The sequence below is a fragment of the Engraulis encrasicolus genome, chromosome 20 (genome assembly GCF_034702125.1).
Source record: "Engraulis encrasicolus isolate BLACKSEA-1 chromosome 20, IST_EnEncr_1.0, whole genome shotgun sequence".
In the NCBI taxonomy this organism is placed as follows: domain Eukaryota; kingdom Metazoa; phylum Chordata; class Actinopteri; order Clupeiformes; family Engraulidae; genus Engraulis; species Engraulis encrasicolus.
In genome coordinates, this window is record NC_085876.1 from 30,930,832 (window position 1) to 30,991,891 (window position 61,060).

General features: G+C 43.7%; 3 protein-coding genes across 3 annotated transcripts; 2 read left to right on the top strand and 1 right to left on the bottom strand.

The window, feature by feature from the left end:
* Window positions 1-249: 249 nt before the first annotated feature.
* On the bottom strand, window positions 250-25,741 carry maco1a (macoilin 1a). Its single transcript, XM_063185776.1, has 11 exons — window positions 25,490-25,741; window positions 24,235-24,376; window positions 23,615-23,741; window positions 21,679-21,802; window positions 18,327-18,505; window positions 11,470-12,136; window positions 10,687-10,845; window positions 8,948-9,130; window positions 7,835-7,955; window positions 4,943-5,117; window positions 250-766 (listed from the first exon to the last, which is right to left on the bottom strand). Exons 1-11 carry the CDS (start codon window positions 25,567-25,569, stop codon window positions 561-563), a joined length of 2,163 nt encoding a protein of 720 aa, XP_063041846.1. The 5' UTR covers window positions 25,570-25,741; the 3' UTR covers window positions 250-560.
* Window positions 25,742-25,770: 29 nt separating this feature from the next.
* On the top strand, window positions 25,771-30,543 carry srfbp1 (serum response factor binding protein 1). The gene is made up of 3 exons (XM_063185775.1): window positions 25,771-25,876; window positions 26,428-27,073; window positions 28,433-30,543. The coding sequence occupies exons 2-3, from the start codon at window positions 26,450-26,452 to the stop codon at window positions 30,242-30,244; spliced, it is 2,436 nt and encodes an 811-aa protein (XP_063041845.1). The 5' UTR covers window positions 25,771-25,876; window positions 26,428-26,449; the 3' UTR covers window positions 30,245-30,543.
* Window positions 30,544-30,972: 429 nt separating this feature from the next.
* e2f3 (E2F transcription factor 3) lies at window positions 30,973-45,033 on the top strand. The gene is made up of 7 exons (XM_063185777.1): window positions 30,973-31,466; window positions 33,142-33,244; window positions 33,802-34,021; window positions 35,734-35,901; window positions 36,688-36,802; window positions 37,264-37,402; window positions 41,757-45,033. The coding sequence occupies exons 1-7, from the start codon at window positions 31,191-31,193 to the stop codon at window positions 42,092-42,094; spliced, it is 1,359 nt and encodes a 452-aa protein (XP_063041847.1). The 5' UTR covers window positions 30,973-31,190; the 3' UTR covers window positions 42,095-45,033.
* Window positions 45,034-61,060: the final 16,027 nt, after the last annotated feature.

Sequence of the window (61,060 nt, forward strand, 5' to 3'; positions counted from 1 at the left end):
GAAAAGAACCTTTAGGCTATCTGTGTGTCATATGCATGGTTGACGGTGTGTGTGTGTGTGTGTGTGTGTGTGTGTGTGTGTGTAATAAAAAGAATAGAACACAAAATGGCCTAATTGTCATCAACACAGAATCCCTTACCTTCCTTCTTTCTCTAGCTAATAAGCAAACGAGTCACAATACAAAAAAAAGGCTCGACTGGGGGAAGGAGGGGCAGAAAAAGGAGAGAAATATAGCATAAATCCCACATCCATACACATTCACGTACGCAGTAGCGCACATTCACAATCACACACAAGCACACAAAAACCTCGTCAAAGTTGTAACCAAAGTGAACAACAAAAGATTGGGTAGAGAAATAAAACAAGAACAGAACAAAGGAAAATGGAATGGAAGGAGGGAATGAGGGGAGGAGGAGGGCTGGTGTAGAGGTTGTGAGAAGAAAGCGGCTGCTTTACCTTCTCTCAGAGGTATGGAAGGAAGTAAAGATGGATGGATGGATGGCTGGCTGGATAGATGGAAGGGGATGGTGTGTGTGTGTGAGGATGGGGGGGGTCAAAGTTCACTTTTTGAGGGGCTGGTAGACGGAGGCGTTGGGGTCAAGGCTGGAGGGGCTGGTGTCCATGAACTTGGAGGAGTAGGAGTGGGGCGCCACGGGGCTCATGCTGTTGGCCTCGCTGCTGTAGGACAGGCTGGGCATCACCGCCATCACCTCCGCTATCTTCTGCTTCAGCTCCTTGATCTCCTGCTCCTTCTGCATGATCTGACCTGCAACAGGGGTAGGAGGAGGAAGAGGAGGAGATGGGGAAATGGTTAGACCGGGGGCAGAGAGAGAGAGAGAGAGAGAGAGAGAGAGAGAGAGAGAGAGAGAGAGAGAGAGAGAGAGAGAGAGAGAGAGAGAGAGAGAGAGAGAGAGAGAGAGAGAGAGAGAGAGAGAGAAAGAAAGAATTGTTCTCCACCTAAAAGTAGCCCTGGTAATTGTAATGGAAGGATGGAAGCAGAGAGATTTGTCTGCATACGTGACCATACTTTCCTGGTTACCACCAGACCTAAATCACAAGTGGGATTAGGTCTGGTGACCTGCCTACTGTAAATTCCGTAGGGGGCGGGACACTCGGCCATTATGACACCCTGCCCCGCCCTCTGATTGAACAGACAGGGATTTCACGGGCTCGGGACCTCTCGAGACAGCTGACGACACTGCTGACATGTCAACCGAGTTCTGGAATTTGGCGCATGAACGCCACTGATCCCGGAATCATGCTTGTTTTGTTTTGGTCCTCTTCTTTTTTTCACCTCCACATCCACGACATATCATTTTAGCTGAAGTAAGCTAAATTAAACAGTCAGAGACCAGCATTACTGACATATGTGCATCTGCAATTGAATGACATTAACTGGTGTTGTTGATAGTGATTACAAGATGATATTTAGCATTTATGATACTGTTTACATGCCAGTTGCATGCATGGGCGCCATGTTGATGATGTGTGTCTCGTCACACAAAATACAAGCTCGGGAACTCGTTGTTGTATACTTCCGTCTGAGATCAACCTCGATAATTATCGATCTGACATTGCGTCACTAAATGTTCACACCCACTTTCCCGAGGTTTTAGGTAGGCTATCTTGGGATTCTCGACTTTTTGAACGAGCCATATGATCTGGTCTGTTTCTGAGTAAAGCTTCCATGCGGTCTTTCAGACCGGAACGATTGTGCAGAACTAAAAGGTAGCATGGGAGTTCCCAAGCTACATCCATGCAGGATGGAAGCAGAATTGTATTGCATTCTCACCACAAAATGACAAAACCTACCTTACACTCAGTTACTGTCAATGGTTAGGTGACAAAAGTGCCATTCATCCTGTTAAAGCATTGCATCCAAGAGTTCAAATGCCGGATGCGGTCTTGCTGGCTGTGTGCACTGGCAGTGCCACACAACTTCTAAAACTGGTTGGGACGGTATGCCAAAGAGACAAAAGAGCACCGCCTCATCTATAATAATTTAGTTCTGCATTTGCCCTCAAGCTGAAACAATGCGGGATCACCAGTGTGATCTGGTTCACACACACGCACGCACACACACACACACACACACGCAGACGCAGACGCGCACACACGCGCACGCACCCACACGCCACACACACGCGCACGCACCCACACACACGCACGCACACACACCTGGCATGGGCTGGTTAGGTAGCTTTTAAAATAAACTTTTGTTTACATGTACACTGACTGAGCTTCTGACATTTCCTTTTTGTTGCAAAGGTTCCGTGTCGGAAGTGTACTCGTTACATTATATTGCATCATACTTTGTTCAGTGAGTTGCTGGAGACAAAAAAAAAATCAATCAGAGTATATAAAAAAGCTCAAGCTCAGGGAAGTGTATCCGATTATCAGTGGAAGCTGAGAATACATTTCGTTTTTTTAGGCAGTTTGTGTGTTAGACTTGCAATAAGTTCTTGAGTGGTTGCAATAAGTGGTTCTTAAAGAAAACAAGGTAACACTTTATTTTAGGGATACATCTATTAGCACTAATACATACAATATTAATGCCTTAGTAAGTAACTTGTAAGGCATGTACTAAGCAAAATCAGACAGTTGTTAGACATTTATTCGCAAATGTCTTGTTCATGCCCAATTAGGGATTTATTGCTAATATAACCTTAGTAAGGACCTAGTAGACCTAGATTTCTATTTATGACTAAGCAGTAAGGGCCAGAATGCAATGTGTATAAGCTCCTGGTACACTGTGTGAACAAACCCTGAACAGTGTGAAAACAGATGTGGAATAAGGGTCCCTATTCTAAAGTGATGCATTGGTCAGCCCAGATGGCATAGGGCCCCCACACTACCTAGGGCCCCGACTCTACCGCCCCCCCTCCTCGGAAAGCAAAGTGTAAGAACATTTCTAAATTTGAAATTGTCTCCTCCGTCGCGTAGATCTCACTTTATCTACTTATTAAAAGGGTGAGTAATAGGAAGCATTATATAGCAAGGATTGGACGTAAACTTCTCAATGACGGTGGGTGGTGAGATGTAATTTTTTTCATACACCAATTAGTTTTAATTGTAAAAACCCTACAATAAATGCAGAATATAACGATGAGTAATAGTTTGGAAGCAAAACTAAGCTATTCCTTTGTGATAAATAAGTTAATAATAATAATCTCCAAGAAGTGCAGTGCATGATGGGTATACCCTTAGTTAGAAATGCAATGCATGGCCAATGCAGCAATGATAATATTTCTGTTGTTACATACATGGCAAATTGTTTGGATAGCAACTAAATTTCACGAGTGAGGGGAGGAGCTAAGGACGTAGGCTCAGAGCTGGGTAGGTTGTCTGTTGGCCTAGATTGCGTACCCATCATGCACTGCACTTCTTGAAGCAAATGTTCTCGAACATTAACTCAATTATCACAAAAGAATAGTTTAGTTTTGCTTCAAAACTATTATTCTAATGTTCTGCATTTATTTTGGTTTTTTTTACAATTAAAAATCAGTGGTACATGAAAAAAATTACATCTCACCAACCCACCGTCATTGACAAGTGTACGTTCAATCCTTGCTATATAAAGGCTCCTGTTACCTTCCACACATTGATATGAACAAGAGAAAACTAGATGACTTAACTGGGCAAATATTAATTATTTAATTGGGGGGGCTAGGTAGTGCGGGCCTGGGTGGTGTGGGGGCCCTAGGTAACAAGGGGGACTTTGGTAGTGTGGAGGCCCTGAGCCATCTGAGCTGACCAATGCATCACTTTAGAATAGGGACCCTTATTCCGCATCTGTTTTCACACTGTTCAGGGTTTGTTCACACAGTGTGTCGGGAGCTTATACACATTGTATTCTGCCACTTACTACTTACTAATAAATAGAAATATAGGCTTACTGGTCCTTACTAAGGTTATATTAGTAATAAATCCCTAATTGGGCATGAACAAGACATTTGTGAATACATGCTTAACAACTGTCTTATTTTGCTTAGTACATGCCTTACAAGTTACTTACATAGGCATTAATATTGTATGTATTAGTGCTAATAGATGTATCCCTAAAATAAAGTGTTACCGAAAACAAATGTTTTTAGAACAGAAGAGTGTTCGAGTGCTTGTTACTAACAGAGAGTGGCGACTCTTGTTCTTGTAGCAACTTGCCACTTGTACTTCCCTTGGGGGGAAGCCATGAAGGAGAAACCTCTTGTACTTGTCCATCTTAATCAATCATACAGACCGACACTTAGTCTAACTGGCTGTGTAATTGAAGTCTTCCTATGCAGTCCAGAGAGCAGTTCTCAAACCCGCTACTTCACTGTAGTTTAGCCTGGCCTTGGTAGACATAAATGCTCAAGTTAAAGAGCAGACAACGGCCTAATCAGCGAATGGGGGAGGAGATGAGGGAGGTGGGGAACCGCATTTCAAATTTTAATCAAGTTCACCCCTCTCACCAATGATGGTTTATCAATTCATCTATTTCGCACAGAGGGTTTGGAATGGCTTAGTACAAGGCTACGGTATGGCTATACTCTATTGATATTCAAAACGAGCTTTAGCTAGAACCATTTGTTGTGCGAGACACCTGCAATTATTCCATCTTTTTCAAAAACACTGGTTCCTAATTTCAGTAGGAAATAGTCTCAGTTCCTCAGCCCGAGATCAGGTGCATTTGGTTAGAAAATAACAGGATTGAGTAAAACGGATTGGATTGTGTTTTTTTTTTTTCAAATTGCGATGAACGTGATTGAGGTTGCACTTAAACCATGTGGTGGGCCACATCCGGCCCCCGGGCCTTATGACATCCCTATTCTAGATAGCGTGCCTCGCCAGACTAAAGGAGAAACAAACCTTTGTGTAGCGCCACAGTTCGTATGGGCGGGCGCAGGCTACAAAGAGAAGGAAAACGGTGCTAGGTAGCCAAAACAGGAAGTGTCCAAAGTACCTTGTGCGATCTCCAGCTGCCTCTTGGCGTCACCCAGGGCGGAGAAGAGGTCCAGTTTGATGCGCGTCTCGGCGCTCAGGCTGTTCTCCAGGTGCTGGGTCTTGTCCTGCATGGCCGACAGCGCCGACATCAGCACCTCCGTCTCCTTCTCGTTCTCCTTGTACTTGCGCAGCTCCTGTCAGACAGGGAGTAACAGAAACAAGAGGAGAATTTTATAAAGGAGAATCAACATTATTTATTAGGACGAATCACAAAAACATTTAAACGAAAAGGAATTTGACATCTGTAGGTCTATGGGGATCTATATTAACCCATTTTGACCTAAGCCCTTTTTGGGAAAGGATGCCCTCTTCCTATTAATCCTAATCAGCCTCCGAAGCACATACAAACATGAAATGAGTTAAATTTAAAAGCAAAGACCCTCCCCTTGCATTGTAATGTGTTCATTCAGCTCTTACATACCCACATAGTTAATAAAACAGCTAAAATCTCAAAATCCCAAAAACCTCGTATATGTGTCTCCAGAACACAATTGGTTAAGAACCCAGAAAGCAGTCACACTCAGAAATAAGAGTACAAGTAATAGAAATGACTAGACTAGTCTTTAGGATGAGAACAGTTTCTAATGAGTAGATATATTCTATATATACACAGCCATAGGAAAAAGTTTGTTCACCTTTTGAAATTTCTTACATTTCTGTTAAATTGTTCTAAAAACATGGTCACAAGAAGGAACTAATTCCACCCATACATTTACATGTCATCACATTTTTATTGGCCATATGATGTAAATACCAATATTGACAGAAATGTTCAACATTCATGGAGAAGTTGTAGCTTACTGTATGACCTAAGAAAAACTGAATCATTGCCATCAGGAGCGTTTTCATCTTTAGGCTAAAAGGGTTTTTTTTTCTTTCAAATTTCTAAATCATGTCAAGCAACGCCTGATTAAATCCTCCTCAGAAAGCCAACAAGCGTGTGACAAGTTTGATTAGTCGGAGCCAGTGATTGACTACATAATTGCATTAATATTTAGACAATTTCCAAGCCGTAAAGAGATTCATGTCTTCCCTACAGTGGCAAAGAGCCAACCACACACTCCTTGGGGCAGAGCCAAACACTGTGAGTGAAAGTGATGAGAGCCAGCAAAAAAAGAGTGCATATTTTACAGCTCTATACAAAATGCAGAATCAGGCCCCTTTTTTGGCTGTCTGTCAGAGTGTTCCATTAGGACCACACTTGTACTACTGGTAGCATGGGCCATAGGGAAAGAGAATGTGACAGACACACACAAGGGCCCACTTGGTGAGAATGATGAGCACAGTAGATGTCTGGGGAAACGGAACAGTCAATGTACTGAACATTTTGCACAGAGACGGTTTGAGTGCCTTTGTGCATTGCTGAGGCTAGCTGGCGATCCCTCGTTCACATCCACAAGCATAGCTAGCCAAACCCTATTGATAACACATTGTATTGTCTCAAGTGTGCATGATGGGGTACATGTGTGTTTTTAAGATTGCCAGTATTGCATACAAGGTGCCAGAGAAACACCACTCAAGGTGTGCCAGCTGTTCAAAACTGGTGTGTCAAGTTTTTCAATTTTTTAAAATTGAGCCATTCGACCAGGCCAGGCCGAAAATAATTATCGTTAGTTGATAAGTCTTTTTCTAGTTAGCTGGAGAGTAAGGTGCGTTGTGCGATTATGTGCAGGCATGTTTTTGGAGCAGACTCCAAGCTTGCTGTGTGTGTCAGGATATTAGAAAAAAAAACAAGACATTAGTCTAACTGCCGTTCTCCCTTGTGCCTGTGGCCTGACAACATTAGTTTATTTCAATACCTCGCAAATGCACTATTCAAATGTCATTCATCTAATTTCAACGCTCATTTTGCAATTAGGATGTTGAATGGGGAATAGTCCCCCAAAAGTTGTAGTAGGTAACGGGGGAACTGTATTGCCTTCTCCACAGAGGCGGGGCGTAAGTGAAACGTGAAGCCACAAGCAAAGGTCAAGGACGGGAGCATACCGGTCAACTTTGAGCAACCAAAATTCGGGAAAATTCCCATATTTTAAGCCAAAATTCGGGAAATTTTCTATAGGCCAAATCCTGACAGACAACGGGACGATAGAGACGGTGCGTTCTGCTTTTCACAACACTCCGCGTGTTAAGACAGAGCCCGTCTAAAATCCCCCAGCGCACGTTAAATGAGCATATAGCGTGAAAAACAATGAAATATCAGTTTCTTCATGTTGTTTTGACGCTAAAGTTGTCTGGGGCTCATGCAAAAACTTTGTGCTGGTGCGGGTTATGATTAGGTTAATCGCATGGTTCGCTGTCCCAAGGCTGTTTACAGCGTTGTATGAACTGACGGTTTCTGAGGCAAAAGAGTGGGCACGCGAGGGTGACTGCTCGTATTTTCAAGGAACTTAAATTCTTGGTGGCATCTGGCATAAAATCTACTGGCAGGTAGCTTGATAAGCAAGACCCTCTCGGTCTCTCTTCAAGAGGGGGTGTGGCTTGTCAGGCTTACTGACAGGGCCGTGGGCATTATTAGCCTACTGGACCGACTGTGTGTTTTTTTGATAATGTGAAAAATCGGGATATTTCCGGGAAAATTGTCAAATCGGGAAGAAAGCGGGAAATGAGTTAAAATTAGGGAGTTTCCCGTAAAATTAGGGCGACAGGTATGGACGGGAGTAAGGATACTGGAAAGAACCCTTGCTGTGGTGTGTAGAACAGACATGCCTTCCCGTGTGTGTGTGTGACCAATGCCTTGCTGTGTATGTAATATGTGTAGACCTGATGTACATTCCTGTGAGTGTGTGCAGACCTTACGTAACGTCCAGTGTGTGTGTGTGTGTGTGTGTGTGTGTGTGTGTGTGTGTCTGACCTGTGCTTTGCCCTCCAGATCTCGGATCTGCTCCTCCTTCAGCTTCATGTCCTGCGTGAGCTTCTTGCACTCCGACTCCAGCTCACGGATGCGCCCGCGCAGAGAGTCTGTGCACTCCCCTCTACACAGACACACATTTAATTGGGTCATTACTCTCTGAAATTAATGCATACAACAGATAAGCAAATTGATGACGATACGATTTCATATCGATTTCCTAAGGCAGCAATTCGATTATTTTCGATACTTAAGAATGCCCCACGATACAATATTTTTCCCCAATTACTTTTCCACCTCTACTATGTTATGGAGCTAGGGCATTGGTCAGCAATTTGATTATCTCCGATACTTAAAAGGTGCACTGTGTAAGATTGTGGCCAAAGTAGGTATTGCACCTACGCTGCTCATTGAAATTTGAAAATTGAATTAGATCTTTTCATGAATATAAATAAATAATAAATCAATATTTACCAGTATGACCAAAGGACAGTAACATTTGTAGCTAAAGATGCCTATTTCTGGAAATTCAAAATGCCGGACCATGGAGAAGATCTGCCTTTTCATTTATGTAAAATGCAAGTTTCCCAGTCATAATGAATACATAGAATTTAATGTTGGCCGTAAGTACATGTTAAAAAACATTTGTGAATGGACAGCATGAACGACTAAAAATATTACACAGTGCACCTTTAAGAAGTGCATCTCCAAGACTGGAGGCTGCAACGAGAGTGATGGTGCAGGGCCAGGCTGTGGCCTCCTCCTCCATCTTGTGTGTGTGCGTGTGTGTGTGTGTGTGTGTGAGTGCATCTTAATATGGGACCTTGCCTCCTCCACTTGCCTCCTCCACTCGCTTCTCGTCATGATGACATCACTGACAACAGCATTATATTTCAATATCTTGCAAAAGCTCAATTGTAGAGTCTTTTTCTCGTTTGCAATTGGGATGGTGAATGAAAAACAGTCCCTCAAAAGTTGTTGTGGCTAGGCTGACAGCTGGGAAACTTTATCGTTTTCGCCACGGAGGAGGGGCCAAGAGGCGGGGCGAGGAGACAAGCGCAAGTGGAGGAGGCAAGGTGGCATATTAAGATGCACTCAGTGTGTGTGTGTCCTAACCTGGATGCTGCGGCGAGGGCGACGGCTCGCGCTGCCGTGGCCTCCTCCATCTTCTTCCTCTTCTTCTCCTCAGCCAGCTGCTTCTCGGCCGCGGCCCGCGCTTCCTGCTCCGCCTTCAGACGCTTCTCCAGCGCCACGATGGTCTGCTTGTCCTTCTGCTTAGCCTGCACCGCGTTGTGCAACCTGCAGGGTGTTCCAAGAACAGGGTTAAGTGATACAGCGGACTACATTTTAAGTAGATGATGAATCTTTTCAGTTTACAATAGTGTTTCTCAATGGGGGTCTCCTGAGAAAAAGATGCTTAAAAAGGTACTCAAAGTAACGTCCCTGTGCACAACCACTGTCCAGGTGCTGGTGATGTGCAGTAAGAGTAATCCAAGTAAATGAAGGATGAATCACCGCACGCTGGTATCTTTGCTGGTAGTTTATTTGGTGAACTTTGGTGATGCTTAAAAGGTGGTTGTGCAAGTCAACCATCACTGATGATTTTAGTGATGACGTCACATTAGGGACTCCCCCTCAGCAGAGAGGCTGTAGAACCTTGGGTCTCCAGTGCCCAACGGGAGGTCATGCACTGCTTTATGGGGAAAGAATAACGGCCACTTTTTTTTACATAATATTATGTTTCGTGGTACCCAACCAAATCAAATACTATGGATAATAGTTTAAATGTGTACTTTTCTGTGTGTTTTGAATCTTAACCTGCACAACCACCTTTAACCCATCTATTAAACCCTTCGTTGATTGCAACTGTGCCAATGTTAAAGGAAGTTCATTGTGAGTGCCATGGGGGCAAGTGTGGCCAACCTTAGTCTAATCTTAATCTGTGTTCAGAACAAACACGGTAGACACAAATCAGAGTGCAGTGCAATTCCAGTTACTGCACAGGCCTCTGAATGACCTCTTGAATAGTCTGTCTCTAAGACATTAAACTTAACTGGTGTCAGTAGACATTTTCTTGACCATGGAAGTAGAGATCTGTGATGGACAACCTGGTTTACAATCCAGTGCCACATATTCCGAAAGAGCTGGTTTTACCTGTCCCACCACGCAAAACCAGGTCATTTGGAATATGTGGCACTGTTTTGTATAAGTAAGGAATCCAGTCTGTACATCACTGGTAGACATCATTGATAATGTAGAGACTATCCATAGGGGTACTTTGCCAGGATCCATGAGACGTAGGGTGAACGCCCCTTTAGGAGACCAGCAGAGATTGAGAATGGAGTTACCTTCGCACTATAGATGGTAGTAGTAAACACTGCATGAAAGACGCCACTATACGCCTCAGAGAAAGAAGACAGAGGATCACACCCCCTTAGGACACCGTACTTGATCCCACAATGGTATGGTCCCACTGAACCACTTCCTACGGGCGCCGTAAAGGGCTGCCCACTTGCATGGGTCAGGCATAAATTCAATTTTGCTATGTAGAGAGAGCACTGTGTGCTGTGGAGTGCTGCGTCACAATGACAATGGGAGTTTCTCAGGTGGGCTTTCCGTTTCTGAAGTGTGCTTTAAAGATTGCCAGGCCACATCATGGTTCTACCCAGGACTCTACAGTTTTTTTCATTACCAGCCAAAATGGCTAGTAGATCACACACTCACTAATGGGTCAAAACGGCTACTAAGTTGGTACAGCTACCAGCCAAACTGAAATTTCACCAGCATTTGGCCGGTTGGCTGGTGTTGACTTAGAGCCCTGGTTCTACCGCTGCACCACAGTCGGGTTTGCTCACCGGTTCTGCAGCAGCTCGTTCTCCTGGCGCAGCTGGCCCAGTTCGGAGCGCATGCTGCGCTCGGCGCTGCTGAGGGAGCTGATCTGGCTGCGCAGGTCCTGCTCCAGCTGCCGGCTCGCCTGCAAGTCCGCCTTCAGCTTCTTAATGTCCTGCTCCAGCCTGGGGAGGGAAGGAAGCAAAGAAAGAAAAAAAGAAAGAAAGAAAGAAAGAAAGAAAGAAAGAAAGAAAGAAAGAAAGAAAGAAAGAAAGAAAGAAAGAAAGAAAGAAAGAAAGAAAGAAAGAAAGAAAGAAAGAAAGAAAGAAAGAAAGAAAGAAAGGTGCAGAGAGAGGGATGTTATTGCTGTTATTTGCAGTTCTCTCTGGCTGACTTTGTGTTAGTGACAAGTTCGGTAGGAGGAGTTCCCAAGAGAAAGATGAAGTGTGCCACTGAGGAGAAAAAATGAAAAGGTATCCAAGAGCAGCATATTGACAGAAATGAAAAGAGACAGAACGAAATGCACAGACAGACACAGAGATAATTGATATAGGAAACAATGTAACATTGATGTAAGGGATAATGGCTAACGAGGTGACCAGTTTGATGAAGTTATTGGCAAGGTGGAGGCCCTAGAAATCAGGCAATGTGCACAGCATGGAGAAGAGAGCTGCCTCCACCAAGACAACTTAAACAGAAACATACCGCAGCTTGCTCTACAACAAGGCAAGTATGTGAGAGGAGTGCAAAGACACACACAGACAAACACACAAACCCACGAATACCTATTTGGACAGACAGGCTCTTACCGTACAAGGGCGTCCGGCTTACTGAGCTGGTTATTGGGGATACAGTTCTCCATGGTATCCTTGTGCGCCGCGGGGCTCTTCCCGCCCGAGCACTTCTGCTTCTTCTCGTTCTTATTGGACGAGGAGCCGCCGGACGACGACGAGCCTCCTCCCGACGACGAGGGCACGCTGCCATTGGTGGAGCTGTGGCTGCGCGGCGACGAGCTCCCGCCCCCTGTGGCGTTTTTATAGTTCTTATTGGAGGAGGAGGAGGAAGTGGACGTGTGATGGTTGTTATTGTTATGGGCTGGAGGAGGAGGGGAGCCCGCCTCGTCCTTGTTGACGAGCAGGCTCTCGGCGCTGCCGGCCAGCTCGTTATTGTTCAGTCTCTTGCTGCTGTTACTGCTGCTGCTCAGGTGGTTCTCCAGGTATTCCAGCTCCTGGAGTTTGGAGTCCACCGAGTGCAAGATGTTGTTGTTGATGCCTATGCTGTGTTGCTGCTGATGCTGATGCTGTTGTTGTTGTTTCTTGGCTTCGCGGTCTTTGTCTTTGCCGCCGCCACCATCTTTGCCACCCTTTTCTCTGTACTCGAGCTCGGGCAGCGTGACGGGCGGCTTCTTAGAGGCCGGAGCACCGTTCTGGGAGACTGCTGTGGTGGAGTCGCTGTCCGAGGCACCCTTGTTGGCGGCTGCGGTGGTGGTCAGGGGGTGGATGACAAAGCACAGGGAGAGGAGAAAAGACAAGAGAAGAGGTCATTGCAGTGTAAGCGGGATTAGGACATTTACATGTCTTTCAGTAATGATTACTAAGGATCATTATTGGCAACAATATTCATTGCCCCCTGTGAGAACATTAGGAACATTTGCGTTTGGAGATTGGGGTACATACATCCACAAAACAATAATCCAGGTGCCAGACTAAAGTGGTAGCGGGTGTGATAGAGTGGTCCGCACATTGGGTATGAGCTCCAAAAATAATTTCATTATATCTTTTCACCTTTGGATCGAAATGTTGCGGATTGTATAATGAAATAATAGACCAGGAGCCCAGGGGGGTCAGCCTAGTTGGGAAGGTTACCAATTTTTATGGGTACTATGATGTCTGGTATGGTCCCCAGAAAAATGGTCCCCTGTAAAACTGGCACCCCAAAAATGGGCTAGATCAGTTGGTGAGGTTACCACTTGGAACCTGTTGTAAATTGTTCATCATAGTCCCCTGATAGAGAAATGACCACTGCCAGACATTTTTAGTGGTGGGTTACCCCCGGCAGACGCCCCCGTATGATGACACCCCCAAAAATGGGCTAGATCAGTTGGTGAGGTTACCACTTGGAACCTGTTGTAAATTGTTTGATATGGTCCCCTGATTGAGGAATGGCCACTGCCAGACGTTTTTGATGGTGGGCGGGGCTTGCCAGACATCATTAATTGGGGGGTAAAAAATGGGCTAGATCAGCTGGTGAGGTTACCTCTTGAAACCTATCATGAATTGTTCATCATATTCCCCTGATAGAGAAATGACCACTGGCAGACATTTTCAGTGGTGGGGGACCCCCGCCAGATGCCCCAATACAATGACACCCCCCCAATATAGGCAAGGTCATTCACATAAGGTTTGAACCAGACATGGTACAAAAGACAAACAACCACCCACTTTTTTTTTAGATAATTCCAACGTGGGGAATTGATTGGAAGGGTCAACATGTTCATAGAAACTTGTTTGTGGGTACTTTTCAGGACAAAAATGACTTTAATTTAATAAATATTACAAATCCGGGACAGGAACCAGTTTGTAGGCTTTCAAAATCAATGCAAATATGACATGTTTCTGACTTAAAAGTGCATTGTGTAGAATGGTGGCCAGAATATTTCATTAATATTTACAAAATAATAAAACCAATATGTATCATTATGAACAAAGTACAGTACGTTTTGCTGCTTAAATGTCTCTTTCAAAATGGCAGACAATGGAGAACAATGGAAAGTGCAATTTTCCTAGTCATAATGAATACTTTAATGATAAATCATAATGAATACTAGAATTTGATGTTGGTAAGTATTCATAAAAAAGGTAACATTTTGAATGGGCGGTATGAATTCTGGGAAATAAACAACTGAAAATATTACTCTGGTGCACCTTTAAGTAATGCATGGAGAAATTACGCTGACATTGAAGGCCTGTGAATTGTACTAAGAAACAGCAATGTGAAATTCCCACTTTCCAGCAGTTCTGAAGATTTAGAATCAAAATACTCGACATTGGCATACACAGGACTGACATTAACAGACAGACATTGAAGTGGAAGACAGGGCTTGTAACAGTATATAAGTATTGAGAAATAATTAAGTGAACAAATAAAAAACAACTGAACATTTGACACTGACAAAGAAATCCTCCCTATCCTGTTAAATTACGACCAACCATAATGCATCATGAAGTGCTTTGAAGGGCATGTCAGACATCCAATAATAAATTCATTCACCCTCCCAGGACCTCTTCTTGTTCATATAGCAAACAGTGCAAAGGCATCAAGAAAGTTGTTTTAGTGGGGGTCATCTGTGTTCTAGGGCCAATCCCATTTCTACACTGCTGTTGTATTCCACTGCTGGATTGCAAACTCTCCTATGGCCTCATCCATGTCCCTTGATGTACTGGCATGTCTCCTAGCATCCCCTCCATGCTGTGGACTGTGGTAGGGGACACAGCAAACCTACTTGCACAGAGCACATTATGAGACGACTTGAATGAGTGGCACTAGCTGAGCACAATGTTCATGATGGATGGGAGGAGAAATACTTGCAAGGATTGGGATTGGCCCTAGAACACAGATGACCCCCACTAAAACAACTTTCTTGATGCCTTTTTTTTTACATGTTTGCACAGATAGACACACACCTATAGCCTACCTATGGAATTGGTGTGCACAGTGACTGCATCTTTACCTGCAGTATTCACAAGGACTGGCTGGGCCCTGTAACATACAACACACCATTATTATGCCCCCACATGAACCATGCTCTATGGGGTTAAGAACAGAACCAAATCTTAACCTTGAAGGACAACACACATCTTTTAAAGTTACCCAACCTGTGGGGTTTTGTTAAAGTACACCAGGATAAGACGTTAACAAACTTAATATTAAACAAAGTCCAAATCATAATGCCTAAATACAAAAACCCTGACTGGTGCGGCAGCAGCCACAGGTCCAAATAGAGCACCTATGAAGAACTGTCAGTTCCTTCAGCTTTTAAAGGCAGCTTGATTGCAGAGTGAGGTGCCATCAATTAAGCCACTCCTTAACACCTAATGGAGGTCAATTTGATAAGCTGGAGAACAAGGCAAAACAGGACATGCATGCAGTCTTCTTAACACCATGTCTTCTTGTTGCTGCTGCCCCCAAGGAAAAGACTGTGTGCACGCACTCGCACACACACAAACATACATGGAACTGCACTATACGTATAAATGGTGTGACGTTTGTCATGTGCATTACACCCCTTTTGGTTGAAAACATTGAGGGGGAAGCCAATGCAAGTCAATTGACCTGTAGACTAGCGTTGTTCATGCTCAACATGCCCGAAAATGTGGTTGTGTTGCCGGCTATTCAAATATATTATATATATATAATATATATTATATATATATATATATATAATATAAATAATAGGCCTATAGCCAAATAGCCGTGGCTGAAGCATGGACTGTGTTCATTTAGGCTAGGCGATGTAGCATGTAAAGTTAATGAGACATTCAATTTGTTTTCCCCCAATAAGGGGCTTAACACACATTCACGAGCAAAGTACCCAGATGGCCGTTTCATACGTATGTGACTACAATACTCACAACAACTGCCTGGGCACCTGCAATATGCAACACACTCTGCTGCTTCCGAATGTTGTGACTTGATAACTGGAACAACAAGTATTTCTTAGTACTTGTATACTGTTACTGGTCCTGTCTTGCGCTTTAATGTCTGTCTGTTGGTCCTCCTGTATATGCCTATGTTAAAGGGGTATGCCACTAATTTGGGGCTTAATACAGTTAAAATCTTTTGCCAGGGTTTATAAATGTGGTAAAGTGTCTTATTTTTCATTATAGGCGTTGTCTTGCTCTAAGACAAGTTAAAAGAGGGAGTATATCGCTAAGCTAGTGAAAGTCAATGGATCACAGATGCATGTGTGATCCATTGAGTCTCACCAGCTTAGATACTTACTCGCTCCTTAAAACAAGACAACGCCCATCATGAAAAATAAGGCACTTTACCACTTTTATAAACCCAGGGCAACGATTTTAACCGTATTCAGCCCCAAAATAGTGGCATACCCCTTTTAAATATTTTGCTTCTAAATCTTCAGAACTGCTGTATAGTGGTGCAGTAGTGCATAGTTGTGCAATTTCTTGGTATAATTCACAGGCCTTCAATGTCAGCGTAATTGGTCCCTGAATTGGTCCCATTCACAAATATTAGCCTACCTTTTATGAATGTTTACCACACCATCAAATTCTAAGTATTTCATTATGATTGGGGAAATTACACTTTTCATACATGTGAAGGGGGATCTCCTCAACATCTTAAGCTGCAAAACCTATTGTACTTTGGTCATAATAGTGAATATTAATTAAATATTCTGGCCACCATCCTACAAAATGCACTTTTAAGTCAGAAACACGTCATCTTTCCATTGATTTTGAAATCCTACAAACTGGTTCCTGCCCGGATTTGTAATATTTGTTAAAGAAAAGTCATTTTTGTCCTAAAAAGTACCCACAACAAGTTTCTATGAACATGTTGACCCTTCCAATCAATTCCCCAATTGGAATTATCTAAAAAAAAGTGGTGTGTCGTTTGTCTTTTGTACCATGTCTGGTTCAAACCTTATGTGAATGACCTTGCCTATATTGGGGGGTGTCATCATATTGGGGCGTCTGGCGGGGGTCCCCCACCACTGAAAATGTCTGCCAGTGGTCATTTCTCTATTAGGGGAGCATGATGAACAATTCATGATAGGTTTCAAGAGGTAACCTCACCAGCTGATCTAGCCCATTTTTTACCCCCCAATTAATGATGTCTGGCAAGCCCCGCCCACCATCAAAAACGTCTGGCAGTGGCCATTCCTCAATCAGGGGACCATATCAAACAATTTACAACAGGTTCCAAGTGGTAACCTCACCAACTGATCTAGCCCATTTTTGGGGGTGTCATCATACGGGGGCGTCTGCCGGGGGTAACCCACCACTAAATGTCTGGCAGTGGTCATTTCTCTATCAGGGGACTATGATGAACAATTTACAACAGGTTCCAAGTGGTAACCTCACCAACTGATCTAGCCCATTTTTGGGGTGCCAGTTTTACAGCCCCCCTGGCCACACCCACCAGAGGGAACCCGGCAGACGTGCTGTTCCTCTATCTGGGGACCATACCAGACATCATAGTACCCATAAAAATTGGTAACCTTCCCAACTAGGCTGACCCCCCTGGGCTCCTGGTCTATAAAGGTAGAGACAAGTTCTATTTTGTCGGAGACGCCTATTGACTATCCATGCTCTGCAGTGGTGAAATTGTGTGCGGCAGTCGGAATTGTGTCGGAAGCGAAAGTGCTCCGCAGTGCTGTCGCAACTGATGTGCGGAGGCCCTCAGTCTTAATCTAAAATCCAAATCATTTCTGAAAGAGCAATCAAATCTTTAAAAAAAATGTCTTCTCCATGGATCGAGAGTGACATTTGTGTAGCACTACAGCGCTTCTCTTCAGTATGGGGCAGACTCACAGCTGCATACAAAACTAAAGAAGGAGCAGCAACAGCTGCTGTGCATTTTGCCAGCACATGGGTGGACAAAGAAATTGCATAGGAAGAGCATGCAAATACGTAATATGAGAATTCAGGAGGATGACTGGCAAGAAGGGGTCACACTGGGTGCAAAACAGACAGCAGTTTTAGATTGAGCGCAGCATATTATGTCTGAAAAACTTTTGGACCACGTCTATGTTAAATGTGGCTGAAATATTTTGGAGTTAATTATTCAAACTATCCAGTGTACATATTGTATATATTGGGGGGAAAATGTATACATTAGCGTGTGCTCATGTGTGTTGGAAAAGAGTTAACGTGTGTGTGTGTGTGTGTGTGTGTGTGTGTGTGTGTGTGTGTGTGTTGGGCAAAGTGTGTGCCTACAAGTGAGTGTGTGTGTGTGTGTGTGTAAGTTGGGGAAGGTATGAATGTGCATGCATGTGTGCGAGTGCGTGTCCTGAAGAGTATACATTTGTATGTGAGAGTGTGTTGGGGGAGTGTAAGCGTGTGAGCATGTGAGCTCATGTGTGTGTTGAAGAGTATGCTGTGATTGCGAGTGTGAGTTGGGGGAGAGTAAGCGTGTGTGCACATGAGCTTGTGTGTGTGTGTTGAAGAGTATGTATGTGCATGTGTGCAAGTGTGAGTGTTGGGGGAAAGAGTATGCGTGTGTGCACGTGTGCTCGTATGTGTGTGTGAGTGTGTGTGTGTTGGGGGAAGAGTAAGCGTGTGCACATGTGCTTGTGTGTGTGTGTGTGTGTGTGTGTGTGTGTTGGGGGAAGAGTAAGCGTGTGCACATGTGCTTGTGTGTGTGTGTTGGGGGAAGAGTAAGCGTGTGCACATGTGCTTGTGTGTGTGTGTGTGTGTGTGTGTGTGTTGGGGGAAGAGTAAGCGTGTGCACATGTGCTTGTGTGTGTGTGTTGGGGGAAGAGTAAGCGTGTGCACATGTGCTTGTGTGTGTGTGTGTGTGTGTGTGTGTGTTGGGGGAAGAGTAAGCGTGTGCACATGTGCTTGTGTGTGTGTGTGTGTGTGTGTGTGTGTGTGTGTGTGTGTGTGTGTGTGTGTGTGTGTGTGTGTGTGTGTTGTCTTCTGACCTTCCTCTGCCTCCCTCTCCTGCCTCTGCAGCATCTGCTGTTCGGGCGGCAGGGCCTGCTGCAGCAGCTGCATGTAGAACTCGTTCTCCTTCTGCACCTCCTTCTGCTTGCGCAGCCTCATCTTGTAGCTCACGTAGCTCTTGAAGCCAAAGCCCAGCGTCACCACCGGATAGCCGATGCTGAGAAAGCGAAAGCCGATGCATAAGTAAGAAAGCAAAAAAAATGGAAGTTACAGTAGGTCATAAGACAGCGAAAAATGAAAGTAACAGTTACAGTGGCGATTATGCTCAAAATAGGGTACAAGTCACATAGCTCTTGAAGCCATTGACCACAGTCACCACCGGGTAGCCGATGCGGAGAGACAAATGGGATGCAAGTCATCAGTAAGATAGGGAAAAGTGAAATTAAAGTCAGTTACGTTGGCAATTAAGACCAACATAGGGTACAAGTTACGTAGCTCTTGCAGCCAAAGCTCAGGGTCACCACCAGGTAGCCTATGCTGAGAGACGGACATAAGTAGGTCATAAGTAAGATAGCGAAAAATGGAAGTTACAGCAGTAGGTCATAAGTAAGACAGCGAAAAATGGAAGTAACAGTTACAGTGGCGATTATGCTCAAAATAGGGTACAAGTCACATAGCTCTTAAAGCCATTGACCACCGTCACCACCGGATGGCTGATGCTGAGACACGGATGGGGTGTAGGTCATAAGTAAAATGGAGAAAAATTAAATTTAAAAAGTCAGTTAGGTTGGCAATTATGATCAAAGTAGGGTACAAGTCACACATAGTCCTTGAAGCCAAAACCCAGGGCCACCACCCTGATAGCCGATGGCGATAGAGTGACTGAGGAATAGGGGTCACAAGGACGATAGCGAAAACGGAAAGTCGGCTACATTGGCGATTGTGATTAACAACATGGGATACACGTCTCACATCATAGCGCACTGAAACTCATGGACTGTGACAATAAGGTCACAATGCAACTTTTGGAGCAATTCTCCTGGGGGATGATACCATAAGATTTAGTTTTGGACTGTTTATCATGAGAACTTGGATCAGAAGACAACCTGTTGATCATTTCACCAGAAAATTAGGAGCCAATCATGTTGCTCAAAAAGTTGCCCTGTGGTGTCATCACCTTCATCGTCTTTGGGTGTGCAATGCATTCAATACAAGTCATCAGCTGGAGTACAGAAAAGACAACACTCTCTTGCCAATTCTCTTCACACAAAACGTATAAAGAGAATAAACAAGCAAGTGTGGTCTTTTCTACTCTATCTGATCAACATAGGGTAGCCAACGATGGGAGGGAGATCACAGGAGTGGAGAACATGTAAGCTGAGGAAAGTCTGATGCAAGACACACCCTTTATCTTAAATATTTAGAAACATCAGGTAGCAGGGCTGCGTCAGTAGCATAAGAAGAAGCACAATGATCACGTGCCCACAATAGGGAATGGAGGAATGGGCAGAGGCAAGTAAAAGTAGAACTACTCTTGTATCGATGTAATTTACAACACTAGTACATGATCTTACACAGTTTATACACCAATTATTATATGGTGTGACGTCATCGGTCGAATGCTCCATTCATTTCAATGGGGCTCCCCAACGTTTGCACGTCTGTTATTTTTCGATAACGGACGGGTTGGTCTATAACAGACCGCTGTCAACGGCAACAAGACTTTTCACTGCTAAAGCGACTTTTCAACAAGACTCTAATCAGCTGCTGTGATAGACAACACCTGTTGTCCTGGCTACCTAGCTGTTGCCTAGCGGTGTTCCACAACGGCACTGTTTTGTTTTGCACAGCTACAATCTTTTGACATGAAAAACTATAATAAGCGTAACATTAAATAGGCCTAAAGAAATGTCCCCGCCATGTGTGAATCATTTAAGTATATCCATATAATAAGCGGGTTAACGTTCGGCGAGTCGGTCGCTTTGTGGAATAGCAGCTCCGCGTCGGGGTCTAAAGATTCTCTCTGTCATGCTGCTATTCCACGGTAGCGACCTTCTCGCCGAACGTTAACCCTTACTTATTTCACCATATCGAATGAGGTAGATACACTGAGAGAGTAGTTCTACTTTTACTTATATGTATTACTTTTTCCCACAACAGTAAACCCTGCTATTTCTGCCTCATTCTTTTAGTTTCGTGTTAGCAGGAAACCAGGTAAAGAAAGTTTAAAGGGACACTGTGAAGGAAATGGTCAAAAAAGGTACTGCAACTATGCTGCTCATTGAAACTGGGTTGCCTATTGCCAAATTTGATATTTTCATGAAAGTTTACTAAGTAATAAACTAATATTTTCTATTATGGCCCAAGTACAGTCATTTTTGTAGCTAAAAATGGCCATTTCTGGAAATTCAAAATGGCGGACCATGGAGAAGATCCCCCTTTTCATGTATGAAAAGTGCAATTTTTCCAGTCATAATGAATACTTTGAATTTGATGGTGGTGGTAAGTATTCATGAAAAAGGTAACATTAGTGAATGGGTAGCATGAATTCTGGAAATAAACAACTAAAAATCTCACACAGTGTCCCTTTAATGTGACAGTGGTCTTCCATGACAGTCAAAGCACAGCCGATGTAACAAGTTATAAATATAAATATATATTACGAATGAGACTATAATATAGAATAGTCACATCCAGAAAGTGTGAGTCACAATGTACAAGAGAATTGTGACAAAATTGAATTATACATTTCTGAATTCTGACTAGAATGCTATGCAGATTTTCAGTGTTTCATGTGTGCTGCACATATTTGCGCAATATTTGATCGTTTCTTCAGCATCAAGAGCGCAATGAAAGACATTCATGAGACACTGCTGTGTCTCATTGAATTTCCTCCCCCCTCTTGTGTAAGAAATTATCTTGCTACATGAACATCCTGATCACGACTTTTTTTTTCTTTCTTTTAAATACACCAACTGCCTCCTCGAGTGGGGCTCGATTACATAGTTTAAGTGGTGCAATGAGATGATCCGGTGGAGCTATTTTGGGAAATACATGGCTGACTCAGAGATGAGTTTCATCTTCCCCACACCGACACACACACACACACCTCGACACACACACACACACACACACACACACACACACACACACACACACACAAAAACACAGACATACATACACACACCCCGACACACACACACACACACACACACACACACACACACACACACACACACACACACCCTGACACACACACACACACACACAGCAACAGGTTCCCTCTTCCTTTTCGTGCCGTTATGACACCACATTTTCGACCGAGCTGTGTGAAACTAACTCTTATTTCAATCGCTCATCTTATCGAGTGAAATCGAATGTGGCAATTACCAGTGGGCGGCGAAAGGGCGGCAGAGGTCAACGTGGAAGTTTTTCAAGTCTTTGAATCGGATGGCAGCTTCGATGTAGACAAAGAGTATCCACAGGGAGACAGTGGGTAGGCACACTCCTCGTTCTGTCACGTGGGGGGAGGCACAGCACAGAGAAAGAGGGAAAAAAACGATTCAGTTTAATACATTTACAGGGTATTGGACTGCGACTGAAGTTCAGTTGCTGCATATGTCCGACCAATAACATTTAGGAGAAAACATAGAGTACAATGGGATTGATAGTAGCAGAAATAACAGTATGGTGGATGTCAGTCTTCCCAACAGACGCCTTCAATCATCTGTACCATTTCAACATCTGATTGCATTTAGATGTGGAGGGCACTTGTCAAAGTCTTGACAGTAAGAGCATCTCCCGCGATCATTCACAGTGTGTGCGTGTGTGTGTGCACACATGGAAAGAGCTTGGCCTTTTAGCATTCTTTCACCGAGACATTGCCTTCTTCCACTATATGCTGCTTCTTGGCCTATAATCAGAAGGCGGGAACCCCTTGTTTTAGCAAAGGGGAGAAAAAAATGCCACAGGGCCCCGTGTGTGGCGGAGCAGAACTGACACACTACTGTAACTCCTGGCTATGTGCAGCCCACGTCAAGTCCAGACTTGCTCAGGGGGAACTGTGGCAACGATGACGGCCATGACTGACTGGGCCAAGTAGTTACTGAGTTGTCTTCTCAAGGAATGTTGTTTTGTTGTTTGTTTTGTTTTCCATAATGAACGTCTCTTAATATTTCAGGTTCCTCTCATAATTTCGCTACCAATTAACAGACAGAGAAAGGGCAATGTCAGTATGTGAGGGCTGAAAGCATAGGACTTGGGCATTATGGAAAATCTGAATATCAAATTGGAATAGGTAGGTTATCCTGCATTCAGGTAGTTGTATTTTTAAAATGGATCACAGTCTACCACAAAGTAAGCTTAGGCATAGGGTAAAAGGCATGCATAAAGAAAAACAAACACTGAACATACATCATAACTCTGCTTTTGGCCCTTTCATCTAGTGACATAGCCATCCCTATATTCACTAATGGATATTAAACAATGTGGGTGAGCCAAATGAATTATATAAAACTGAAGCATCAAGTTTCAGTTTGTATGTTGCATTCAGCATCCATTCTTTTTTCCTAGCACAGGGCCAATAGGTAGCTTTTAAGTTCACAGCAACAATCTGCCCAATAGGAAGTCAGACTAAGTTATGTCTGCTGAAAGACATGCATGGAGTGAAAGAAACAGACGTAGTGTGTTCTGCCAGACAAGAGGAAAGCTGACAGGCATCACAGATCAGAGAGGGAAGAATGATCCATTGTGACAGATGCACGGTTCCATGCTTAGCCTCTGTAACTATTACAAAGATGGAAATTCAATTTCTCCCCGTTTCTCATATTCAATAATGTGAGAGCTATTTTTTTTTTTTTAAGTAGCGGAAGTATCTAGGGACGAAGTATGGGGGTGATTTTTTTTGCAAATGGGAGTTTGATATTTATTCAGGACTGACAGAGTTCAGCATGCAAATAAGAGCAGTTTAGAAAAACATACGATAAGGCGGCCGCACCTGGATATCAGGTGATACCGTTCAGAACAAGTCTAATCTTATGTCAACTACGGTTCATTTGAGGTGCAACGATTACAGGATCAAGTGGACCAGCCAGTTGCTCAGGACATGTCTTTTCTTGTACCCTACAAGCTCATCACATGCTGATACTATACTATTGTGGATCATTGTGCAAGTGCAAGAGGCAAGTGTTTGCAAGTCAGCAGTTTTCACAATCATTCAATCTCCCAATTTGTACTTGGCTATGATTCCATACATTCACAGCTCTGGTGCAATCATGACTCCGTGAGAAGCCGCGTTGAACTTGAAGTGAAAGAGACAAGTGCTCACCTGTGTGCCATACGTACTGCACCCACACGTATGTGCTGGCGGCAAAGAACAGCCATTGGACAGGGATGAAGAGCAGGCATATGATATCTGAGGTGAATGCAACGCATACGAAAAACACAGAGAATGCCTGTAGGACAGAGAGAAGAGAAGAGAAGAGAAGAGAAGAGAAGAGAAGAGAAGAGAAGAGAAGAGAAGAGAAGAGAAGAGAGGCTGACATCAGTTACAAACAAACCCAAACGTTCGCACCATTAAGTCACTTTAGCACCCTTGTTAACCATCATCAAAAATATTGTTGGCTTTTCACTTCTTTGGTTCATGCACTGGTTATAAAGCAAAGTGATCTGGAGAATATTTGGGCCATAGATGAAGTCATATAACTGACTACTACAGACTAATACATGCACAACAGAATAGAAATATGCCTGCTAATGCTATAGGCCCTACCCTTTCAAAACACTCTGAGCAAGACTATATGTGAATAATTTGCTAAGTGTACACAATTAATTATGCAACACAAATGGAAGATAAAAGGGAGACAGTCTTAATGATGAACAGGATTATAAACACTGAATGCCTATCATTTAGGTCATACAAGTGATGGGTCTGATGTGTTAACTTACCAGTCCCTGATACCTGAAGGAGTCATACACACTCCGAATGAAGAGCCAAAACGGCCACAGGTACTCAAACCTGAATTCCAGCACAAAGTCTGCCAGAAGCACTAGCGCCCACACCACCAAGAATTTCAGGTACAAGAAGGTACTGTGGAGAGAGATAGAAAAAGAACGTTTGTAGGCAATAACTTGAGAGAGAGAGAGTTGGACCAAAAAGACTAAACAGAATTATTTGCCTGTTTAGTCAGCTGCGGGCAAAGGGAAGTGTAATAGATTATAAATATGTGACACAATCTTTGTTTACCCCTAAGGTGCTCCCAGCTGTCAAGCAATAAAACCATTTGTTCTTAAAAGCCTAATAACAAGTTGCAGACAAAATGCCATTTATTTCTTCTTCGAATGCTGATTGCCTAGATTGATTTCAAAAATCTCCTTTGCTTGTATACCTGCACAATAAAATAAGAGGGCAATGGGTAGACTTCAAAAGGCATAAATAAATGTTTATTGCCATTTTACATGGGATATTGGATTACAGGGCAATTATTGTTTACACAATTCCCACACACAAATAAGGAAATAGACTGCCCTCATCATACTGGAGGAGAATGTGACAGCTGACAAACTCAGCTCACCTGGCCATCATGTGGCTCGAAAGCAAATAAGAGGAGCTAGCTAACCACATTAGCCAATTTAAGCCAGGCAGTGTACAGTAGAGAGAGCAGGGGTTATTGTACAGACCTAGCATTTGACTTTTTTCATGAATAAAGCCATTATTGACAAGATAACGGCACCAACAGTGTTGGTGTTGAAATGCAAGTGTAGTACATGCGTGTTGCATGGTAGCTTCACCAGCTTGCTAACATTGGCATTGGTGGTTGAGGCACTCTGCCAAATTGGCTGAAGGATAAGGCTGCATGATAACCTCAAGTCAGACAGCTGTTGTAGCTCCCAGACTTCTCTGTAATGTGCATGCAACTAAATTGTGCAATATTCTATTAACAGCTGTGTGCTGGGATGTATGCGGAATTATTTGCATGTGTTTTTTGTTATAGCGCCTTGTCCACGAGGCCTAAAATGACTAAACAGAGGAGTCAAATAAGGTTTGCTAAAGAGGCTAGCTTTGTCAGTAGCTGCATCGTTGCCTGCTGGATGCTGTGTGTGACAGGCGATATATACAATTAAACAGTTCTATGACAGCCAGGGCTCACATTGTTGCCGCCATTGTTGTGTGATCGAGTCCCTAAAACCCCACACTTCATACCTGCTATGAATACCCTCGGTGATTCGGTTCCGTTTTAACGGGCGACGGAGTTTGCTGCAGTCCGCATTGCGCCGCTTCATTCTCCCCCTTTTCGATAACACTTACTGTTTATAGTGGGTATATCCAGTAAACGATTATGTTTGTTGGGATGCACGGATGTGCATTGCTCTCCAAATGCACGACTGATATTGTTTTTCTTGTACCAGAAACAAAGAAATAAATAAAAACATTCTATTGAAGGCCCTCCCTCTTTTTATTTCAGACGTTGCGCGTGACGCTATCACGCCGTGTGCGTCAAGTGAAACTGTACGTACCACAGACCAAGATGGCGGCGTCCCTTGTCAGATGTTGACAACTTTAAAACTCATTTTATTGACGTTTATTTTGGTAAGTTTGCAACATTAAGTCATCTATTTATACAATGACAATAACATGTGGTCTAATAGTACTGGCACGGTCTTCTAATATCAGCAGATGCGTATCATTACAGTGAAAATCTTTGAGTTGATACACATGCTGCTTTTCTGCCATGCGTAGTCTATGCTAGCTTAGTTATTCTTGTCGACTGCAAGTGGTATGCTTCCACAAAATGTACAAATGTCAATAGTTTTTGTCTGTCTGTCTTATTCGATTAACATTGATTATCTTTTTACACATGGCTTGTCTGAGTTGTCACCATATGAAACGTCGGCTTAACAGAGATGGTTGTTACTTGTTAGAAACCATCTATGTTTAACACCAACATTCTGTAGGCTACTTGCCATTGACGCCAGCTTTTGTTATTTTTATGTAGGCCTACAGTCTGTATGCATTTCCTTTTATTTCAGCATTTATGTGGGTTGTGGGTACTTTTAGATTGCATAACTGACACAATCATTGTAGGCAAATAAATATCCAATGTAATAAATATCCAGTGTGTGTGTTTAACTTGCTTGCAGTAATCTGGAAGAAAGCATCAAGATGCCGACTGTGGTAAATCTGAGCAATGAGGTGGTGAAGATGAGGAGTGAGGTGAAAAAGGTGAAAGCCTTCATCATTCGCAAGCTCACACGTCACATGACCATGCTCAAGAAGAAGAAAGGCAAAGATGAAGTTGTGGAGAGGAACCAGAGACGTGCAGCCAGACTCCTGGAGGAGATCCATGAGATCAAAGTCCTGGCCCCAGACACCGTCACCAAGGCCGCCTTGCAGGCCAACATCAGCTACGAGAAGGTGTGCCAGAATCGACAGGCCAGCATCTCGGAGCGAGCCATAGCCCGCATCGCCTCCCACCCGCAGTTCAACGAAAAGATTCAGAACATCAAGAACAGACTCGAAGCTTTTACAAATGAGAGGACCAATACGGCTGATAAAAAAGAGAAAATCAGCAAAGCGGACAAGAGTGAGGTCACTCCTGAGAAGAAGGATGAGAGTCCAGCACTTCGCACTGACACCCAGGCCATGGCTGAGGGCGAAGATGTGCAGATAAAGACAGAGGACCAGGGTGAAAAGGACCATCCCTCCGGCGAAGACTGTGGAACTGGGACTGATATGGCAGTTGCTCCACAAACCATGCCAAACGAGAAAACGGTTACCCCAAAAGAGGTAAATGTGTTCAGGCTGCAAAACCTAACTAGATGACGTGTCTGAAGGGTGAATACCTATGCCATGCTAGATCAGGTAGTCTTAAGGAATCGGCTTGTGCCACTGTCCTTACCAACACCAACACACGACAAAATTGCAGAGTGATAGGTTCATGTCCTTTTGGAGTTATTTTATCAACAAACAGAACCTGGCAGAAACATGACCTCCTTCATGGAGGTAACTACAGCCTTGGTCTTTGTGCTTGGTTTGGCTTACCATAACCACATCATTCTGTGACTTCTGTCCATAATTTCAGAGCTAGTGTGTAGTTTTGTGGCACTGTTTAGTTTGAAGAATTTCTATCAGTCTTTTAATCGCGTCATTTTTACAACAGAGCATTGTATGTTTACTAAATACTGGAGTGCAACAAGAATGGAAAGGTGTATGTGTGATATTTATGCAAGTAAGAGCTCTGCAACATGCAACGCTGTCATACATGCACAATAAATGATAGTTATTGGGCGTTTCACAGTGGATGTGTGCCATGGTTGCATGTGCTCTTCAGAAGGACATCTAGCACTTATTACTCTGAGCAGTGAAAACACTCTCCCGCTCTGAATCTCCCATTCAGCCAGTGGAAGTTAAGTTCTGTGAAAGCAGCAGCCGCACTGTGCTTAAAGGATAACTTAAGTCAATTTCAACAAGCAGTTGTAATGCCTGGACTTGTCAGTATGTGCGATTTTTTTTCCCAGCCTTTTCCGAGATCCTGGTCATTGTTTTGGGGGCAGCTGTTTGGTTACATAAAAAAAAAAACATCTTGATTTATCTTAAAAAAACATCCAAAAGGTTATGCAACATCAGCAGACAACTAGCAAACGGCGATACCTTTTGGGAAAATATTTGGAGTAGGCATATGTTAAGAATTTTAAAAATGTCAACAAGAGTTGCCCCCATTAGAATAGCTCAGATCTCGGAAAGGGTTGAGATGAAAAAATGCAGCAAAACCGGGTACTGACAAGTCAAGGGTAGCGTGAGCAATGCAACAGCATACTGAAAATGGCTGAAGTGGTCCTTTAATAGTAACAGCTCATGGGTCAATTATTTTTTTTGGCCTCAGAGATCAGGTAGTACAACCAAAGCTAGTGCCCATAAATTAACTACTGGTAGTAATTGGTCATGCATGTACTGCTATGAATATGCTTCTTAGATGATCCACTAAAATAAAAAATAAAAAACATTTAATCCTCACAATAGTGGCAGTAGCTGCATCACCCTGATGTGTGCTTCTACTAAAACTCATTGACCCACATACTTCTTGTAACTGAAATACTTATTTGCAGATCTAAACCACTAACCCAGGTATGCTGATTCTCTGCACAGGCCACAACTGTAAACACCACGACGGTACCGGTGGAGGTGGTGAGGATGAGGAAGGATGTGAAGAAGATCAGAGTGCTCATCATCAGCAAGCTCACAAGCCAGATAGACGTCCTCAAGAGGAAGAAACCAGAAGACCCCGAGACGGAGGCCAACCAGCAGAAGATCGCCACACTTCAGAAGGATATCAAGGCGCTTCGAAGCATCCAGCTAGACAGCGCCACCAGGGTTGCCCTCCAGAGTGACTCGAGTCTAGGGAAAGTGTGTGAAGATCCTGAGGCGAGCCCAGCGGAGAAGGCCACTGCCCGCATTGCGACGCACCCTCGCTTTGTGAAGAAGCTGCAAGCCATCAGGGAGGCCATTGTTGAAGAGCAGAGGAAAGCTGCAGAGGCGGAGGAGAAGAGGAAAAGACGGCTTGAGCAGGGAGAGGACCGTGGAAATGAAGACGAGGAGGGCGCCGATGATGATGACCAGGAGGAGGAGGAGGATGGTGAGGGGTACGTAGTGCCTGAGGTGTACTTTTCTGATTCTGACGCTAGTGACGAAGAAGATGATGACGACGATGATGATGATGAGGAGGAGGAGGAAGAAGAAGAAGAAGAAGATGATGATGATGATGAAGAGGTGGAGGAAGAAGGGCCTGATGATGAGAAAGATGAAGATGGTGCTGATAAAGAGGATGTTTCAAATGTAAGACCATCCACATCCCAGGTTGAAAAAGTCACCAAAGTCATGGATGAACCTGTTTCAATAGCAGAGCACAGTGACTCAGTTAGTAAACAGGTAACTGTAAAACCCAAGCCTGTAGGACAGTCTGTAGTTAAAGTCAATCAGATGGCCTCATCAAAACCTTCTCCTACAGTTGAAGTCAAACATGATGTTAATAAATCACCCCTAAAGAAAACAGTGACTGCCTCCCATGCTCTGAAAAATAATCCCACTTCTAAACAACCCTCTAAAGTAACAAAAAGTCCTAGCAAAGTGAGAGGAACAGAAGATGAGGACGGTGAAAGCGACTTGTCCGACGACGAAGACAAGCCCTATTTTGATGACAGCACGGAGGAGCGCTTTCTCAAGCAGTCGTCTGCATCTGAGGAGAGCGACGACGACTTCTTTGTTGGCAAGGTGAGCAAATTCAAGAAAAAGAAGACTCCTGCAGCGGTGGCGGCGGCAGCTGTGAAAAAGATTAATGATGCAACCAGCAGTGCAGACAAGGACACTGAGCAAGATCACACACAGAAAGAGGAAACCCCAAACTTCAAGAGTGACTTTAAAGGCTCCAAGTTTGAATCCGTCTTTTGCAGCACCCTGTCAAATAGCCGTGGTGGATCTCAAAGACACAACGATAGATTCGGTGCCAAATCACACCCCCGGTTTCAGAAGCAGATAAGACAGCCACCTCAGAGGGAACGGGAAGGAGGTAGGCAAAACCAGGACTTTGTCCCTGATCGAAAATGGGACTCCTCCTCCTCATCATCTTTCCAGCATAGAAAATCTGATTCTTCCAGCAGTGCATGGGGACAGAAGGAGAGGGGCTCGTTTGGAGCTGGAAATAGCTGGGGACAGAGGGATAAGGGCTCGTTTGGAGCTGGGAGAGGCAGGCAGTCGTTTGAGCGAGGTGGCCGGCAACAGGGACACCCTCGTGGGGGTCAGAACCCTCAACACCAGAGGGGTCCACCAGCGAGGACTTTCAACCAGCCACAGCAGACTGCAGAGGTCCTGCACCCTTCCTGGGAGGCCAGCAAGAAGAGGAAGGAACAGATGAGTCAGATCACGGCCTTCCAAGGAAAGAAGATCAAGTTTGATGACGATTAATTATATGTTATAATGAAATAAACGTGTTCTTTTTTTCTTTCTTTTTTAAAAGTTCATATCAAATGTATGTGTAAAAAGACTGGGACTGTGCTGTGGGGATTGTTTAAACTAAAATGTTGAGCTGTTGAGATGATGAATCTGTCATTATAGTTCCTGTTAATAACAATTTGTATGACAATATTAAAGAATGTTAAATGTAGTAGATTTATATCAATGTCATTTGTAAACATTTCAACCGGATTTGTATTTGCGACATGATTTACCGGTATGTCATTAAATATGTGACCCATTCAAATGTCCACATTAGTTACAGTATCAGATGGCCTATTTTTTGCTTGGTAATAGTCTCCACAATAAATTCAAAGTTTACAACTCAAGAAAAGAATTTGATTTACCAACATTTGTCAAAATGATGACAGGCAGGAGCACATACAATTCTGTTCAAATTATATTACATCCCGACTTTGATCACTTGCATGACTTGTAAATGAATATTGGCTTGTTTTCTTTCGTGGAAGAGGAAAGCAGTGGCACGCTTTTGTAGTACTGCCCCCGCCCCTCCGTCGTACGTCAGTGCAGCGCTGAATGCTGATGGGCGGAGAGCACCACTTTGTCGACCAATCGCCCGCAATATGCAAATTCTGTTTGAAAATTTCCCGGGAAATCTGAGTTTCGCGGGAGGGCCTTTCGCGCGTAAACCGTATCCCTTCATTCATTGTCAGCTTCCTGAAGCCATCTTTCTAGCTGCTTGGGCGGAGTTCGTGGCTCTTTTTAAATCCATTCCATCGGACGATTTTAGCCAACAAGCTTACTCAGTTTTACAATTAATCTATTCCCAAGACATTGCGCTTTCGATTTTTGTGATTATTGCGGCACATTGCGCGCGGGATTTATTTATAAATATATTTGAAGTAAGGAGGGACAAAGGGAGCCCGAGCCTCCGAAGATGAGAAAGGGGGTTTCCTCGGTCCCGGAGAAATTGATATTATCGGGGGTCGGGGGCTCTACCCTGGAAAGAAATTCACTATTAACGCATTTGCCTGATCGTCGGGCACCTGGTTATCCTACTGCTACTTATATTCAAATAATTACTCCTCCGTCCTGTGTAACACAGTCCAGTAATGTCTGTGTGCCTGATCCCCAAAGTGGCAGTTTGCTGTACTCAACTCCCAATGGACCTACCAACGTAACTGGACAGCGACCGGCTTTAGGACGACCTCCGGTAACTAATAATGAAATATCTGTGTGAAGTAAATATTTGCAAGTTACTGTGGAAGCCAGGTGTGATGCAACATTTTTAATAGCTGTCAAAGATATTGCACCAGAGCTAACTCCGGCTGACTGGAAACAGTGGCAAAGATAGCCAAGTTAGCTATCTGCGTTTTGGCTGTGAGAGCAACATCTCCCAAGTAGTTTTTCATTACCTACTGCAACTACCACAGTCGTTGAAGCCTATTATATTACTCTGTTGAGCTTCAAATATATCTTGTTAATGTTTTGACTGCTATGTATTGATTGATTGGTGAAGGTTTAGTGTCATGAATGCCAAGTGACTAAGTCGAGAGAGCAAGGAGTATTTATATCAGATGAAACTACTCCTTCAAAAAGGCAACTTATTGGTTTATTTGATGTAAACCATTTGGGCATATTAATATAACAATAACCGCGGCAGCAAACCTAATGTGTACCGTCATACAAAGTGCATACATTGCTAAGCAATCAGTTAGCAAGCTAGTCATGCAATGTTGGTGTCGGTCTGTCTTGACTGTCTGCAAACGCGAATGTTATTAGAGTCTACACTAATCTTACTAAAACGGGTATTTGGGCATTCAAAAGTCTCAAATTGGGAAAGCGAATCATCTGCCAATAACTTGACAAACTTGAGGACGAGACCTGCTTCGTGTCCTAAGCAGGCCCAGTGAGTGTTCAGAAGGGGGGGATGGGGTCCATTTGCTACCTCAAAAGCACCTCGAGGGCTTGATAACTAAGTTAAAGTTATCATTTGCAGACTGTCAGCAGTCAGTGTTTAGGTTTGCATACACAGAAGACATAAATGACTGCAACTGACGAACCACTATTGATTGCCTACATCAAACTGGCTTCGTACACCAAGTCTTCTTATTCAACTTAACCAGGTTAGGGAACTAAGGCCCTTCAGCTAGCTTGCTAACTAAACTATGACGAGTTGGCCATTTCTGATCATATAGGCGATAATACTAAGGTTGGCTTGAAACCACCTTCATAAGTTCCCAAATAGTCTCAAGAACCGTGGTGTTGGGAGTGATTGTTTACGATATGTTGCCACAAGTCATAGCCGCCCTTGACTCGTTTAATGCACACACTCTGCAAGAAAAAAACAAAAATGTGTTGTTTTGAAGAGTTTCGAAGAAATATTATGCAGTTTAATGTGTCAAAATAACTTGGTAACAACAACGGGGAGGACGGCATCATGGTGTCTGTTTACTTAAAATGGACGCAGCTGCAAGAGGATGGGTAGTGAGCACACTGTTGTGGTTTTCCTTCATCTTCTTCGTAATGTAGCATGCTTTACCCTTGGAAGATACAGCCCCTAGCTTTCCATGCACAGTGTCCGATGCTCGAACAATATACGGGAAGTTAGTTTTAACAAACAAGTTGACAATCGATTGCAAATACATCGCACAATGTAAACTCATGAAGAACATATTAAACTTCTTCCCCCTCTACAGCTACAATGTTTCCAATATGAATTTCCGTTGTGGCTCGCCAAATGTAGCCAGTGGTGTTTTGCATGCTTTAAACCAGTTGTGATCTACAATGGCAAACACTCCTGCTCCGACCATGTCTTGTGTGGCTGAACTTGAGTTGACATGAAATCTGTTGAGGGTACTTTGTGACGAGCATTTCCACTCTTTCAGGCAAAACGTCGCCTGGAGCTGGATATCACAGACCACCAGTATAGTGATCCAACAAAGACTGCTAAGGGCAAACGAGGACCTCTACAGCCAAAAAGCCCCAAAAGTAAGGCATGAAAGGGCACAAAATGGAGGATCCAATGCTAATATCAGATATGTGTCAAGTCTTTATTGTGTATTACAAATGTGTTTCATTTTGGGGAAAGCAGACTCTTTCATGGACATGGCTACTGTGTCCTGGTACACAACCAGTTTCCATGTTGTTCTTGCAACGCATATCCTGTGACATTGCTGCATTTCAGAATTTAAAATGGACAATTGCCATGTATGCTTATAAAAACCTTGTTTAGTGTGCAGCACTTCCGGTTTCATTCGAAAGTAACTGTACAGTCACGGTGAGAACCACAATGTAAAGGGGATTGGGGGCTATACATATTTTACATCAAGGGCCATGAGTTATCAGTATAGAAGAGGCAATGCACATGCAACCTATTCATGTGTGAATTTTCGTAGTTATTTACATGTTAAAGTATCTTCTCTGCTGGTGCACACTAACTGAACGTCAACCTAATATTTTCCTTTGGTGAAGAGCGAGATGGTCCTTTATTTATCCAGCTAGAGTGGCACCCTCTGACACTTTTTTTCCCTCCCTTGTTTCCGTAGCACCCAAATCGCCTCCAGAGAAGACCCGCTACGACACATCCCTGGGCCTGCTGACCAAGAAGTTCTGTCAGCTCCTGGCCCAGTCCTCCGACGGCGTTCTGGACCTCAACCAAGCGGCCGAGGTTCTGAAGGTCCAGAAGAGACGTCTCTATGACATCACCAACGTTCTAGAAGGCGTCCGTCTCATCAAGAAGAAATCCAAAAACAACATACAGTGGCTGTGAGTGCAGTGCGACTTGGGCTGGATAGGAAATGGGGAATCAACAACGTGCTAGAAAGAGGTGCCTTGGGGCAGCCTTCAGGAAACTGGCTCTGCAGTCATGTAGAAATTGTACAACCCAGCTACAGTGCAGTACAGACACGTTGCTAGCTGAGTTTCATTGATGAGTAGAGCACAGTGACAGGATATTATAGTTCAGTGATTCCGAATAAGGCGTTCATGTGGCACTAGAGGTATGTGGAAAAATGTATAGAGTGTAGGTACATTTGAGATGTCAATGGCATGAGTGAGGGCATACTCGTGGTATGACAAAGGCTCGAGGCTTACGCAAGACAAAAAAGGTTGGGAAATGTTGTTCTATTGTGATGGAGGATTGGGGCTGACCAGAGCAATCTTGAACAGGAGCAGGAGAAGGGGGTTGAAGCAGAGACGAGCAGAGCATGGAATTAGGGTTACTGTCGGGATTAGTTCAGGAGTGTCGGTGCTTGGGTCAAGGATGGGATTAGATTTGCAGTCTTAAGTTCTACATTATGGATGTGATGGGCCATATGGTACTAGAATAAAACCTATCTGCAGCGTAGCCTTTCTTCCTGCATTGATTATGGTGAATCCTCGTCTGGACTGAATATTGTGTTTGAGATGAAGCATTACTCTTTATCCATGGCAGTATTTATTGTCTACCATCACATTTAATAATGTATTCTAGTAAATCTGCTATGCATACTTCAAGTGATTCAGCCAAAGGCCTCTATTTTACCTTGTTGGCACGTTCTGTTTGAGCTAGCCGTATTGATGATGGTGTGTATCGTTCTAGACATTAATATTACATTTGAGGGGCAACATTATGCTTTAATCTTTTGAGTTTAGAAGATCTACGACGCGGCGCCTAATATCAGGTGTAGAACAGGAAGCTTCTCTCAACACTTGCTTGTAGAAAATAATGTCTGCAAAGATCATGAATGACTATGAATCGTGTCTTCTCCTGTGTCCTTTTCCGTTCTTTGAGCTATGCTTTGTGCTATGTAGACTACAAATATAGCATGTAAACTTAGTTGCCCTGCAAGGTCTTCTGTTTAAGCATGTTGGCGTCAGAATCATACTCGACAAACTGTACTGAATGACTGAAGGGCAGGGCTGCCTGATATAGCCACACTTTCACGTTATCACCATTTGCAGTACTGCATGGGTTCACACTTGATATTCTGTATGTGTAAGGTGGGTCTCTTGTCTAGTCCTTGCCCAACCTTTCTTGACGTGAAATTCGTATCCCTGTTTCCATCTGCTTGATGCTGATAAGTCCTCAGGTTATGAAGGCTCAAAGCAAAGCAAAGTAAAGTCAATGTATCAGGTATAACTATTACTAATATGAATACAGATATGATGAAATGTTCAATACAGGAACGGACTAAACCATTTTTTGAGCCACAGTTTGCACGGTGAAACAGTTGTCCAATTTCAGAAATAATGCTTTGCTCATTCACTTTCCTCTTGCCTGCCATATTTGACATCTCTTGATACCTTGGGTGGGCCATTCTGATTTCTGTTGGCTGCATGGTCATGGTTGAAAAGGTTCATATCTTGAGTACCGTTGTGTTTGAGGTTGAGTAACTCTATACCAAAGACATGGCGCTGATGTTTTCTTCTTTATGTCTTTCTTTCTGTATTTCTTTCTTTCGGTACGTCTTTCTGTCTTCCTTCCTTCCGTGCTACAGGGGCTGCAGCCTGACCTCCGAAGGGGGCCCCCTTGCCCAGCACCACCCAAAGCAGAGTCTGGACCGCGAGGTCCTGGAGCTGACCCAGGAGGAGAGGCGGCTGGACGAGCTCATTCAGCAGTGCACGCAGAGCGTCCAGCGCATGACTGAAGACGCGCAGATCCAGAAATATCCTTTTAATGATTCCCTCCACACGCGCCCCCCCCCTTTTTTTTTTAATGAATTATGACCGGGGTAGGTGCTGATCCGATGTGTATTGGGAATTGTGTATTCCCTGGAATTGTGTTTTGTCTGCTTTGCCCCACTTGCTAAAATGTTCAAATGTATTTGTGGTCATTGCTTTATGCATAGAGCGAAATATCTGGTGAAACTGCTAATATGTTTGCTTTTAAACATGAATTTCATGCATGCTCACACGACTGCATTGTGTTCAAAGATTGACTTGCTATTTCCATAGCTTTTGTGAATGAGAGAAGTGCATTAAATATTTTGGAAAATATAAGCAAGAACATTATGCATCCATGACTGAGGAGTACAGTGCAGAGTTCAGTGTGGAAACAGCTTTGCGATACAATGCTCTGATGGACCTTGTATCTAGTGGCAAGTCCTGTAGGGGGTGGGGGGGTTCAAGCAGTTCATATGCCTGGTGATGTACATGTGCGTGTTAATTAGTGCCTACTCGCTTCTCTGCTGACATTGTCCTCAAAAACGTAGGTGATGGGACTTGTGAGGTGCCACAACCTTCTTGTGGACGGAGGGGGGACTGACAAGTGGTCCACCTCTTACCTGACCTTTTGCGTCTACTTGTTTACATTGTCCTCAAAAGCATAGGTGACATGACTTATAGGTTCCGTAAGCTTCTGGGGTGGGGTGGGGTTGGGGAGGATGGGGTGGCTCAGATTGGCAAGTGTCTCCTGCCTCTCTACATGACCTTTTCCTGAACCTTCACCTCACGTATGCGTACGTCAGCTATCCGGACATCCGCAGGATCAGCAGCCTCCGAGACCAGACTGTGATCGTGGTCAAAGCGCCCCTGGAGACCAAACTAGAAGTGCCTGACCCCAAAGAGGTTAGTAGATTTTTTTTTATTTTTTTTTTGTAAACTCAAGTGGTAAGGGCTGTGTTTCCACAATACACTAGGTTTTTTTAGGGGGCACTTTACAACTTGGTTGGCAGTACGTAATTGTATTGAAACCAAACACATATAAACCACTGTGGTATATTTCATTTTAGGAGGTGGATGCCTCTGCATTAAAATGGAAATGTTTCATGACTGACATGGATACTCTGCCTGGTACTTACTGTATCATTGATTACACATATCACCGGTTTTAATTCTCCATAGCAGGATGGACGCATTCAAAACTTAAAATGAGAGAATTTTTCATGCTTGATTTGCCCATGCTCTTGTGTTTTTATATTTTCATTCATATTACTATCGGTTGCTATACATCTGCTGACGGCACTGCAATAGCAACAAAAGTCTTGAGAAGGCGGCAGTGATGAATTCCTTTCCTGTCCTCCTGGCAGAGTTTACAGGTGCACCTGAGCAGCTCGCAGGGCCCCATTGATGTCTTCCTCTGCACGGACGACAACGCGCCCGGCAGCCCCATCAGGAACGGCCTGGACGTGAATGGGAACCACACCGCCTTTGTCAAAATGTCTCAGAGTAAGTGCTTGACACTGTACGCCGCGATCAGCCACAGAGGCAACATTTTCAACAATAAAAAATGCTTAAGTCCTTTCATTTAGAGCGTTTTGGCACTAGGGCCGACTTCAGGCAACTCCACAGGCCAACAAGGCTTGTCCTTAGTATAAAAACCCTTAATTAATCCATGTGCATTGTTACAAAGATAAAACCGCCAACCGGTTTCAACCCACACTGGGTCTTCATCAGGGCGTTAGGGTTTACGCCCTGGCTTTAGTTAGACTTTAGTCTTCTTACTTCAAGAGCACCCACAGTTTGGAGTTTACTAAGTTGGAGAACAAGAGCGCTTAGTCAACCTTTTCTGTTAATAAAAAATGCTGAGCTGGAGGGACGATCATGGCTATTCTCATTGACGGTAGCTCTTAGATATTTTTTGGGCTTTTTATGCCTTTATTGGGACAGGACAGTTATAGAGAGGCAGGAAACGAGTGGGGATAAAGAGACATGGAAGGTTCTGCAAATGACCTCGGGCCGGAATCAAACCCGGGTCGCCAGTATAGCATTTGAGTGCTCACCTGATTGAACCGCAACTGGGCCCAAGGCAGCTCGTTTGTGAAGTTTGCAGACATCCACAGGGTTCCCACTGGTGCTTGAATTTCAATTAAGTGTTTTCAAGGTTGAGGAAATGCTTGAATGTTTGGTGTAGTGCTTGAAAATGCTTGAAATTTGTGTCAAGTCAAACTCAGTAAGCCAAATAATATAAATAAATTGTTCAGGTACATAAAAAAATCTGAGGGAGTGAGATGTCAGATGGGATTTGCTATTCGACACCCTAAAATTGATTAAAATGCAGGAAATTGCATCTTAAAAATGCATTTTTTTCTGGGGGAGCACCCCCACACCCCCTTCCCACGACCTATTAAAGGTGCTGGAAAACTGAAAATTTGGTGCTTGAAAAGTGCTTGAATTTGTTCATTAAAAAGGTGTGGGAACCCTGCATCCAGTTGAATCATGAGTTGTCACAGGGTTTCAGACTGGAAAAGCAAAGCCAGACTTTTTTTTCACTAGACAAATTAAGTGATATGACATCTCTATGCCTGACTGAACAGGAGAATAAGTTACAACATTGATTGTCCATCTACGAGTAATAATTTTTCTTCATATTTTTCTTCAACTTTTAAACCCGTGAGCATTGGCCCTGTTTGGCTTTCAGGAACAGGAAGGCAGTATTGCTTATCACACCACAACACTGACACTTGTGATAAAAAAAGAAAGAAGTGGAAAAGGAAATTGAGACAAGTTAGTTCCACAGCTCTAGTGGCAATGTGAAAGTCAAACACGTAGCCTTGGGTTACATTGAAGAGGGTTCTCTTCGAATGTGGTTTGCCTGATGAACCACAAAGATGACTGGCCCAACTTCATTTGTCACCTGCTGCCTTGTTGTTTTTCTTCAAAAGTTGTTTAAAATGCACTCGATTGGACATTGTGCAATGTTAAAAAAAAGCAAAAATCACCACTACCTACGTTCTCATACTGGGCAAGAAAAGAACCAAGGGGGGTGTCAAAAATTATAGAAGGGAAGGGGTGTAGCCACATTGTATAGACAATTCTTTTATTGACACTTCTGTGCACATGGAATCTGTAGGTTTTTGTAGGAATCTGTGTTACTAGCAGGGCTTTGAACCAGGCAAGGAACGAAAACGAAAACCGGGAACTTTTTGTATTTTACAGGGAACAGAAACGAAACCGGAAACTTTATTATTTTTTATGTTCTGGAACGGGAACACTTATTTAAAAATAATGGTTACCGGTTAATACCGTTCCTCAAACAAAAGAAAAGTAATTATTTTCCTGCGCACGTTATCATGACGTCTGAGGTTCACGTCCCGTCCAGATCAGACATTCTCTGACTGAATGGAGAGAGAGCTGTGGATTACAAAGTCTTCACTCTACATCTTAAATAAGAGAAACCACTGTCCTACAAAAGGGCAGAGTTTCCATTGCATCATTGTAAGACATTGCAGAGAAGCGCGTGTAAAACGCACCGAGAATGTTCAACGTTATTGGACATCCATGGCCGCTTCAAATATGCACAAACTCACAATGTCCATCATAGTGCTCCCCGTGACCCAAGTCAGCGTGGAGCGCACATTTTCATCATTGTGGTTTATTCTCTGCTTCTACGCTTAGGTCGTCCCTGAATGACAAAATTCTGGAGGATATTCTTTTCATCTGCTTGAATAAACAGTTTGGAATGTAGGCTGACTCATTGCACTTCCGTCTTTCTTGGTTAACGTCAGTTAGGCCTATGGGGAGTAATCAGCTGACAGGAACGAAATTAACCGTTCCGGGAACAATATTTTTTTGTTCTAACCGGTTCGGGAACGTCAATTATTTGGTGGAACTCATAACCGGAAACGTTATAATTCCGTTTCTGTTCGGAACGGAACGTTTGGAAAAAAATTACGGTTCAAATCCCTGGTTACTAGCATAGTTAAAACCAGAGGATGATTTTAGCTGCATGTCAAATGGGCATGACTTCATAAGCACTTGAAGTAGTTTCAGGCAGACATTTGCGAACCCTGTATTTTCAAAATATCCTGAAGAACTTTGTCATCCATTTGTCTAGATATGTTTATATTTATATTATAAACAGATATAAATAGTCCGTCTCTGTACATGTGCTCATTGATGAGCATTTGTGGGGTCCACGTGTTCAGTTTAAAAGGTAAAATGGTAATGTAAGCCATCACTGGCATGTCCCCATCTCCCCAGCAAACATCTTTAAAAAGCTAACAGACTTGGTTCAATTGTATACTTTAGTCAAAATGAAATTGCTCCATAGCTCTTTTCTGCCCCTTTTCAAATCTAATGATCAACATTGCCGTGGTCCACTCTTGGTTTGAGGGTCAGTTTGAAAGTATTAACCTTACTTTACCAACTGCATTGTTAACCCACCTCTTGAGGTGGCACAGACCAAGGTCTGACGAGGATTTAGTCATGGGTTACTAACAACCATGTCATGCAATTCTGTGCTGTATTGTGGTTGTTGGGTAACAGCAGCCCAACTGCCTGTTTATATATTGAGTAGATGGAGGGATCCATTCCTATTGCCTGCAGGGATAATGTACAGTCATTTGTACAGGTCACCAGGTCGGGTCCTACATAGCACAAAGAACCCCCTTGGCTTTTAATTATTGCCTCTCTTTACATGCATGCAGAAAAAATGTCTGTTAAAATGCTTTGATGGCTGTGTAATCATTGAATGTAGTCATGCTTCAAATGTTCATAGCCAAAGATCCGATGGTATAGACTGATTCTGTGTTAAAGGACAGAAATGGGATGAAAACGGCCTCAAGCAGGTCTGCTCTGACCTTTGGCGTTCGTATAAGTGTTTTACGTGGGCCCTGTATAACTTACGAGTTTTATAATGCTGTAACATTTTATAATGTGGAAATGGTTTACGTATCATTGTCATTGTGATTGTGAGTAGTGTGAATTAAGGCTTTAAATTAACACCAACCAACCAGCCAAATTGAAATTTCACCAGCATTTGGCCGTTAGAATAACCAACGTAGTTGCGACTTTGACCCATTAATGAGTGTGTGCTTGGCTAGTAAGATTAACATCTACAAACCATTTTGGCTGGAGATGAAAAAGGTTAATTTAGAGCCCTGGTTTGGATGTATGTAATTTCAAGGGGAAATGTGTTCAGTATGCAGTTGGCACAGAGTGCACTCAAGGCTGAAGGCTGCCCTGTCGAGAGAAAATGTCTGTCTGTCGAAAGTGATTGCAAGTTGTTAATGAGTAATAATCATTCATCCTGACAAGCCATTTAAGCACAAATGCCATGGGAGCTGAAACTCTAGTGCGGTGATGAATAAATCCAACTTTTCGTGCTTTATATCGGGTAAGGGGGGGTTGAGCGGAGGGGAAATCGGTATGGATTTTCACATTACACTACACTTAGCAGATGCTTTTATCCAAAGCCACTTATGGTCTAGGGAAACGAATCCAGCTACTACGCACTTGAAGAACAGAGTTTTCCTAAGTGCAATGATGGAAAGGATTATAGTGTGTGTGTGTGTGTGTGTGTGTGTGTGTGTGTGTGTGTGTGTGTGTGTGTGTGTGTGTGTGTGTGTGTGTGTGTGTGTGTGTGTGTAGAGGTGATTGATGAGTTTTATAGTCTTTGGGTTTCGAGAAGAGTTGGGAAGTGGCCCTGCCTGCCTGGCTTCGAACCCGAGGCCTCACGCCTACCAGACAGGCATTCTGTGCCCAATCCAACAGTTTGGCATCCTGGTAGTCTGGAGTTTGACATCTTGCAGAGGAATTTATTTTTTCTCTGCCTGTGTTTTGTCTCATGTCGGCTGTGTAGATGGCGTGTCCAGCGATGGCATCACGGTGAACGGCGGCACGGGTAGTGCTGGCACCAGCAGAGGCACCGCCAACGGTGGCACTACCAACGGCATGGCCCGCACCCCGGTCAAGAGCCAGCCGCCATGCAACCTTGGCGCGCCGCCCCTGTCCCCACTCTCGGCCTCGTTGTCCAGCATCCTCCAGCCGACGGACGACCAGATGCCCTTCGTCAACTTGTCACCCGCCATGCTCAGCGAAGACTACATGCTGGGCCTGGAGGACGGCGAGGGCATCAACGACCTCTTCGACTCCTACGACCTTGACACGCTCCACTTTGATGACCTCCTGTGCAACTGACGAGGTCATCCCTTTTTTTCCCCCCAGTCTCAGTGGAGGAATGATTATTCGAGGAGAATGGGTGGAGATTACTGACAAACTGATGAGGTGTTGGGGGGTGAGTAGGGGAGGAGTGTATGGGTGGGGATGGGTTGTGTGTGTTAAGTGAGGTTGCAAGACCTTGCGCAGAGAGAATGTGTTTATACCCCCCCTTAGAACACCGCCGTGGTGACGGGTGCACCTTAATTTTGTTTTTGTTTTTTGGGAAAAGCAAAGTGGCTGCCGATGTGGATTGTGTGTGATTTGAAGGCATGGTTGGAGGTTTACGTTTGGTTGGTGGAAACGACAGTGATCTGTGGTCACGCTACTGTTTGACACTCACTTGACGTTCTGGACGGCCAACTGATTTTTATTTTTGCTCGTGCTATTGGCACTTGAAGACTGATCTCTTTGTTTTGCTCTACATTTCCCCTTTCAGATCATTTTGTTTCTGAACTGTTGTGCAGATGATGGAGGTTGACACCAGTGGTGTAGTCTACGTAAAACGCAGGTATACGGAGTATACCCACCTGAAAATGTTATGGATTTCAGGATGCCCACCTAAAATAGATTGATTCATTTTTTACGATGGACAAATATATACAGTATACCACCATACAAAATGATCAATTATATAGTATACTCACCACAAAAAAGTAGACTAGACCACTGGTTGAAACGGCAGCATATCTCAATTTGAATGGTCAATAATGAGTTTTTGGTGGTGCAAAAAAACATTTGTCATCTGCATGCTTAGGACCTTTATCATTTTTTTTTTACTGGTCAACACCATTGCTTTTCTTCATCCTGGTTTTGTGTGTGTGTGTGTTGTTGTTCATGTGTGTAAGCGTGGGATTATGTTTGCGGTGAATGAACATAACTGCATGTGTTTCGTCTCCCTGCCTTTCTCTCGCTGCTTTTCTCTTTCTCCCTTTCTCTGAAAAGGAAAAGTAATTGTCTTCCCCACATACATGGAATCCGCTTTCTCTGACTATGGGAAGCACTGAAATGGAAATGGCCTCAGCCTTCCCTCTCAAGCACACACAAGAAAGGGGGGGGGGGAGACAATAGCAGAAATTACAAGTCATCAGTCAGCGCTTCCATCTCCAGCAGTCTGAAAACATTCAAAAAGGTCAAACGATTTAGTTGGAGCAGTCAGCCATAAGTTCATTTGAACGAAATTTAAATAGAAAACGGCAATTAATTCTAACCCCAGTAAATCAATCTCTTGCTGTCTGGCAGAGATTACAGACGTAACCCCTAGCCATACATGGAGCTAAAGAGTTTTCTCAGGGCCAGTTTAAATGTTATACTTGATCAATGTGTTTCATCATTAATCAAAATTTGAGAGGACAAAAAGCTGCTGGACAAAAGGAAAGCAGGGCAAATTGAAGGTTCACATTCTTTATTTTTTGGTCTTCTGTGCATGTGTAACAGAATCATTCTTCTTGCTTGGTTGTTTTAATCAAGCAGTCATTCTAATACCCATTGACTGGGTATCATTCTTTTTTTCTATGTGGATATACTTTTTTGTCAATGTATAGTCAAGTACACTTAACATCCCCAACATTTTTGGTTTGTGAAGGACATGTATGTATGTGCAGAATTTAAGTTATTTCCTTCAACCTTGACTATGGCGAATACTGTCCTTGTTCTTTTGAAAAGACATTTTTGTTCAAATGAAATTTAAAAAAAAGATCAGATGTCAATGCATTAGGTACTCATAGACTACCTCTGTAGCAGAGTAGTTATGGTTTTTTGTATTGCTTTGTTGTTTTTGAGCTAGCTTTTGTAAATGTACAGAATTTACCTTAAATTGTTTCTTTTCAAAGCTGTGTTTTTAATGACTGGGAGGTTCTGAATACTTTGTCAGTTTGCAGAAGTAGCTACTTTTACATCTCTTACAAACACCATGTTGTGCTTTCACCTTCTTTAGAAGATGGTTAGGTGTAGCATTGCAGTGTGCACCAGAAGAAGAAGAATGCATTTTGGTTTTGTTAGTTGTTATTTTTGTCAGTCAAAATCATGTTCTCAATAATTTTCTGCTTTTTCGATGGCAGTACAATAAGTTGACATCTCAGCACTGGAATGGGATGTCCTGGACAATGCCCAAAAAAGGCAAAGTGTGATGTTTTCCACTCCACAATGTAAAAAATGGTGCCTTTTTCCCCTCCTAAATAGCACGTGTTTTGCTCAGCTATGTAGACTTTCCAAATGCTGTACTAAACATTTGAAATAGTCATCATGTGAATGTTCAATATGATGTTCCATAAAGCGGATTTACGTGTGTTTTTTTCCCCTCAAGCAAAGCAAAGTTCAGTATTGAACTTCTCTTCTGAGCTGCCTGTGATTTGACAACCTGTTTCTTCTCTTAGTATATTAAGTTTTCATGGCTGGTTTGATTTAAGCTCAGTGTCAGAGTGTAACTTGGCGTGTTCATAAGTTCTCTTAGCTAAGCGAGGAATCGATCTGCCTTGGCATTATTGTTGGTTAGCTCAAACTTTATTGTTCAATTTCTCAGACAAACTAATTTGCTTCAGGTTTTACCCCCCAAGAAAGACTACACATTCATATAATTGGAGTATTCATCACTTGTTCCCTGGAGTGAATTTTTTGGGACATCGGTTGATTTGATAGGGTTTTATTTTGTTTATTTTTGTTTCGTTTTTTTTTTCACAAAATGAAATCCTGAGTGGCATTTTATTGGGGTCTACTTCACAGTGAGCAATGAACCTTGGAAGGAAAAAGAGGAATTTCACAAGTTAATCAGGGTTAATTTAAAATGTGTCTTGATCTACAAAGGCACATATTAAATACATATGTTTTTTTTTCTTTGTTTTGTGTGTGTGCGTGTGTGTGAATTGTACATAACTAAAAAAGAAAAGTTTTAATAAAGATGTGTCAACGCTTTTGTACCATAAGACTTGACTTTCACTTCAAATGTAAAAAGCCAGGAACACTTACTCATCAGGAATGCTGGTGGTGTGGTTTGGGGCGGGGAAAGTGCTATTTGGAAAAAGGTGAATAGAGTTTCAAATTTAAAAAGCCATTAAAAGTTGAAGCATGACAGATGGCTCTATTTGAAGTTGGGTGAATGTGCATGCACGCAAGCACTTTTTTTTTGGGTATCAGTTGGACAGAAGCCTGCATCGAATATGCTAGACAGACATCCCATCTTTTGTCAGTTGAAAACTTTCGCCACACAATGTAACCAGATTGTCCATCTAGTAATCATGATAACGCATACCATGAGGCTCCACAGCAACTGTCAGCTGTCGCCACACAATGTAATTGCATTGGATGACCCATACTCTGCAAGTTAAAAAATTAAATATTGAGTTTTTGTTTTTAGGTAAGATATCCCTTGTAAATATTGCTTTTGTACTAGTAGTTTTGGCCTCAGAACTAGTAAAGCGTACCAACATGTATAGACCGAGATGATTCATAAGGAGTTTCTTCCGGAATCTTTACTTTGTAAGGTTACAAGCTGCCATCTTATGTCTGCCATGCCCCTTTGGAGACTAGCAAGTGTTCAGAATGAATTGAGTAGAGGAGAAAGTCTTGACCATTTAGAGCAGTGTTTCCCAACCTATGGGTCGGGACCCAACCTAAGATCCACAGGGGGTCGCGAAGCCCTCTTGATTTTAAGGGGTTTCATTTGAATAGCCTACCATATGTAGCCCATGTTGAATAAATGACAAATGCATAGAAGCAACAAAATGTATGTGCTTCATTAAACATTTATTCTGTTTTTGAACAAAAACGAATTGAGGAATAAAATGATAACTAAAATGAGTTTTCGCAGGAAACGTATCACGTGACTTCCCCTCATGCAGGCGCTGGGTCACCAAAGCTTACAATAGTAAAAACATGGGTCCCTGAAGAAAAAGGTTGGGAAACACTGATTTAGAGGACTGGAATTGATCCCACATTTTGTTGCATGGTGTCTTATCGTATGCTTCATCTTTATTACCATATTGAAAGTCTTTTTGGTGTAATCACCTCAGCAATGATCTACAGAGTATTCCAAGAACATGGTTAGGTGATTAAGGTTAATGCAACAACCCTACATGGAACTGGTAAACCTGCTAATAGATCAGTATTTCAATAGGCATCAAGTTTAAAAACAAAGACTCCAGGCTCTTCTATTAGCCAAGGTATGACCACATCTACATGAACTTAACCTGGTTTGTTTCTGAACCACTTCCTTTGAATCACCCCTCTGGCTCTGCCCAAAATGTGGTAAAACGGCCAAATAAACGGAGCCTCATTACTTTGGGATGTTAACGGGATAATTTGCAATCTCAGTTCGCTTTATCTGGTATCTAGGTTAGTCACTTAAGCACTTACTTTAAACACCCCACCCCCCGCTGTGTCAGATCCCCCATGCTGTTTTGCCTTCCCACAATCCCCCATTTTTGGAGTTGCATCTTACTTTCAGGTTGGAATCACGGAGTTGCCACGAGTAATCCACACATACCGGGTGTTAGGAGAAGGGGGGGGGGGGTTGACGAGGGATGCCAAAATTGTACTTTGGCGCCCTGGAACCAGGTACAGGGAAACACCCTGTGTGTGTGTGTGTGTGTGTGTGTGTGTGTGTGTGTGTGTGTGTGTGTGTGAGACTACATGGGGGGGTCAAGGACCCCAATTAGCTTTGCTCTAATTGGAGAGAGTGCCCTTAGGCTTGATTGATGGCCTTGTTCACACTGAAGAGCAGGTTGTCTCTTGCTGAACAAAAAGTTTTTTTTCCCCTCACCTCCCACCATCTCTCTCTCTCTCTCTCTCTCTTTCTCTCTCTCTCTCTCTCTCCTAAATGGGTCACGGGTCACTCGTACAAATGAGTTGATTTTCTTTCTGTCAGGGGTTTCTTTTAAATGTCACCAGAATTTGGGGCTTGTTCTTTGACTGACATTACAGCTTCAGTCTGCATTTTTTTCTTTCTTATTTCTTTCTTTTTTTTTGTCTGGTTCAGCAGCACATAGCAAAAAGGTTTGTGCTGATTACGTGATATTGGTTTAAAAAAAAAAAAAAGAGAGAGAAAAGAAGATTGTGTCTGGCAATGGTGATTGCATCTCACCACCAAATCATTTCCAGTAGCCAGGGTTCTCTCCCAAAGACATGCAAATTCTCTCCCGCAGCTCAGTATTTGTGAAAGGTTATCCTAATTTTCTTCGCTGGTAGGGAATTGGCCTCTTTAGAGGGTATATGTATAGTAGTTCTTGTCGGCAGCTGTGTGCGTGTGTGTGTGTGTAGGAGCATGCACCTGTATGTGTGTGTCTACTTGTGTGTTTTTCTGTGTCCATGTGTGTCTGTGTGTATGTGTGCAGGTGCCACTGACAGCTTTGGATGGGCCCAGGACAAAGTCATCTGAAAGGGCCCGCCACACTACATACAATGTAATGAGAACCCAATTCTGGGCCCCCTCAGTGCCTCGGCACAGGACAACCGTTCCCTTTGTCTTCCCCCCATCGGCTTCCCTGTGTGTGTGTGTGTGTGTGTGTGTGTGTGTGTGTGTGTGTGTGTGTGTGTGTGTGTGTGTGTGTGTGTGTGTGTGTGGTTGAGGTAAGCTTCTTTGTTACACCATCCCCCTTGATCTTCCTCCCTCTCAACTTGAGGTGGCAGTATTTCCTCACATTAGGATCCTGGAGCATTGCAAATGCAGCAGCCGTAGCAGCAGCAGCCTCACAGTCAGTGTTGCCAGATGTGTCTGATCAAACCCCGCCCAAAAGGTTCTCAAAAACCTCCAAAATGCACTAAATTCCGCCCAATTTCAACAAATTTTAATAAACGGTATTGATTTCTATGGGCCCAAAACTGCAGATTTTTTTTACCCGCAGACGGCCATCCCAAGTAGCCCAATTGGGCGGGTAACCGCCCAATGTGGCAACACTGCTCACAGTACTCCGCCCCATTACAGCATGGCATGCTCTGAGGCTCTGCCTCTCATGCTCTCCTGAGTGCTGTAATGTCAGAATATTATTAACTGGCCACCTTGTTAAACCCCAGCATGCTGTTTCTCTTTCCCTCTTTCCTCTCCTCTCCTTTCCTCTGCTCTTCACAGGGGGAATAGACTCTCCTTTGTCTGGCGCCTCTCTCTCTCTCTCTCTCTCTCTCTCTCTCTCTCTCTCTCTCTCTCTCTCTCTCTCTCTCTTTCTCTCTCTGTCTCTCTCTCTCTGTTCCACGCTCCAGAATGGCTTTTAATACCCAGCCAGCTCCCATAATCCACCCTGTTCTTGAGAGTCACCTATACATCACCGAGCCCTATAGAACCACGTACACTGTCTGCAGCGCCAACCAGCCAGCCAGTGTCATATCTGTGGCAATTACGGTGGCTAAGGGGAAGAGAAAGAGGATGCCTCCTTTCGTCTCTTCTCTTCTCTTCTCTTCTCCTCTTTCCCTCGCTTCTTGTGTTGGTGCCTGTCACCTGGGACTGTCAGACATCCTATTAGCTTTTCATTATGTGCCGAGCAGCTCGGGCTGCTATGGGCTTGGGCCATTAGAGCGAGCAGATTGACTGACGCGCTCATTGTGCGCCCGCCCGCCCGCTCCTCTTATCTCGAGCCGAGCCTTGAGCTTCTTTATGTCTCGGTGTGTGTGTGTGTGTGTCTGTCTGTCTGTGTGTGTGTGTGTGTCTGTCTGTCTGTCTGTGTGAGTGTGTGTCTGTCTGTGTGTATTTGTGGAAGTGTTTGAGTGTTTGTGTCTGATGTGTTTGTGTGTCTGTCCATGTCTGTGTGTGTCGCTTGGTCTATGTCTTTGTGTCCGTTTCTGTCTGTGTCTATATGTGTATGTGGAAGTGCCTGTATCAGTGTGTGTGCGTGTGTGTGAGTGTGAGAGAGAGAGAGTATGAGAGTTTGTGTGTCCTTCTGTATGTGTGTGCATGCCTGTCTGCCCACTTTTCTGTATGTGTGACTATGCCTGTATGAATGTGTCTGTGCCTGTATGAATGTGTCTGTTCCTGTATGTATGTGTGCCGGTGTCTGTATGAATGTGTCTGTGCCTATATGTATGTGTGCCGGTGTCTATGAATGTGTCTGTGCCTGTAGGAATGTGTCTGTGCCTGTGCCTGTGCCTGTATGAATGTGCCTGTGCCTGTATGTATGTGTGCCAGTGTGAATTTGTCTGTATGAATGTGTCTGTGCCTATACTATTTATGTGTGCCAGTGTCTATATGAATGTATCTGTGCCTGTGCCTGTATGAATCTGTCTTCCTGTATGTATGTGTACTGGCGTCTGTCAGTGTGTGTGTGTGTGTGTGTGTGTGTGTGTGCCCGCGCGCGTGTGTGTGTGTGTGTGTGTGTGTGTGTGTGTGTGTGTGTGTGTGTGTGTGTGTGTGTGTGTGTGTGTGTGTGTGTGTGTGTGTGTGTGTGTGTGCGTGCGTGCGTGTGTGCGCGCGTGCGCGCGCGCCTCCTGTCTCCTCTTTGTCTGAGGAGAAGATGAAGCCAAGGCGAGCGGCACAGCAGGGCTGGCGCGTGTTACACGGTGACGTAATGTGGCACCTCTGGTGACGCAGTACCGCCTCCTGTCTGTAGGTGGCACTGTTGAACCATCACAGCAGGAGGAGACACAGTTAACCCAGTTCCCCACTTTTTTTCCACTCTGCCTCCCTTGTCAGACTGAAAGTTCATCGAAAGTCACAGGTTTTGTAAGAAATGCTGGGTTTTGTGTGATTTTTTGGGGGGAGAAATCTGTTATTGCTGAGTTCTTTATTTTTTTTTCTTCCCATTCCGTCATACTGTTTGGGTAAGGGGGGCTTACAAAAATCCACCACCACACCCGCACCAGTATTTGCATGCCGTCAAATGCTATTGAGTTTTTCCAAGTCTTCTGCACCGTGCACAGTCAACTATCTTCTTTACCCTCAGTGCCATCAGGCGCCCCAATGTTATCAACATTATCTCCATGGCCACGTGCATACCCTTAGTTTGGGCTTCAGTGGTATTTTGTCCAAAAAAAACTCACACTGACATTATGCAGAGGCATGAAGAGCATTTTACATAACTGTAAAATTCCTCTACTTATGCGTGAAAGAAGAGAAAAAAAAAGACGGCGGGCATCAGCGAAATCAAAGGGAACCTCACACCACGCTTTCATAGTCTAAGTACAGTGGTGGCGATGGTGGTGGTGGTAGTAACAGTAGTAGTAGTAGTAGTAGTGCTTTACTTCTGCATGCACACACGCGTGCTTGGACCGCATGCCGCAGCCCATTCACAAAAAAACACACACACGGCACGCCCTCACACACACTCGCAGCGTGCACTACGGAGCATATACGAGACTGACGATTGGTCGAGGTCTTGGCTGTGCTGCAATTTGCGGCGCTCCATTGTCCAATGGCAGAGCTGCGGAGTAGCTCTCCTTCTCCAGACTCTCCTCCCTCTCTTTCTCTCTCTCTCTCTCTCTGTCCCTCTCCTTCGCCTTTCCCCTCTTCTCTGCATCTCTCTCTACTATCTTTCTCCCTCTCTTCTCCCTGCATAGTGGTTTCAGAGATTGGTGCCGCGAATCGCTGTCCACTACTCCCAGTCTCAGTGGTGCACTGGCTAGAAACTGGCATCAAAAATCCTCTTCGGTGACGCCGTCCAAAAGATGATGTCATGCCTCGCGTATTGTAGGGTGCAGATCTCTACACCGAGTACAGTTTCGGAAAGCATACTGGCTAGAAAGTGGCATCAAAAATCCTCTTCAGTGACGGCGTCCAAAAGATGATGTCATGCTTCGCGTGTTGTAGAGTGCAGATCTCTGCACAGAGTACAGTTTGGCGGAAGGTGGTTCTTCCACAAATTACAAAGGGAAAAAAACACATTTGGTGCCTTTGGGATGAAAAAAAGATTAGGCTGCCCTGATTGCAAACCTTATTCTAACAGCTACTCATTTTGTTCCTATTTATGCCCTCTTTTTTGTTTTTATGCCCTGTTTTACAAGTCCCTTTGGATAAAAGTAAAACACTGCATAATACATATATTATGTATCGTCACGTTTGGTAAGACATTCAGCAACACTTTTGATCAATACCTCTCCCCCATTCTTCGCAGCCAGATGAGCGAGACGAGAGAGAGGCGAGAGGTGTATGATATCAGTTATCACACAGCGCTGGCTGCTGGTATGGACTGCTTCTCACTTCTCCATTATGCATTCATGCTCATTGATGTGTGCCTGCGTATGAATGAATGAATGGCAGCGGTGACTGCCGGGCCAGGTGCAGGTCAATGGAGCTTGGGGTCATTACTCTCCTCAGGTGGCTCGTTCCCGCCTCAGCACCGTCATGAAGCAGCGCTGTCTGTCGACTGGAGAGCACCATCAGGCTACTGTCAGGAAGCAACATGGCGTCATGAAAGTCAGTAAAATAACATGCCGATTGCATTTGTGCATGTTGACTCCTCAACGCCCTAAGACAGGTTAAGGTTTCTCCTAATTTTGCAAAGAAATTCGCCATTTCCTTTGCTTGTTTAGCCATTCTTGGCAAAAGTAAAGCAGCAGAAATATTGCTTTACTGACAGGTTAGGGTTAGGCATGGTTTTGGTCAGGGCAAGGCAGAGTATTTTTTTCCCATTTATCAACAGAAATCCGCAGACACCGTGGGAAAACTGAGCAAACCTTGTCACATGAAAAAAGTGCTTTTCTGCGGCCTTTATGACCATGACTTAACTTGCAAAGGCATTGCACCTCAACGCAGAATGCACTGGCGCGAGATGCATACGCCTTTACATGATGCCAGTCCAAAGAAAGTGGATGTAACCAAGAAGCGTCATTTTGTTTCCTTTCCGGTATCCACTTTATGTCGGGTGAACGCCCCTTTAGGAGACCTTCGGTTAGGAGACCTTCGGAGTCCTGAGGTTGAGAATCAATTAAGTCCCCTTAGCGCCGTAGATGGCGGATTAATGTCCCAAGCACGTTATTGCGCAAACACCTCAAAAAGAGAAGAAGAAGTAGGGGACAACGCCCCCTTAGGAGACCCAACTTGAGCACACGCTTTTTCATTGAGTGGGCGTGGTTTGTGATATCTTCGTTTGATTCAGAATTTTTGGCCAGTCTGCAGGAAGAAAGGCGAAGGATGGACAATGTCTCAGCAACATATCACACACCAGGGCTGGACGGGGAGCGAGAAAAGGTCCAGGCATTTTTTTTGTGGTCCCCTCTAAATGATCGGCTTGTCTATAGGAACATTTAGAGCATCTCATCAGCATTGCCCCCTGAGGGCTGTCGTCCCATGGGGAAATGCCTTTTATGCCAGATTACCAGTCCAGGCTGACACACACACACACACACACACACACACACACGTGCTCATGATAAGCAGTGGTGCACTCCAGTCTACAATGTTTTACATAACGCTCATGATCAGGGGCTGGAGAGGAAAAAGGATTCTGAGAATAGCAGAATAGTGCAGGTCTCAGCAGTGCAATGTACTGTACATAATGTTGCTTAGTTACACCTGTAGGTGGAACAGCCACTTGACTTCATATGGTTAAGATGGTTCTAAGCAGCATGTTTACTGCTTTTTCTTTGTTTTAAGTCATGGCCAATGTGTGTACCGTATAACACACACACACACACACACACACACACACACACACACACACACACACACACACACACACACACACACACACACACACACACACACACACACACACACACACTGGGTAGTGGTGCACTTCATGCAGTTTCACAGAAAGCTAATGGTGCTGATGATGAGGGTCAGAATGGGCACAGTAGCCAAGTGGTTGAGCGGATGAGCACAGTAGCAAAGTGATCCACTGGCTGTCCAGTGTATTCTAAACTGGTACACTCAGGGCCGCTTACAGCTTTGGCCAGGCCCAGGACAAAGTCATTCTGAAAGGCCCCTGCCATCCAATACATGTAATGTAATGAGGACCCAATTTTGGAGCCCCAGTACCCGTTTATCAGTGTACCCAGGGAAACTGACAGGGGGGGTGGGGGGCAAAGGGTCTGTTGTCCCGGGCCCAGAGAGAGAGGTAAACTTTTTTTTTTTAAGTGAACCACAGTACAACAGACTTAATTAGATGTGTTTTTGTGTCTGTGTTTTAGGCAGGCAGCGTATATCTTTTTTACCCTGGGGTAACTTAACTAGGCCAAGCAGGTCATGAATATATATATGGCATTGTTAACTTTAACTTTAACAATGTAAGAAAGATAGCCTCTCTGTTCATGCTGGTCTGTTGTCAGAATGAAAAATACTTTTCCACAGTATTACATCGGCATTACAGATTTTTTTTTTTTGCAAATAAGGACTTTGTCAAATATGTTTGGCCAAAGGAAACTTAAGGTGGGATTTGAGTCTCAAGGGGATTCATATTTCTGTTTTGTTTTTCAAATTGGTGTGAAGCCGCATTGTAGTTCTTGCATAGGCCTATGAACGTGCACACAAAAATACACTTGCCTTACATACACTTACCAAAATACACTTAACCTTATCCCTATTAAATTAATTAGGTACAGTGTTACATTGTATTTAACAACATGTCACATTACATACTTGTACTGTACCATAGTGTTAGGGTTAGGATTAGATGGACAGCGTGAGTACATGTTTTACTACATGTTACTACACGAATGTAGTTACACTAAAAATGATGCCATAAATGCACCCTCTGCCATTTGTTGTTCTACGCCGCAGATTGTGCTGTGTTAATTCAACTCTTAAAGATGCACCGTGAAGGATGGTGGCCAGAGTAGGTATTGCAACTATGCTGTTCATTGAAACTGTGCTGCTGATTGACAAATGTTATATTTTCATGAATATTGAGTCTTGAGGTAGAGAATAAATGGAGTCCCCTTAGCGCTGTAAATGGCGGTAGCGCACGTCTTGTGCAAACACCACGAAAAGAGAAGAAGAAGGAGGAACAACGCCCCCTTAGGAGACCAAATTTTGAGCAGACGCTTTTGCATTGAGTGGGCGTGTTTCGATTCCTCTTATTATACAGCTCCAGGCCACTTTATTAGAATAGCATGAAAAAGTTGATTTATTTCCATAATTCCATCAATAATGTTAAACTGTCATGGATTGTAGATGCATGGCTCAGTTGTTTAACTATTCCAATCATTCAAGTTTTTCTTTTTACATAATTTGGCCTTCCAGCTCAAAAAACCCATGAATTGGGAAATTCGCATTATTAGAATATTGTAATAAAATTTTCTTCATCAAAATTCGTTTCACATCAGTGCACATCAAATCAGTTGAAATTTGGTACTTTCTACATAACATGCAATGTTCAATACTTGGTTAGGACTCTCTCTGTCTTAATAACGGCCATGATGCGTTTAACATTGAAGTCAATGGCAGAAACAGTGCATGGGAGTAATGAAGGCCAGATATCCTTGATGCTTTGCCGTCAGCTGTTCTTGTTTGTTGACCTGGTGTCCCACACTTCACTCTTCAATATACCCGTAGATACCCATGCTACGTTTTGGTGTTAACTCACCAGTTTAATTCTAACTCACCAGAAATAAAACCCCATTCATTTTCAATGGGGTTTCATTTCTGGTGATTTAGAATTAAACCGGTGAGTTAGCGACAAAACGTGGCATGGAAATCTACAGGGTATATTGAAGAGTGAAGTGTGGGACACCAGGTCAGCTATACAAAAACAGCTGACGGCAAAGCATCAAGGATATCTGGCCTTCCATTACTCCCATGCACTGTTTCTGCCATTGACTTCAATGTTAAACACATCATGGCCGTTATTATTAATAATATTAAGACAGAGAGAGTCCTAACCAAGTATTGAACATTGCATGTTGTGTAGAAAGTACCACATTTCAACTGATTTGATGTGCACTGATGTGAAACAAATTTTGATGAAGAAAATTGTGATTTTATTACAATATTCTAATGATGCGAATTCCCCAATTCATGTTTTTTTTTAGCTGGAAGACCAAAATGTGTAAAAATAAACAATTTAATGATTGGAATAGTTAAAAAACTGGGCCATGAATCTATAATCCATGACAGTTTAACATTATTGATGGAATTATGGAAATAAATCAACTTTTTCATGCTATTCTAATAAAGTGGCCTGGAGCTGTATATCCAACCTCTTTGGTGCAATTTTCTGGAAATTCAAAATGGTGGACATGGAGAAGATCCATCTTTTCATGTACAGTATGAAAAGTAACATTTTCCCAAGTCGTTATGAATACTTACAACTTTATGATGGTGGTAAGTACCTTTGTGAAAAAGGTAACATTTATGAGTGGGCAGCATGAATTCCGGAAAGAAACTGCTGAAAATATTACACAGTGCACCTTTAACGACTCTGAAAGTGTTGAATGAACACTGCAGCATAATTTACTGTGCAAGTTGGTTGAAAGTCGCAAGGTAACTGGAGGTCATGGCGGCAACGTGCTAGTTTGGCACTCACTCTAAGCTGCACCACTGAGGGTGAGAAAGAATGGAGGAAGAGAGTGGGAGGGGTGGATAGAGAGAGAGAGAGGGAGGAGAGGAAGAATTGTGTGTGTGTGTGTGTGTGTGTGTGTGTGTGCGTGTGTGTGCGTGTGTGTGTGTGTGTGTGGAGGGCCAATGAAAGGGTGTTGCTGAATGGGGTGTCAAATGAGTGAGAGAAACCAGAAAAGTGCCAGGAGGGAAGAGTAGGTGTGTAGTGCTTCTTAAATGTGCCGCTGAATCTTTTATTAACATTGCCAAAAAAAAAGAGAGACAGAGAAAGAAAAGAAAGAAAACATCACACAGTGATGAACATAGTGCAGTCTGTGCTGGCTCAAGGTTTCACTGTGTTAAAGTTCTACTGCCAGTCCTTGATGGATTTGTGGTACAGTGTATATTGAAAATCATTCCCTTTCCCCGTACTGTGTCTGTCATTAAAATTCCACACCTCATTTACCATCCGCTGCATTTCTTTCTCAAAGATATATTTCTTTTTGGTTTTCGCGAATGATCCAGGGAATGTCTGCATCAATACGCCATTCTAATCATGCATTGTGCTGTCCACTCCAGCAGTGGATTGATATATATGGGCTGGGGGCCTCAGCTTGCAATTGTCTGTATTGAGGTTGTATTATCTGGTTCGACTGTTGTTGTTGAGAAATATCCCGCATCTCGCTCAGTGTTGATCACTTTGTGTGTGTGTGTGTGTGTGTGTGTGTGTGTGTGTGTGTGTGTGTGTGTGTGTGTGTGTGTGTGCGTGTGTGTGTGTGTGTGTGTGTGTGTGTGTGAGAGAGAGAGTGGGAGAGAGAGAGAGAGAGAAGGAGAGAGAGAGAGATGTGTCGTCCCCTGCATCCCTGACACCATCCCGAATGGTTGTTTTCATTTTCTCTCTCCTCTGTCTCTCTCGCTCGCTGGCTCGCTCGCAGACAGACAACAATCTCGTCTTTTCCCCTCGGCGATGGCTCCCGGTATATCGCCCAAGACTCTACGACCTCTGACCCCTGTCTTTATGACTAAAAAGGCTCCTGATGGATTGCGGGGATGGCAAACAGGTGATGGTGAATCACTTGGACAGATTTCGCTCTGCAACCGGCAACAAAGAGATATGATTGATTTTGCTCCCCGGGGGTTTCTCTGTTCTCCTCCGACCAAGAGGTGACGCCTGCCGACCTCCTCCGGCTCATAACTTTTGGTAATGACGGTCGGCCACCATCACACCACTACTGTCACACACACACACACACACACACACACACACACACACACACACACACACACACACACACACACACACACACACACACACACACACACACACACACACACACACACACACACACACACACACACACACAAAAACACACTGGTATCGCGGTCCGTCTGCAGCATTGACAAAAGGTTATATTGGAAAAAAGTTCAGAGTCGGCTGTGCATTCCGAGCACGTTTCTGTCCTGTTTTCGCTGTGCACCTGAACTGAAAGCGTTAAAAGTCCAAACAACATGAAGGGTGACGGAGGGTCACCATGTCTCCATGTTGTAGAGGTGGACGAGGTCAGGTACAAGGTTGTGGCACCCTTCGTGTGCGCCGCAGCTTGAATTTGAAACCAGCAACTTCTAATAATTTGAAAATCGATCGAGTTTCCCCCTATAGAACAATGGTTCTTAACTGGTGTTATTCCACACCAAGCTGTGATTGAAAGCAACCCGAATTCGAGAAAAGCAATGTACGTTCAAGGGAGCCACAACTTCCCATCAAACTAATCTGTTAGTGAATACAACTGGGATTTGAGACCAACAATGACCAGTAATTTGGAAAATGTATCAAGCTTCCACTTTGGGAAGCTGGGTGGTTTATGCATCAGAATTCAGAATCCCACCATCATTTTCAATGATATCAATATATGGTATATAAAAAGGTGTATATCATATTAGAAATAAATATATTAAGTCATTAGTTGTTCAGCATAGGGGCCATAACAGGGGCTAGGAGGAAATCTACAGGGGCCTTGGCCCACTCTGGCCCCTGTCTAGAAACGCCCATGTCCACAGGGGACAGTCATTCATATTCACTTCATCAGTTGAGAAATGGAAGTCAGTTGAATAGGCTGTGGTGGGGAGCTGAACAGTAAGATACCCAGAAGAATCCAAGGAGAAGAAGAAAAAAAAACAAGATGGGATAAATCGCAGAAATGGTAGCCTAAAAGTGGAGGTTGTCAATTGGTGAATTTGATTTTGCCGAAAGTGGTTTGATTGAAATTTGGATACAATATACACATAAACAAGTCTTGCTGCTTGTCTTGTTTTCTGTCATTGATTTCCAAGATCCATCATTGCAGGATTACCCACCGCCAAAATTCAGTCAATGCGCAATATTTGTGTTTTTTTCAAGGCAGTCCAAATTAAGATTAATAGTGTTTCATTTGCTAGCTGGTTCCAGAGTAGTGCATAATTGGACTGTGATATTTGATGTATACCGCTTTGGGCAGATTAATGGAAGCATACTGGGCCTGGGCTTAAAAGCATCTTCTCATTTAATTCCTTAAACACACATTTCAAACAATCCCATCTCCCCGTATTGGTAATGAACATTTAAGATGCTGGTCCCAAGGGGGGGAGCGGGCACGTAATGGTTTCTTTTCCATTACCCACTCGATTTATTTAATTTTTTAAATTTCAAAAGAAGTATTTTATAGGACTGTGTTAATCCTCTCTAGCTTACTGTAGTGTCTTATCTTTGTAATAGCAACATCTGTATAGAACCTCACTCCCCCACCACCACTGCCATCACCAATCCCAACCCCTTGAAGCCAGGGCTGGACTGGCCATCTGGCATACCGGGCATTTCCCGTTGGGCCTCGCACCCTTGATGCCCCTATTTTCAGAAATGTTGAAAAAAAAACTTTTTTTAAACATTTCTGAAAATGGGGGCCCACGAGGGTGCAGGGCCCACTGGGAAGTCAGTTCTGCGCCGCTGATTATGAGGGGCCCCTTTATGCCAAAAGTGCCCGGGCCCTATTTCTCCCCCAGTCCAGCCCTTTGAAGCTCAACGTGGTCTAAGCCCCAATACAGTTAATGACTGAAAACCAATATTGCCTTTCCTTCGAGGAAACAGAAAGTATATTAAATTAAAACAAAACTGGCTTGAACTTCCAGCTCTAATGACTTTTGCTCATGGGAACACTCGTCAATAACGTCATTGGCACCCATTGACTCAGAGTCTTTGACCTGGACTTATAGAGGGTTGGCGGGGGGTGGTTTGGTTGTGAGGGATTCATGCAGGGGAGTCGACTGTAATGGTGTGAGAGAGAGGGTAGTGGGAGTGAGGTTAGTGAGGGGTGGTTTCTAACCGAGCAGGCGCTTGGAGTCGAAATTAATGGCTGGAGGATGAGAGAGGCGATTGAAGGCCAGGACTGGTCAGACAGTCCCCCAGGCGAGAGAGAGAGAGAGAGAGAGAGAGAGAGAGAGAGAGAGATGGGTTTAAAGTGAGGTTGCAAGATAGTGTGGTTTAGAGGAAACAGAGTTATGACTGCTCCTCTTTCTTCCGTCCTTCTTTCCTCTCTCCATTCCTTCCTTCCAATCCATAAGAGATGGGGAGGGATCCATATATGGACTAGGTGTTAATTTGATTCTCCCTTCATTTGTCTTTGGGAAGAAATGACTGTCCTTGGGTGTGCATTGGAAAAGATGGACTTGACTCCTATCCACCAATAAGGGTTGTGTGTTCATGTGTTTGCTGGATTGTTTTGTCTGTGTGTCTGTTTGTCTGTCTGTTTGTCTGTCTGTTTGTGTCTGTTTGTGTATCTGTATGTGTATTTGTGCTTTGTTTGTCTCTCACCAATAAGGTTATGTTACCATAGGTCCAGGCCAAGGAAAGTTAGTATATAACACACACTTGTCCAAATCGATGGGCAAATCCAGCATTATTGTTTATTTATTTTTTAGCTTTGAGAGACGTGGTGTCTGCTGTCCTTGACAGTCTATTTATTTTCTTCTACTTGTGCGGTATTTTGTTGATTTTGTACTCATCTTTTGAGTCTTTTTCTACTCTGACTTTTTCTCTCATTTCTCTCATGTCATGTATCTCTCCAACTTCCTGTCTTTCTGGCTTGTCTCCTGTCTCTCCTTAATGATTTAATTCCTCTCCTCTCTCCTCTTCTCTTTTCTTTTCTTCTATTCTCTTCTCTCCCCTCTCTCTCCTCTCCTCTCCTCCCATCTCCTCTCCTCTGCTCTCCTCTTCTCCCCTCTCCTCTCCGCTGCTCTCCTCTCCTCTCCTCTCCTCTCCTCTCCTCTCCTCTCCTCTCCTCTCCTCTCATCTCCTCTACGTCTTGCACTTTAAATGTCTGTATGAGCAATGTCTACGTCCATACTGTCTATGTCCATGTATGAGTACTGTCTATGTCTATACTGTCTATGTCCTTACCTAGATTAGTCTATGTCTGCATGGGAGAGCAAGAAACGCAATTTCAAATTCTTTGTATGACCAGTGCATGTAAAGAAATTGACAATAAACTTGACTTGACTTGACTTGACTTGACTTATCTTCTCCTTTTCTCAGCTTTATTTTCCATCATTTCCTTTCCTTTCATTTGCTCTCCTCTCCTCTCCTCTCCTCTCCTCTCCTCTCCTCTCCTCTCCTCTCCTCTCCTCTCCTCTCCTCTCCTCTCCTCTCCTCCACCTGGCATGGGATTTCTATCCTTCACATCTTCTGGACCTATTTTCCTGTGGTTCTTCCTCTCCCACCCGTCCCCTTTTCTCTTCTTGTTTCCTTCTCTCTGCTCCATATTGACTGTGTCTCTGTGTGGAGCAGCGTAATCTCGGGCACCACCCGCCACTACAGCAGCTGTTTGGTGGGGAATCTGTAAATTGGCTTGCCACTGATATGTGGCCCTGGTAGCCTGGTAATATTAGGTAAAAACTCACACATCCAAGTGTCTGATCCTGGAGCAGGACAAACAAATAACCAGATGAAAAGAGAGAAAAGTCTGCTTCAACTAGGATTTTTTTTGCTCCCACTTTTAAAAAAAGAAAAAAAAAGAAAATCTGTGACGTTTCGGGTGAAAACCTTTCTTCATCTGACTTTTCTCTCTTTTTAGCCTGGGAGCCAGGCATCATGGCATGCCGTCCTTCAGAGCCACGGTGTGTGTGTGTGTGTGTGTGTGTGTGTGTGTGTGTCTGTGTGTGTGTGTGTGTGTGTATCTCCGTCTAAATGACAAATAGCCGAATCATGTTCACATCCTCTACACATTCAGGCCCGACAGCGAGGTTGGCGTATAAACTAAAGACACTTCAGATAAAATACTTTTGTCATCTCCACTCACCATCGTTCTCGTGTAAAAGGCATCCAAAAAATTGGCATAAATGGCATAACATATAAACGTAGCCTTNAAGGTCAGATTAGACTTCAGCAACTGCGAGCGTGAAAAGTCGCGTGGGAGTGGCCACGAACCAACATTGTATTCATGCATCTGCGAGCTCTGCGAGGTCCGAGGTCTCGTCGCGAGCCACATTTGAAATTGCGCGATTAGGCTACTTTCACTACATTGTAAGCA

Coding starts and splice junctions, on each gene's coding strand:
- maco1a (XM_063185776.1), bottom strand. CDS start 25,569: ATGAAGCGGCGCAATGCGGACTGCAGCAAACTCCGTCGCCCGTTAAAA. Junction 12,137..18,326: donor GGAGAGGGAGGCAGAGGAAG/GTCAGAAGACAA, acceptor CCACCACCGCAG/CCGCCAACAAGGGTGCCTCG. Junction 5,118..7,834: donor ATCTGGAGGGCAAAGCACAG/GTCAGACACACA, acceptor CCTGTCTGACAG/GAGCTGCGCAAGTACAAGGA.
- srfbp1 (XM_063185775.1), top strand. CDS start 26,450: ATGCCGACTGTGGTAAATCTGAGCAATGAGGTGGTGAAGATGAGGAGT. Junction 27,074..28,432: donor AAACGGTTACCCCAAAAGAG/GTAAATGTGTTC, acceptor TTCTCTGCACAG/GCCACAACTGTAAACACCAC.
- e2f3 (XM_063185777.1), top strand. CDS start 31,191: ATGAGAAAGGGGGTTTCCTCGGTCCCGGAGAAATTGATATTATCGGGG. Junction 31,467..33,141: donor CGGCTTTAGGACGACCTCCG/GTAACTAATAAT, acceptor CCACTCTTTCAG/GCAAAACGTCGCCTGGAGCT. Junction 34,022..35,733: donor AAAAACAACATACAGTGGCT/GTGAGTGCAGTG, acceptor TCCGTGCTACAG/GGGCTGCAGCCTGACCTCCG.